The sequence below is a fragment of the Zootoca vivipara genome, chromosome 1 (genome assembly GCF_963506605.1).
Source record: "Zootoca vivipara chromosome 1, rZooViv1.1, whole genome shotgun sequence".
NCBI lineage: Eukaryota > Metazoa > Chordata > Lepidosauria > Squamata > Lacertidae > Zootoca > Zootoca vivipara.
In genome coordinates this window covers 72,558,197-72,630,285 of record NC_083276.1, presented here as the reverse complement: position 1 = coordinate 72,630,285, position 72,089 = coordinate 72,558,197, and the positions used below count along the sequence as shown (strand labels likewise).

General features: G+C 42.2%; 2 protein-coding genes and 2 non-coding genes across 8 annotated transcripts; 1 reads left to right on the top strand and 3 right to left on the bottom strand.

The window, feature by feature from the left end:
* The first annotated feature begins 8,425 nt into the window (after positions 1 to 8,425).
* LOC118089073 (pleckstrin homology-like domain family A member 2) lies at positions 8,426 to 12,164 on the top strand. Its single transcript, XM_035123511.2, has 2 exons — positions 8,426 to 9,041; positions 11,733 to 12,164. Exon 1 carries the CDS (start codon positions 8,582 to 8,584, stop codon positions 9,008 to 9,010), a length of 429 nt encoding a protein of 142 aa, XP_034979402.2. The 5' UTR covers positions 8,426 to 8,581; the 3' UTR covers positions 9,011 to 9,041; positions 11,733 to 12,164.
* Positions 12,165 to 34,670: 22,506 nt separating this feature from the next.
* Positions 34,671 to 70,377, bottom strand: NAP1L4 (nucleosome assembly protein 1 like 4). 5 transcript variants are annotated; one of them, XM_060276166.1, is made up of 16 exons: positions 70,239 to 70,377; positions 63,671 to 63,704; positions 61,974 to 62,035; positions 61,022 to 61,121; positions 60,346 to 60,487; positions 58,882 to 58,968; positions 56,637 to 56,768; positions 55,738 to 55,809; positions 51,699 to 51,838; positions 49,930 to 50,075; positions 47,252 to 47,274; positions 46,237 to 46,356; positions 45,098 to 45,127; positions 43,241 to 43,297; positions 41,825 to 41,862; positions 34,671 to 35,759 (listed from the first exon to the last, which is right to left on the bottom strand). In XM_060276166.1, the coding sequence occupies exons 2-15, from the start codon at positions 63,682 to 63,684 to the stop codon at positions 41,857 to 41,859; spliced, it is 1,131 nt and encodes a 376-aa protein (XP_060132149.1). In that variant the 5' UTR covers positions 63,685 to 63,704; positions 70,239 to 70,377; the 3' UTR covers positions 34,671 to 35,759; positions 41,825 to 41,856. The 5 variants fall into 5 exon arrangements, with proteins under 5 accessions (XP_060132149.1, XP_034976787.1, XP_034976797.1 ...); XM_060276173.1 differs by lacking the exon at positions 34,671 to 35,759 and adding an exon at positions 37,487 to 40,670; XM_035120896.2 differs by lacking the exon at positions 41,825 to 41,862.
* Positions 44,269 to 44,396, bottom strand: LOC118075700 (small nucleolar RNA SNORA54). Its single transcript, XR_004691436.2, has one exon. It is a non-coding gene; the product is annotated as a small nucleolar RNA SNORA54 (small nucleolar RNA).
* Positions 58,514 to 58,641, bottom strand: LOC118075698 (small nucleolar RNA SNORA54). The gene has a single exon (XR_004691435.2). It is a non-coding gene; the product is annotated as a small nucleolar RNA SNORA54 (small nucleolar RNA).
* Positions 70,378 to 72,089: the final 1,712 nt, after the last annotated feature.

Sequence of the window (72,089 nt, the reverse complement as noted above, 5' to 3'; positions counted from 1 at the left end):
TCTGAAATATGCTTAATCTTAAATATGCTAAGTACATTGCATGCATGCAAAATATGAACATGTAAATTAGGGTGGGCTTTTTGATTATGGACAAACGAGCAACACTTGACTGGTCAAAACAAATTTTGTCAATCAGTCAAATATTTTAAAACATTAGTTTATTAGTTTATATCAGGTTTATTAGTTTATATCAAGCTTCAGTCATATTCCCAGGATAGTTTGCAAAAAGAAAAGAAAAAGCTGTTAACATATTATATTAAAAGCTACATAAAAAGCAGCATGCAACAATCAGCAGGATTAATGTTGACTCTAAACAGCTCAGAAAATTTTTTTAAAAAAAGACTTTGCCTTCTGACAACATGACCATAAGTTCCAGCCTTTGAAGTGAGTGTTCCACAACTGAGGCACCACCAGTCTCTGGTAGTAAAGCAGTAACAAGGAACACAAAGAACCATGCTAGTTTCAGTAGAGACTCGTTTACAAAGCACCACATCAAATGCAATGGGACCCCTTCCTCCCCACAGCGCATACAATGAATTTGAGGTATTTTGACTTCTGGACACTTGTGGTCTTTGCTACTGTGGTCAGTCGCTGGAGCCTCCTTCATGTGTACCTTCAGTGTGTAGAGGGGACCATAGGACTGCAAATCCCTCCCACCCCACATTGTTGCATATCCCACTGGCCCTACCCTTGATTGAGCTGCATGTTGTGTATCAGGGTGAAGGGTCCATATATACCTAAGATGTGCAGTAGGGAACCCCAGTTGACCAGGGTTCTTTGAACCCTACACACATGCATAGACGTGCTCATAGGGCTCCTTCCTGTTCATGGTGGATGCACAGCATCAAAAACAGAGTGAGTAGGCTCGATCCCACCACCCAGTTCACCTGTTTGGGGGGGGTGCCATTTGAATACCCCTACTACCGTGTTTCTCATATTATAAGACATGTCTTATATTTATTTTTTCCTCAAAAAAACACACTATGGCTTATTTTCAAGGGATGTCTTATTTTTTTCCTCCTCCTCCTGCCGTGGCCGGCATTGCTGCTACGCCTATCACTATGTCTTATTTTCGGGGTATGGCTTATATTCCTTGAATGCTTAAAAATCCTGCTATGGCTTATTTTATGGGTATGTCTTAAAATATGAGAAACAGGGTATGAGGACAACTTAGGCGTTTACTTTTCCTCCTGAACATTTTTTTTCTGCTGTACTGGTTCAGAGATGTCTATAATTACAGCACAGGGTCAGTAGGAAAAATTAAGCCACACCCTTTAATTGGAAGGAGAGAGTTGCAAGGTAGGGTGTGTGAACTTGAATTATACTGGGGAGGGAGCCAGTACCTGCCCTCCTGCCACTGCTATCAGGTGGCCCCATTTAGCATAAAAATATGGTGCAGAGACCTGGGCATCTCTAGTTTTAGACAATCAATATGTTTACAGCAGTAGTAAGTAACCTATTGGGATTGGACATGTGAGCCAAACGGGGTGAGCGTTCCCACCCCCACTCCCCCTTTAGGGCTTTGCAAGCCTCACCACACTCCCCTTTTAAGCCCCCCGATCTGGGATGTTTAAAAAGGGGACTGCGTGGAGATTTGCAAAGGCTGAAATGGGAGCGGGGAGCCTGCCTTAAAAGCACTGTGTAAAGCAGGACATGCTTCTACTTCAAGTGAGTGGAAAGCAACTCTAGTGGAGTGAGTAGGAGTGGGGCAGATTCCTCTGGGAATCCCTCTATAGGGAACAGGATGCACAGCCAATGCAGGGTTAAACCCTGTTCTCCTGCCCATCAGTGGTGTCAGCTGATTGGTGGGTGGACATTGTTTGGGGTAAATGGCTTCACAAGTCAAATTGGACACCTTGATGGGCCATCTTGGTCCATGGCTGGAAGGTGGGAGAAAAATTTGGCACAGAAATTATTAAAATGCACTTCTCAGGTGTGACAAAAATTCAAAACTGTTGCTGAATAAAAGACCTCTACAACTCTTCATGGTTTATGTGAGCATACAACAAACCCCAGTGGAAGTTAAGACAAATATCGACACGTCCTGGTCATGCATTTTAAAGCAAAGATCCCTAGACATATTTGTTGGCTGGTTCTGTGTCACGTCTCAAGATGTGAACAACCATATATATCCCTGGAATTTGGAACGGTTGTGTGTATGAAAGAGGCTGAATAACCATTGGTACTGGTCTGTGTTGATATCAACATCCGATACACTGCAGACGCATCTATTTCAGCTGTGAAATCTTTGTGTGTGCAAAATGCATTATGTTTGAAGCTGCCCTTGACATAAAGACATAATCCAGTAATAAACTTAATACGTAATGAGGGCTTTTCTTTCGTCTTTGGAGATTCTGAGTGGACGCCCTGTGAAAGAAGCTCTATGTTCATTTTCACAATTAACAAACTCATGAATACGTAGCATGCAGATGATCCCTTTTTATGGGAAATGGCAAGTTTCCTCTCACTAAAAGTTTTGTACAGTGCAGTGTTATGTAACAGTAATTGAGAAAGACTTAAAGGTTGCTTTGGGGAAAGTATGCATATCAGATAAATATTAGTATACTGGCTGATTGGGTTATTTAATGTTGATGGCTTCAGGCGGAGCAAAGTTCTCACAGTCCAGGCAAATAAACACCACCATTTCCTTTGTTTAAGTCTTGCAAAAATGCAACTTTTCCCATGTATAAAATATCCAAGGACTCATCCTGGAGGTATTCCGTTTACAAACACACACTGTTGATAGTCCATGTGGTATTCTGCTTTGGATACATGAATACAAATCATGAATACAAATACACATGAATACAAATAATTTGAACTGGAGAAGGTCTTGGGAAATGATAGCAGGGTTTTGCCACCCATTCATTAACATGCATTAAGGACAGATTTCCCATAGACTATGAAGCTCATTCGTCTGCCTATAAAGCTTTAAATGTTGGTGCCATAAGAAGATACTGTGAAATGGCTTCCAATTTATGTGTGCATTTTTTAAAAATGTTGCATCCTGCCTTTCTACCAAATGAAGTTCAAGGTGGCTCACAACAACAGCAGAAATACAATAAAATGTAGTGAAACACAAGGACAAAAGCATTAAAAACTAAGCTATAGACATTGGTGGGACCCTTAAACCCAGGGAGACTTATATGGAGAATGCAATCTTTTAGATAATCTGGGTCCCAAGTCTTGTATGGCATATCCCACACTTTGAATGGTGCTCAGAAACAGACTAGTAGCCAATAGGGTTGTTGAAACATGAGGATCACATCCTTTCTATAACTGGCTGCAGCATTCTGAACCAGCTGGAGTTTCTGAAAACTCTCCAAAGGCCTCTCCACACGGGGTGTATTATAATAGATGCAAGTCATCGAATGTAAGAGTAAGAATCAAAATGATGTCATGGAAATTATTTCCCAATATCTACTGTTGCAGGTGGTGCTGTGGGTTAAACCACAGAGTCTAGGGCTTGCTGATCAGAAGGTCGGCGGTTCGAATCCCTGCAACGGGGTGAGCTCCCGTTGCTCGGTCCCAGCTCCTGCCAACCTAGCAGTTCGAAAGCACATCAAAGTGCAAGTAGATAAATAGGGACCGCTCCAGCGGGAAGGTAAACAGCGTTTCCGTGTGCTGCTCTGGTTCGCCAGAAGCAGCTTTGTCATGCTGGCCACATGACCCGGAAGCTGTCTGTGGACAAACGCTGGCTCCCTCGGCCTATAGAGCGAGATGAGCGCCGCAACCCCAGAGTCAGACACGACTGGACCTGATGGTCAGGGGCCCCTTCACCTTTAATGTTGCAAGCACACTTTCCAATATTACTTCATTGCTACAAAGTAGGCATGACATTTTGCTTCAATCAAAGCCCCTTTTCACTTCCATGCATCCTAGTTGCCGCATTAATTTTTATGTAGCTTTTCATATTTCACTTAATTGAATTTCGCTGGCAAGCTGTTCAACAAAGACTTGGGAATTTAGGCTGGCTATTCTATGCACACTTACCTGGGAAATAAGCCTCCTTGAACCCAATAGGATTGACCTCTGAGTTGACAAGCATAGTATTGCAGCATTGGATCACTGTTGGCATTTTGGTACTCCAAAATTATACACACAGTTGTGTAGGTTACACATTTGAGAGCAATAGGTAGTAACACAGTGTTTGTGTCTCCTTTTGGAATAATAATAATAATTATAATAATTTATTATTTATACCCCGTCCATCTGGCCGGGTTTCCCCAGCCACTCTGGGCGGCGTCCAACAGAAGAATAAAATAATTGATTAAAGATTAAAAGCCTCCCTAAACAGGGCTGCCTTCAGATTTCTTCTAAAAATCTGGTAGCTGTTTTTCTCTTTGACATCTGATGGGAGGGCGTTCCACAGGGCACAGTGGAGACTATGGTGTCTTTATGATAAATGGTTTATTCACACAGATATACAACCTGAACCTGTGATGGAGGGGTTTGCAACATTAACACTACAAGTGGGTCTTGTTTCTCCCATAGCCGCAGCCTTGAATTCAAACAGAAATCAAGCATGGCTCTCTCTCTCTGCCTGCAGCTTTTCTTTCATTTTCTGACTCGCACAACCCTACTCTCCACTCTGGTCTTTTGTCTTTCTAACTACCGGTAACAGAAAGTTCAGGGAGGGAAACCTACACACTTGCCCTCTGAAACAGAGCCACTCCCTTTCTTCTCTTAACAACCTGCACTTAGCAGGCCATTACCAGGCTCACCTGGCTATTCCAGCAATTGAATCCATGCTGGATCCAAGAATTAGAAGGGTCTCAGCATACAGCCTACTTCCCCTGCAAAAAGACTCATAACAATATTAAGCAGTCGGTAGATAAATTAATCTTAATCAGTGCGCATATATCTATCTGGGTGGATGAGTGTGCAAAACAAACACATACTGTCACCATTACAATAAAAATCCAAAACCAAAGTACTGAAACGGTATTTTGCTATTTTCAAAGCCCCAGAAACACGGTCGTATGAGTGACAGGAGCTATAAAAAAAAAAGTACCAATGAGGTGAAAAGTTTGGAAACCAAACTCTTGAATGCACAAATGAAATAGCAAGTGGGTGTCTCACCTAGAACAAACACATCTAATAATTTAACCCTCCAAGCTACGGCAGGGCATGTGCAGACGTGCATTCCTGCAGCTCTCAATTTGTTTCATTTGTTTCATCTCACTTCTGAATGCTCTCACTCTTGGCATTGTTCCTGCTGCCTTTCTTGCTCCTTTCCTATGCCTGGAGCTGTCAGATTCTCCTTTCAGAGGAAGGGAACCCTTCCCTTCTCCCATTTTATGACTCCTCAGCCTCCTGCTATCGCAGCCCTGTCAGCTAAAGTAGTGGCTGCAAGTGATACTGCTGTGCTCTTGTAATTCCAGTACCGAAAGTAGCTGAGTTTTTAACTGGTTTGATGCCAAGGCTGCTGTTGGTAACCTTCCTAGCTCACAAAAGCAGGAAAGGGTGGGAACACAACTTTGGACAGACATAGTCCAAATACAGAAATAGTTCCAAAGCACTAACATATTATTACTGATGTTGTGGCATTTAGCTCCCACCTCAGGCACTCAAGGTGGCGTACATGGTTTTCTCTCTGCTCCATGTTATCCTCACAACAACCCTGTGAGGTACGTTCGGCTGAGAGACGGTGCCTGGCTCAAGGTCACCCCAGTGAGATGCATGGCTAAGAGGGGATTTGAACCCCTGTCTACCAAGTACAACAACTACACCAAGCTCAGCGCCTATATTTGGCACCATTCTGAAGAATAGAAGGATATGTATGTTTCAAATTAATCAATGAACGTATGAAATACATTCTCCGTATCAACCCATTTGTGCATTGAAATAGGCACCCAAAACCTCTTTCTGAATGCTTACATGCTACCACACCAATCTCCTCCTGGGATTGGTGAGGCTCGTTGAAACAAGTGACATGTATTACCTCTATGAACCTATGAAGCAGCTTTTTTTGGAAAAGAACACATCAGTGAGGGAGCCAACCCAAACGGGCGAACATCGGGGTGACCAAGTCCTCCTCTAAAAGCATGGAAAAGCATGACTAAGTTGATCAGATAATCTTACCGAATCCAAAAGTGAAGTCATCTTCCACGTTTCCTGCATGAAAAGAATGGCTTTCCGTGGCATTTGCATTCAAAAGGCCTACCTCTTCTTCTCCCACTATCCGGGCCCAGCCCAACAGCTGAATGAAACCTGCAGAGAGAATTCCAAGGCTGCCGCTGACTCATAGGTAGTGGGCTAGGCAACAGCTGCATTCCTGAGGCGAGTCATCCTGCGAGGTACAAGTGAGCCAAAGAAGGAACGGGAAGACATGTCTGAAGAGAACAGAGGCAAGGAGATCAAGGCCTGGCCTGCCATTAGGCAAAGTGAGGTGGCTGCCTCAGGCGTCAATGCTGGGGGTGGGGGAAAGCAGCCTTGTGGCTGTTTGCCAGTATTGAAGTAAGAAGCATTAACTGCCATTCTAGGCAGTTTCTGAATATGGAAAGGGAAAGTGGAGGATGCCATCTTGTTCTTTGCCTCAGGCCGCAGATTGCCTTGGGTCAGCCTTGAAGTAAAGGCTATGAGGGGGAAAGGGGTGGGCAATGCAATACGTTGGCAGGAAAAATGAAGGAGGGGAACAGAAGGGAGAGAGACTGTCGCATTATAAAGGAAGGTGAGCTGAAGGCGTAGAGAGCCATTTGGTGCACTTGCGAGGTTGTCTGCATACACACCATACATTCATTCAAAGTGCCCCCCACACCCTTCAAATAATCCTGGGAATTGTATTTTACCACTTACAGAACTACAGTTCCCAGAACCCTTCACAAACTATGGTTCACAGGTTTCATGGGGAGTGGGGGAGGAAATGTGCTTTAAATGTATAGTGCACAGAGCCTTTATTTCTGGGGGGGGGGGGATGAAACCAACCCACTGCTGATGGATAGGATTGCAGAAAAACAGCAAATAAAAAGTCAGTAAAAGTCAGAATTCAAACCAGGGACTTGCAGGTTCGTGGCTCACTCTCTTAACACAGAGAACAATCAATCCCAAATAAAATATCCACACAAGGTGAAGAAACGGCAGACTAAAGAACTGGCTGTTAATCTTCCCCCTTGCTGTAGTACTCTGCGTCATTTTCTTTGTCCCTATCGTCATTTCCAAGGCATGGAATTGACAACTTTTTGTCTGTGTACATTAAGACTTCAGGAGACTGGGACACTTAATCCCTATCAAAACACGTGGGCATGCAATTGCAGTTTTTAACATTCAGCTATGCTGCTCTTAAGCTCATTTGGAATTAGTGGGAAGAGCTCTGTTTACATGTATACCCACAAGTCCAGCACTTGTGTCTGTAAAATCACCTTGTCCATTCATATTTATTCTGTGTATTGGTTGATGTGTTTATGTTATGTTTTATTGTGCATGGTATCGATCTGCAGCAATATAGTGCCAATAATTTTTCCCATTATTTGTGGGCTATTTCAATTACAGATTCCTTTTTGTACATTTTCAGTTGGATTTCTCTGTTTTGCTTTTCTAGTTTTGTCTGCCACAGACCCGTCTCATTTTCCTTTTTCCTTCCCCCCCCCCTTTTTCTTTTTTGCAGTTTATGGAGCCATGCTTCATTCCAGTGCTTTTTTGAGTACACTTAGCAAGTGTATAATACACTTTTGCAAACACAGCTTTGCTGCACTCACTTTTTTGCATATAACTCACAAAACGTTTAAGGTTTACCCCTTAAGATGTCATCTGTGAAGCATCCCTTTGGGGCTGGTTCAGACATGCATGTTCCGTATGTGTTAGCTACAACATCAAAGCCCTTTGCAGACAAGATCCAGCACTCCATGAATTCATGAAGGCTGAGACAGGGTCTACCTCTCTCCCAAAAGCAGGACTCTCAGTCCACAAGCCTATGCACCTTCAGTGGTACCAGCATAGGATCTACTGGACCTAACAAAGCCTGCCAAGCTCTGGATGCACCTGAAAGGGGCTGAAGTGAGGGTTTGTGTCTCTGAATGGTCATCACAAATACTGTATATGCAATGTTTTTCAGTGTCATCAGGTCACATGTTCAGCTACCAGCCATAGAGCGTGCAATAATAATCGAGAATGCAGTGAAATACCAGCACTCCTAGCTGGGAAGAGGGTGGGGATGGGAAAGTCATTCTCAGGTTCTGCACCCCACTTCTGCAATTACCATTGCAGGGCAACACTTGCAGTGGTGATGATGGCTAAAAGAAGATTGTCAGTGGAGAGTTGAACAGGGTTAGACCGTGGGGAATTGAGAGGGAGAACGCGGGGGCGGGGAGGCATCTGGCGTGGGCGGGGCGACGGAGCCGGCAGGCGGAGGCGGGGCTCGCAGGGCGGGGCCCGGGACGTCTCTCCAAAGCCATAAATGGTCCTCTTCGCCCCCAAAGCGCATAGCGAATCCCAGCAGCATCGCAGAGCCGGCGGGAGAGGCCAGCGTCCCCGTCGAAAGGAGGGCAAGAAAGGCAGGCGGGCGAGCGTGGGCTTGGCGCTGGTCCCTCGAGGCGATCTCGGTGCGGCGGCTCTGTTAACGAGCGCGGGCAGCAGCGGCAGCATGAAGGGCCCGGCAGCCGCGTCGCCGTCGGACGTGATCCGCGAGGGCGAGCTGGAGAAGCGCAGCGACAGCCTCTTCCAGCTGTGGAAGAAGAAGGCGGTGGTGCTGAGCAAGGACAGCCTGAGCCTCTTCTCGCCCGAGGCCGGCAAGGCCCGAGGCGGCGGCGGGAAGGAGCTGCGCTTCGGCTCCATCCAGAAAGTGGACTGCGTGGAGCGGACGGGCAAGTACGTGTACTTCACCATCGTCACGACGGACCGCAAGGAGATCGACTTTCGGTGCCCGGGCGAGAGCTGCTGGAACGCCTCCATCACCATGGCGCTCATCGACTTCCAGAACAAGCGCGCCATCGAGGACTTCAAGAGCCGCCAGGAGGCCGCCGAGCACGCGGCCGCCGCCACTCGGGACAGGCGCCTCGCGCGCGCGCCCTGATCCCGGCGCGCCCCCGAGCGAGAGACCAAAGGTGAAGGAGGGAGCAGGAGATGCGCCTCGGGATGGAGGGGGAGGCTGGGGGCTCGCCAAGGGTGGAAAGGGCCATCGCCAATTGTGAGCTGGTGGCTTCTTCGTTTTGTGCACCAAAGTAGGCTGGATCCCGATCGAGTACTTTTTGCATATGTAGGCTGCAGTTAGAATAAGATTAGTAGCAAAGGCGGAGGTGAGCGAGATTTCCCAACGGAAGGGATTTGAAGGGACAAGGAACTGGATCGAAATCCCCACTGGAAATCGACTCCGCAAACTCCCCCGGAGGTGCAGGGTTGGGGAAATCTTCTAGCTTCCCGGGCTGCAGACACAAAGAACCAGCTGCCGCCAAGTCGGAACAGGCCTTAGGGCGCCCCTTGCTGAACTGCTTCTTCTCTTCCTCCCCTCAAGTCCCTCTTGCCGCTTGTTGGCGGACCAGCGTCAGCCAAAGTGCCCAGTGCACTTGGGAGGTGGATAAGTGCAGTCACTCCGGAGTAGAGCATCTGCTTTGGGCACAGTTCACTCCCCGGCATCTCCAGATAGGAGTGGGAGAAAAACCCCTCTGGAAACAGAGGGAGCTGCTGACAGCCCTGAGATGGGTGATTCTGTATAATGCAGCTTCCTTTTAGAACCATTGCTATCGGAATGCACAAAATGTGTTTGTGCAACATGCAGACAAAGCTGAAGTTTGCGCTAACTCAGCTGGAGCCGAGGGGGACGCTACCTGCAAGCAGCCACCCCTTGGACTTTTAAGGGCAGAACAATGGCAGAACATGTGGTGGTCCATGATTCTTCTATATCAGGCATCCCCAAACTGCGGCCCTCCAGATGTTTTGGTCTACAACTCCCTTGATCCCTAGCTAAGAGGACCAGTGGTCGGGGAAGATGAGAATTGTAGTCCAAAACATCTGGAGGGCCGAAGTTTGGGGATGTCTGTTCTATATCCATGTGTTTTGTTTTGCAAACCAAAAGGGGAGGCTGGAGGTGGGGGAGGACTGGCTTTGCAGGGAGAGCAATTTTTGGCAGGAAAAAAGTGAGCAAGAAGTCTTGAATGTGTGTTTCGGGCCAAAGTCCATGTTCTCCAGGGAAACCATTATTCTTGGAAAGTGGCATGTATGTACTCAAAGGGTCTTTTCTGCACAAAATTCTATGCACCCTATTGGTGCCACATAGGGCTGGCCCACACAGACTATGTAGTGTGTGCTTCTCTTCTGACTGACCAGAAATCTTTCATGTAAAAATGTAATTAAACTACATATAATGGAGGTGTATTGGGAGGGGTGCTCAGTTGCTCTTGAAGCTGCAAAACATGTTGGGCTTCAGCAAGGATACTTCAAAGTATGAGATTTGAAGGTTGATGGCCTTGTAAGCTCTTAGTGCTTACCGTATTATGCCAGAGCAAGTTTTTTTGCAGTCCTGATCACAATTCCTACAAAACTGAACTGTTAGTGACTTCGTAGATATGTTTAGGATTGCATTGCTGAGATGCTCTGTCCCCGAACCGTGGTCCATGAGCTTCATTCAGGTGGTCCACAGGGAGTGTGGCGGAAGGCAGGAGCCAGCACACTGATCACTTTAAATGTACTAATTTTTAAATTTACTTTTGATGCTTCTTTTATTTCTTATATTCAACATTGTATATGCAATACAGTACAATATAAGAAATAAAAGAAGCAATAAAAATGCATTTAAGTATCATATAGCATCTAGCACACAGCAACTTACAATTCCTATGACAGGCAGAAAAATCATTAAGTGGTCTGCCAACACCCTCAGCCAGTTTCATGTGGTCTGTGGTAGTAAATGTTTCAGAGCCACTGCCTAGTGCTCTAATGTCGACTCAGGGATTTATTGTGAATGTGCCTTTGGACAACTTTGAATGCTGCCTGCTATGCTATTTGAAAAGAGGGGATTTTTTTTTCAGTGTGCTGCTTCTATTTCCATTGACTCTAGTTTTTGCAGATTGGAGGACTCTGCCTAAAACATTCAACAGCAATTGTTCTCCTCTCACCCTAATCCCACTAATTACTTGGAAGAAAGACTGGTCTGCAACCTACACTGAAACTTAAGAAATGCAGCATTAGCTTGCTGCTTCATTTTGTAGAAATCTTTATCCAGGCATTTACCAGAGGAGTAGTCATTTTAGTCTGCTGCAGCAAAAATAGTCTTGTGACGCTTTAAAAATTAATAGGTTTATCATGGCAAAAGCATTTGCAAATTTTGGTCCATAAAAACCCTTGCTGTAAATCAACTTCAGGCAAGGGTGACTAGACACTTTGAGGCCAAGGACCACACTGACTCCCAAAGTGTTGCCCATAGGTCAAAATGGCTGCAGCCAAAAATCACGTCAGGATCCATGGGAATAGTCAGTCAAAAATATTTGTTTATTATAAATATGAAAAAAAGTTGTAGGGACTTTTTGTCATCATGATATTACAACAGAGGACCTATAGAAAGAATCATTTAAAAAACAAAAAACCCAGCAATATAATTTCAAAAAATATATAGTGTGGTTATGGAGACCACAGATGACCTCTTACATAGCCTGTAAGTTGGCCACCCCTGCTTTTAGATGCCACAAGGCTCCTATTATTTTTTATTTGGGCAAATCTTTTAAAAACCAATTTGAGATTTCTACTTGGTCTTCTTCATTTTGCTGACTTCCTCTTACCTTTCTCTCCCTCCCCATCTATAGAATATTATTCTGGATGACAACAGGATCAAGTGTCTTTGACTGTGATTCAAGTGCACCGGAGTAAGGTACCAATGAAGGAAAGCAAAGAAGGATGCCAGCGACCACTAGATCTCTTCAGATCTGAGCAGGAGAGCCAAATCTTTGCTGAAAGGCTTTTGCAAACCAAAGAAACTTTTGACAAACACAAAGCCTGGCCAACTGAAGAGGAGGCCCACTTTGCAAACTGCTATTTTGTTTTATATTTATAAGATGCAAAGACTATCCTACACCACCTGACGGGGAGGAAAGATATAGTTTAAATTATTTGTAGTATCAATATTTTGTATTTATTTTGATGAATGCTTTTTAAGCAAATAGCTGTCTTAATGTTGCTCTTTCCATTAATGTAGCCATTCCAAATAAATGATGTGATATGTTCACTTTATTTTACCACATATCTGAAACGAGCCTCTCTTTGTAATTGCTGTTAGCAGTTAGATTTGTTAATTCTAGACTAGAAGATGTTGGCAGTAAAATTATTAGTACAGTGGTACCTTGGAAGTCAAATGGAATCCATTCTGGAAATCCGTTTGACTTCCAAAACGTTCAGGAACCAAGGCGCAGCTTCTAATTGGCTGCAGGAAGCCGCAGAAGTCGCACCAGACGTTTGGATTCCAAAGAATGTTTGAAAACCAGAACAATCACCTCCGGTTTTTGATCTTTAGGGAGCCAAAACATTCGACTCCCATTTGAAAACTAAGGTATAACTGTATAGATATTGCACTGATCAAATCTGCAAAGAGAACTGGATTTCCAGCAGCATGCCTGCCCTTCCACCTGTACAAAAGGAGTTAAAGTCTTATTTAGAATGGCAAGCTAGGATGACTAACCTTTACCCATAGGGTCACGAAGACCATGTTTCAGTAGCTGGAAGTTGTTGCAATTTAATATATTACAGAGCAGAGAAGCTAGGCATCGGTTCATCTTGCACTGTTTCCTAGAGCAGTTGCCCCAAGCTTAAATTGAGGTTTAAATTATTACCAACAACAACAACAGCTTTCAACTTGATGGTATAAAATTATTTGAGTACCCTACTGACATATAAGGCACCCAGGTGGCGCTGTGGTTAAACCACTGAGCCTAGGGCTTGCTGATCAGAAGGTCAGTGGTTCGAATCCCTGTGACGGGGTGAGCTCCCGTTGCTTGGTCCCAGCTCCTGCCAACCTAGCAGTTCGAAAGCACGTCAAAATGCAAGTAGATAAATAGGAACCGCTACAGCGGGAAGGTAAACAGCGTTTCCATGTGCTGCTCTGGTTCGCCAGAAGCGGCTTTGTCATGCTGGCCACATGACCTGGAAGCTATACGCCGGCTCCCTCAGGCAATAATGCGAGATGAGTGCGCAACCCCAGAGTCGGTCACGACTGGACCTAATGGTCAGGGGTCCCTTTACCTTTACCTTTACTGACATATATGAATTGTTATCCAATAATATATTTGGTTATGCGGGAGCCCCAAAATAGAATTCTTCCGTCCGAACAGGACTAGTCCATAGATTTCAGATCAGAGTCTGCAGGAAGACAAGTGCAGGCACTGCCACTGTATTCCAGAGAAGAAGATGCCTTTAAGCAGAACACAAGTCATTTGCTGGAGAGCTCAAGTAAAGGCTCATCCAGACTTGCGCTTGCCTCATGCCTAGAAAGCATGTGTGATGACCTCTTTCAGGAGAGAGGCAGGGGAAATGGAGCCTGTTAATTTTCATTGATCTCTCAGTGGCTTTCAGTACCATCAGCCATGGTATCCTCTTGGAACAGCTGTCCAAGTTAGAGGTGGGTGGCCCCACTTTGCTGTGCTTCCTGTCCTACTTGGATGGACATTTCCAGAGGGTGATGCTTGGGGAGTGCTCTTCAGCCCTGTGGAGGCTTCCATGTTGGGTCCCCCGGGTTCAATTTTATCTCCTTTGTTGTTTAACTTCTACATGAAACTGCTGAGTGGGGTCATCCGGAGTTTTGCAGTATATTGTCAGCAACATGCCCAATGACACCCAGCTCTAATTCTTTACACCTGCAGGTGTGGCAGTGGATATGATGGATCCATTGCCTTGCCTTGTTTAAAGGCTAGATGAGACCTAACAAACCGAAGCTCAATCCAGATTGAAACAGTGGGGCACTGTTAGTGGGTGGGTCCCTAGGCCAGATGGATGGGAGATTGCCTGCTCTTGATGGGGTTACACTCCCTCTCAAGGAACAGGTATGTAACTTGCGGGTACTTCTGGATCCACAGTTGTCACTTGAAGCTCAGGTGGCCTCAGTGGCACAGTGTGCCTTCCATCAGCTTTGGTTGATAGCCCTGCTGCGCCCCTATCTGGACAGAGATAACTTCTGTCATCTATGTTCTGGTAACCTCTAGGTTTGATTACTGCATTGTGTTATGCATGGGGCTGCCTCTGAAGATGGTTTGGAAACTTTAGCTGGTGCAGAGGCCAGGTTGCTCACTGGGGCAAGAGAGTTTGGGCATATAACAACATTCCTGCCCCAACAGCACTGCAGGAAGTCTAGAGGGTGGCAAGAGGGTGCATGTAGCTCATGCCATGTGATAGTAACGTGTAGGGCCTACCCAAGACATTTTGGTACCTGAGGCGGACCCCAAAATGACCCCACCCCTTCCTCCTCTCTTTCAGGGAAGAAGGGGCCAAAGAAGATCTGCTTCAGGACCCACTTGGTGGGGGGGGGGGGAAGAGAAAGATCAATATCGAGATCTGCTGCCCCAGTGGACCCTGCTACCCGAGGCAATTGCCCCATCTTGCCTCATGGGTGGGCTAGCCCTGGAAATGTGTACAGTAATGTGATGTGGCTTCATTTCTAAATAAGCAAGATGGAGTCAATCTTGTCTGAAAATCATACTTGGGCCCTCTTACATGGAAGCTCTTTCTCTGTCCATAGATGTGCAGCAAATAATTGATGGTGATTTTTTTTCTTAGAGAGGAGACAGTGGCACACTGCACATCTGTAATGGCACACTTTCCTAAATAAATGACGTACACATCTTACTGTGATGAAAACAGCAAGGTTAAAAATTGCAGCCTTACCAAGTCAAAACGTTTACCAACCACCGCTATCTGTATTGTATGATTTTCTTGGATGAAAATTCCACATAATCATTATTTTGTAACTACCTGTTTTAATGAGTTTCTCGGAAGGACAATCAAGAAAAAAAACGAATCATTCCCCTTCCCCAGCCCACATATTTCCAGGCCAAAATTCTCCACAGTCATCCTTATGAAGAATCTGTGCCTGTGAATTGCATTTAAAAACACAGCTGGATGCTCTTTTGCTTGGTCAACCAATGAGTTAAGGACTGGACAGTCTTGGACTGCTCAGTACAGCTGGCTCCAAAACAATGGAACTGAGGGGGAGGGCTGGTGAATGGCATCTGGAACTCATCAAGGCTCCATCTCAAAGGGGCTTTTATAAGGGAAATTGGTGCCTGCTCAGCTTCCAGTGTGGCCACTTGCAAATGAATGTTGGCCTAGTTGCCTTGTCCTGGCTTTAAATTGGGCACTGCTCAGCCACACCATAATTCACTAGGATTGTGGATGTTTGCTGAACAAAATTTCAGTAGAAAGGCATCGGGATTAGCCTTTGAAAACAAAATAACACACCAAGAAAATTATCCTGGGGATCTTAAGTAGAACGAGTTTTCTGGGTGCTGCAAATAAGCGCTGCTGTTTGTTCCAAGAGTTGCCTGCAAACTATAATGCAGGAAGAGAGGGTGTTCGCGTTCTCCCCCTTTCACTCTGCTCTTGTCTTTGACCGGCAAAGCCTCTGCAGAGAGGCCCTGGAGATGCCAGAGAGTGAAACTAGAATCTTCTGTATGCAAAGCATATGATCTTGCCACTAAGTGCCCTGCCCACAAAGTTGGAACTACCGTAGGGAGGGGGGGGAATTGATTCTGTCCACATTTACAGGTGACCTACCTAATTTTCACTTTCTGATCTGAAACACTGCGCGAACCAAAACATAGCCATCCTTTGAACTTCTCCAGCCAAGGAACACATGTATTCACGGACAGAATATACTAAAATGCTTCATATTTGGGGAAGCCACTTTGCAAAATTGTGCATATTAAGCAAGAAGGCATAGAAAATGTGTTTGTTGGGAGAAATTTGCACTAAAATGCTGCTGAATTTTCAGGGGGACTTAAAAAAAATGCTTTTGAAACAGAGTTAAGGTGAGAGATAGGAGAAATGGAGAGGAACTGAAACTGAATGATTTGCTTGAAATGAAGGATCATGCTAAGCACCAGCGTGTAGTTTGTGCATCTCAGTGATGCCTTCAAAAAGGTGAGGTGCGACAGATGCCTGACTCAGCAAAACCCCAGTGCCTATGATCAGGAGAAAAGTCTGCACCAGCTTAATAAAATTTGCCCTGTCTCCCCAAAGGTTAAATCTGCAACTAATAGGCATAATTTGGGAGGAGCAGAGAGCCAGCAGCAACTTTGCTTCTGTTAGCAGCACCACAGACCTGCTTCTTTGCTTAGAACTGCAGAATTAGGAAGTCATGGGAGGAGTATCTTCGCTGGTCATTTCCTTCAGCACACTTGGCCAATATAGTTGATGCAGCATGGAAATATGTGGTTCCAGAAAGTCTTGGGAGAGAAGAGGGGGGAGCAAACCAGATTTCCATATTCCGCCTGTCAAATTGAGATTTTTCAGGAAACAGCGAATACGTGAAACAGGTATAAAGCTCTCCATCATAAATAAGAAAAACAAGTGCAATTGCACACTTCTGGAGAGATTTTACTTTCTTGGGCTCCATGATAACTGCAGATGGAGACAGCAGTCACGAAATTAAAAGACGCCTGCTTCTTTGGCCACCTCATGAGAAGAGAAGACTATCTGGAAAAGACCCTGATGTTGGGAAAGATGGAGGGCACAAGGAGAGGGGGACGACAGAGGACGAGATGATTGGACAGTGTTCTCAAAGCTACGAACATGAGTCTGACCAAACTGCGGGAGGCAGTGGAAGACAGGAGTGCCTGGCGTGCTCTGGTCCACGGGGTCACGAAGAGTTGGACACGACTAAACAACAAGGAGAGATACTGTTGCAGCTGTCTTAGAGATGCCCAAAAATTCTGCATCACAAGTGTCAGAGTATTTCCTAATATGCTTATGAAGTAGGGAAATGCTACCCTTCCAGTTATGTAGGCACCAAATGCTTTATTGCAAGTTGTACAGGAAAATAAGACTTTTGCCAGATTGTGCCTGCACTTAACATCCTGACCAGAGGACCAGATGGTATCTCTGTCAGCATGACACTTGTACCTGTGCATTTTAAAATATGTGCTGCTTATAGCCTGTTTGATTTTAATATGTTTCCTGTATAACTGGCTGGGCAGGAGACTGCTTGAGGACCATGTGTAAATTATTTCGAAGTCCTTTGAGGAATGCAGGGTGAAAATCAATAAATCAGTCAGTCAGCTGAACCCATGTACTGTAATTGAGTCATTCACACTGCAATGGATGCCTAGGCATGGTGAAAACTAGGCTAGCATTAATGTATGGCAACATGGCAGCCCAAAGTAGCTTCACCAGCCCAAATAGCTTCATCTCTTAATTAGTTATCCTTCAAATGAAGGTTTTGCATTTTACATGTTGGCGATCCCAGGCATGAGATTTCTCATGCACAACCCACTTATATGAGGCTCATAGGATACTTAACCTTCTTTGTACAGGCATCAGGCTGTGTATGGGTTTGTGTGCTGGAAAAGACATCCATCTTGAGAAATGCTAAAGTGCCTAGTCCCTTTGTATGTGTTCAATTTGCTTCTTGAACGATGTGGGTCATTTACTTTCTTCCAAATATCCTTATGTAATTCCAGCTCGGCTGATCCCAGCCAGTATTCATTGGTTTGGCAGATATTCGAGTCTAATGTAGGTTAAACTTTGACAACTGGGAAACCCTGGCCTGCGAGCGCTCCAGTTGGAGAACAGCCTTTACCGAAGGTGTCATGGGCTTTGAAGAAACTCGATCTCAGGATGCAAGGGAGAAACGTGCTAAGGGGAAGGCACGCTTGGCAAATCCACACCGTCTGGAAACCAATGTCTCCACTGTGGAAGGATGTGTGGATCCAGAATTGGCCTCCACAGTCACTTACGGACCCATTGTTAAAATCGTGTTTATGGAAGACAATCTTACTCAGCTACGAGTGATCGCCAAAGAGAAACTTTGTTCTAAGGTAATTTATGCACAATGCTGAGTTCTGAAGTCTCAGCACAGCTCATTACACATAAATTACCTTAGAACAAAGTGCAGATACATCACACATGCATCTTAAAGCACTTTAATTATCACTTACAGTACCAATCTTCCAGCACTTTGGCTAATGTGCATACTAACACTATGCTTTCCCCACTTTAAATATCACCCCCCACACAACTGTAAGCAGTGCAGGACTGGGGTGCTAGCCTAAGACTCGACTAGACTCTGATGGGAATACCACAAACCCTCCTCTCGTCTCCCCCTTCACCCACTGCTGTTTTGCAATGAACCTTACAAGGTCGGGGGAAAAGACGTATCAGCTTCACTAATGCTGTGATGGTTTGTTATTGTATTAAAGTATTATGGTAGGCAATGACAATGCATTGTTCCCAGACTTGTCCGCCCTCCCTCCCTCCCTCAACAATGGCAGCAGAGGAAATGGGTGGTGGGCAAATAAGGTTTTCTGTGGCTTTCTCTCCATCAGCTCTACAAAGAAGGGGATTTGCTGTTACATAGACCACTCATGAGTGAGAAACCTATTTTTAGGGGCTGGCCTAAAATCAAGCTGGACATGATTAGACCAGGGAAATATTATACCAGCATCAGATCTAACAAGCAGGAAGCTTGATTTCGGGTTTAGCCTTAATAGAGACGAATAGACGGGGGGCAACCTGGGAAAATTCCAACCAATTCAGGCCCAGTTAACATTTTCAGATCAGGTTCTAGGTCAGCCAGTGCCCTCCAGATGCTCTTGGCTATAACTTCCATCATCCTTGGCCATATTGACCTGGGGCTGATGGGAAATACTTGAAACAAAGACATCTCAAGTGAAAGCTCCAATTCAGAGCCACTACTCTCCTCAGACTCTGGCAAGGGATTCCATTTGTGGCGTGATCTCCTCAGGGAGGCTCGTGTGGCACCTTCCCTACATATCTTTAGGTGCCAGGCAAATACATTCCTCTTCTCCCAGGTCTTTGGCTAATTAAACAACCCTAGGCCCTTTAAACTGAGGGAGGGGGTTACTGTTTTTCTTTGTTACTATGTTATGTATTTTTGCATTTTTATCTTGTAAACTGCCCTGTGATTCTCAGGAGGACGAAGGGCAGTATAGAACTTCCAATAAACAAATAAATTAAATAAGCAGAAAATTTCAAAGTGCTGCCACTGATGCTCCACAGCGGCAACTGTTCCCTCCAACCTACCATGTGAAGAGGACTTCTTTAACCAAAAGCATCTATGTATTTTTTTCATTTTAAAAAATATTAATTTGTCTGGCTAGGTGGCCAGTAATGAAGCAGCTGTTAATAAAAAAAGCAGAAAACCTCACCCAGCAGATCGAAAACTACAAAGGATCAGCTGAGAGCTGAACGGATTTATAAAAAGCCCAAATCAGTACTGGAATAACCAAGTGTGGGAACTGCCGATAAACCCATTGTCATTTGCATAGCATGGAACTTAATGACCATTCAGAATGAGGTTGTAATAGTCTAATGCAACCTCAGACCATAGTGACATCAGCAGCAGCCAGGTCATCCCCCTTCATTGGGAAAGCTGAACTGCATTTAAAACTGAGCAATCATGAGCACATTGCACATTTCTACAGCAGCCCTTCAGGCCTCAGCAAAGCTAGTTATTGCTGGGTTGGGCCAGCAAACTCACCTGAATCACACCTGCTTACCTAACCATGAGCTCAGCAGCACTGACTCAGCAGTGGAGCATTTCAAACTGGGGATTAGGTGTTCTCAACTGCACATCTTTTCATATTTTGGCAACTAGCAGAGCTGAATCTGCTTCAACTTGAATTTTGATCCATGCACACAAATATTTTGCTCAATCTAGTATGTATTTGTTTTCACTCTTTTTGTAATGAGGTTAGTTAGTTTGTGGCTATGCATCTTCGAGAAATGTGTGTGTGGGGGGGGGGGGTTATGTAGTTGTTATTGTTGTTGTTGTTTAGTCGTTTAGTCGTTTAGTCGTGTCCGACTCTTTGTGACCCCATGGACCAGAGCATGCCAGGCACTCCTGTCTTCCACTGCCTCCTGCAGCTTGGTCAAACTCATGTTCGTAGCTTTGAGAACACTGTCCAACCATCTCGTCCTCTGTCGTCCCCTTCTCCTAGTGCCCTCCATCTTTCCCAACACCAGGGTCTTTTCCAGGGAGTCTTCTCTTCTCGTGACGTGGCCAAAGTATTGGAGCCTCAGCTTCAGGATCTGTCCTTCCAGTGAGCGCTCAGGGCTGATTTCCTTCAGAATGGATAGGTTTGATCTTCTTGCAGTCCATGGGACTCTCAAGAGTCTCCTCCAGCACCATAATTCAAAAGCATCAATTCTTCGGCGATCAACCTTCTTTATAGTCCAGCTCTCACTTCCATACAGCACTACTGGGAAAACCATAGCTTTAACTATACGGACCTTTGTCGGCAAGGTGATGTCTCTGCTTTTTAAGATGCTGTCTAGGTTTGTCATCACTTTTCTCCCAAGAAGCAGGCGTCTTTTAATTTTGTGACTGCTGTCACCATCTGCAGTGATCAAGGAGCCCAAGAAAGTAAAATCTCTCACTGCCTCCATTTCTTCCCCTTCTATTTGCCAGGTGGTGATGGGACCAGTGGCCATGATCTTGGTTTTTTTTGATGTTGAGCTTCAGACCATATTTTGCGCTCTCCTCTTTCACCCTCATTAAAAGGTTCTTTAATTCTTCTTCACTTTCTGCATCAATGTTGTGTCATCTGCATATCTGAGGTTGTTGATATTTCTTCCGGCAATCTTAATTCCGGCTAGGGATTCATCTAGTCCAGCCTTTCGCATGATGAATTCTGCATATAAGTTAAATAAGCAGGGAGACAATATACAACCTTGTTGTACTCCTTTCCCAATTTTGAACCAATCAGTTGTTCCATATCCAGTTCTAACTGTAGCTTCTTGTCCCACAGAGAGATTTCTCAGGAGACAGATGAGGTGATCAGGCATTCCCATTTCTTTAAGAACTTGCCATAGTTTGCTGTGGTCGACACAGTCAAAGGCTTTTGCATAGTCAATGAAGCAGAAAGTAGACATTTTTCTGGAACTCTCTAGCTTTCTCCATAATCCAGCGCATGTTTGCTATTTGGTCTCTGGTTCCTCTGCCCCTTCAAAATCCAGCTTGCACTTCTGGGAGTTCTCGGTCCACATACTGCCTAAGCCTGCCTTGTAGAATTTTAAGCATAACCTTGCTAGCGTGTGAAATGAGCGCAATTGTGCGGTAGTTGGAGCATTCTTTGGCACTGCCCTTCTTTGGGATTGGGATGTAGACTGATCTTCTCCAATCCTCTGGCCACTGCTGAGTTATCCAAACTTGCTGGCATATTGAGTTTATTTAAAATTTTAAATAGTTCAGCTGGAGGGTAGCAATTGTATTAAAAAAACACATAACAAAGCTGTCAGTTCTGATTTCCGTGTAGGGTGTTTTATCTTTTTCTTGGCAGCCTGCTGGGCACTGGGAAGTGAGGAAGAGGGGTCAGAAAAAGAGAGAGAGAAAAGGAGGATACCAAGAGTTGTGTGTATGCTATTGGGTTGTCAGATCCGCTAGATCTATCCAATTATCGCCCTGTTTCAAATCTTCCATACTTGGGTAAGATAATTGAAAGAGCGGTTGCCGAACAGCTCGGTAGGTTTCTGGATGAAACATTGGCTTTAGATCCATTCCAGTCCGGCTTTCGTCCCGGCCACGGGACCGAGACAGCACTGGTCGCCCTAACAGATGACCTCCGTAAACAGCTGGATCAAGGCGGGTCGGGGCTGCTGATTCTTCTAGATCTGTCAGCCGCCTTTGACATGGTCGATTATGAGCTTTTAGACCACCGCCTTGCCGACGTGGGGATTCAGGGTACAGTCCAACAATGGCTGCGTTCCTTTATCTCAGGTCGGGGACAGAGGGTGGCGCTAGGGAGGGGGTTGTCACCGCGGCACTCCTTGGTGTGTGGAGTCCCGCAAGGTGCAATCCTTTCCCCAATGCTTTTTAATATCTTCATGCGCCCCCTTGCCCAGATTGTCCGGAGTTTTGGGCTGGGTTGTCATCAATATGATGATGACACCCAGATTTATCTGTTGATGGATGACCGTCCTGCCTCGGCCACGGACACATTGACCAAGTGCCTGGAAGCTGTTGCTGGATGGCTACGTGGGAGTCGGCTGAAGCTAAATCCTTCGAAGACAGAGGTCCTCTGGCTGGGTCGGGATGACATGGGGCGGGGGGGCCAACTTCCATCTTTCGCTGGGGCCCAATTAGTGTCAGCCCCTTCTGTCAAGAGCTTGGGGGTAACCTTGGATGCCTCCCTTTCCATGGAGGCACAGGTTGCAACCACAGCCAAGGTGGCATTTTTCCATCTCCGCCGCATTAAGCAGTTGGTCCCCTATCTCTCTCAACCTGATCTAGCCACAGTGATCCATGCAACGGTCACCTCTAGGCTTGATTATTGTAATTCGCTCTACGCGGGGCTGCCCTTGAAACTGACCCAGAAACTCCAGCGGGTGCAGAATGCCACGGCGAGGCTCCTTACGGGGTCCCGGCTGCGGGATCATATTCATCCAGTGCTTTACCAACTGCACTGGCTCCCGGTGGAGTACAGGATCAGGTTCAAGGTGCTGGTTTTGACCTTTAAAGCCTTATGCGGCTTAGGACCCTCGTACCTACGGGACCGCCTCTCCCGGTATGACCCACAGAGGACATTACGGTCCACAAATAATAACATATTGGAGATCCCGAGTCACAAGGTGGCTAGGCTGGCCTCGACCAGGACCAGGGCCTTCTCAGTACTGGCTCCGACCTGGTGGAACGCTCTGTCCCAGGAGACTAGGGCCCTGCGGGATTTGTCATCTTTTCGTAGGGCCTGCAAGACAGAGCTGTTTCGTTTGGCCTTCGGACTGACGCAGTCTGACCCCACGGTTACCCTCCCCTAAGGTTTTATTTATAATGGTTTTATCTTATTCGTAGATTTTAAATTTTAAAATTGAATTTTAACATTGTATTATTCTGTTGTTTTAACTGAATTGTTTCTTTTATATTTGTGTTGATATTATTTGTTGTTAGCCGCCCTGAGCCCGGTCTTCACTGGGAAGGGCGGGGTATAAATAAAAATTATTATTATTATTATTATTATTATTATTATTATTATTATTAAGTTCCTGCTTTTTGGCCTGATTGGGCTCCTGTAGTTCTCTTCCAGTTTTAGCAGCTGGGTGGAGCAGTTCTCTCAGTCTCCTTACCTTGCAATAAAGTAAGGTTGCATGGAGCCATGGCTGCAAAATCCACCCTCATTTGGGTTTTCCCTTGTCCCCCTCCCCACTTCTTTGTATGACATTTTGCGTGATGAAGAGTTCTGGAGAACTAAAAAATCTAGCTGGTTTTGTGACATCTTGGTTGGTTCCAGTAAATAAATGCTTTTGCCCAACTGTGGCTTTCTGCTTGCTCTTATGGTATGGACTGACAAGACTACCTTTGCTTTCTGCCAGGATAGGACTCACATTTCTCGGCAGCATACCTGCCAAGTCCGGGACGTAAAGATCCGGGATTGGCAGCACGCGCATGCAACTTCCGGTGGCGCTTCGCCCTTCTATGGGCACCAGAAAATGGCGGCGCCGGAAGTCGCTTCCGCACATGACCGGAAACACGTAAAAGCGACTTCCGGCGCCGGCACCGCCATTTTCTGATGCCCATAGAAGGGCAAAGCGCCACCGGAAGTCGCGTCACGCAACTTCCGGTCATGCGCGGAAGCGACTTCCTGCGCCGGCACCGCCATTTTCTGGTGCCCATAGAAGGGCAAAGCGGCACCAGAAAAATGGCCGCCAGGCAGAAGCCGATTTAAGGGACAATACCGGGATTTTTCACTAAACGGGAGACCGCCTGGAAACGGTAAGAAAAAAGGGGTTTTCCCGGTGGAAACGGGATACTTGGCAGCTATGCTCGGCAGCAACTATGAAAAGCTGTTTTCGGTGAGAGGAAGACATTTGGGAGACCTCTTGGGCATACTATTGACAAGTCATTTAAAATTGCAACCCTCAAAAAACGTATTTGGTTGTTGGAGTTGCTACTCTCATGTAACAATGATATACTAGGAATCCCTGGCAAAAAGCACTAGGGCGGGATATGCATTTTGTTTGGGAGCAGTTATGTGAGGATTCACCTCTCATTGTGAATATACGTTATGTAATGGTGTTCTTGGAGAGTTACATGGGGAAATCAAGCAGATGGCCTTAGGCAAGGCACTGTTCTCTCTGCTCCATCTGAAACAAGGGGCTCATAGTACTGACCTACTTAGAGGGTCGTTGCAAGGATTACTGAGTGTAATCCTCATGTGTAAAGCCTGGCGCTCAAAAAAAGGACCATACAAAGGATTAGAATTATTAAAAACATTGTATGCTACAGCTGTATCATAGGTGTCTTACTGTGAAGACTCTTGAGAATCGAAACGTGTAAATTACAGCCAATACTAAAACCTCAATGGATTTTAAGATAAGATAAGATAGATAAGATATCTTTATTGTCATTGTCCCCTTGCGGGAACAACGAAATTACTCGGTTGCTACATCCACTCCGATAAAGCATTCCACATAATCCAAAATTATAAAAACCTAATTAAAAACAGTAAATATAATACAAAATAACAAGTAAAATAAGATGACTTCAAAGTCCAGGCTTTCCATTTAAGGCCAAAATCGCTCTAGAGAAGAAACTGTTCCTGAGACGGCTCGTTCTTGCCTGCATAGTTCTATATCTCCGTCCCGATGGCAGGAGCTGAAAGAAATGGTGACCAGGGTGCGTTGGATCTCTTGATATATCTAGTGCTTTTTTATGGCACCTGGTGGTGTAAATTTGTTCTAAGGTGGTGAGTGAGCAGCCAATAATGCTCTCTGCTGTTTTAATAATTCTACACAGCCCTGCTCTGTCCTGGGAAGTACAGCTTCCGTACCACACACATAAACCGTACGTGAGCACGCTCTGTATGGCACAGTGATAGAAGGCAAGCAGCAGCTTTTGTGGAAGATGGTTTTTCCTTAAAATTCTCAAAAAATAGTCTCTGCTGCGCCTTCTTCACAAGCCCCCTTGTATTAACACTCCAGGACAGATCCTCCTGTAACTCAATGCCTAGAAATCTAAACGTTGTTACCCTCTCCACACAAATTCCGTCAATCAAAAGTGGCTGGACCTCGTTCTTCTGTCTCCTAAAGTCCACCACCAGCTCCTTTGTTTTCTTTGTGTTTATGAGCAAGTTGTTGACTCTGCACCACTCTGTCAGTCGCTCCACCTCATCTCTATACTCAGTTTCGCCCTCCTTATCAGAGATGAGCCCGATCACGGTTGTGTCATCTGCAAATTTGATGACCCTATTTCTAGGGTGGGCAGCGACACAATCATACGTATAAAGGAGCGGACTAAGCACGCATCCTTGTGGTGTTCCTGTGTTAGTCCTAAGCATGTTAGACATATAAGGGCCCAACCGGACCCTCTGGGAGCGATCTGAGAGAAAGTCCAGTATCCACCCACAGAGTGATAGCGGGAGCCCCAGATTTCCCAATTTAGTTATCAGACGTCGCGGTAGAATGGTATTGAATGCCGAGCTGAAATCTACAAAAAGCAGTCTGGCGTAGCTCCCCCGCTGCTCCAAAAGTGCAAGAACAGCTTGGAGGGCAATCGCCACGGCATCTGTCATGTAAAAACGAAACCACAAAAAAAACTTTTTTTTAATTTGAGTTGAATCTAGACTAAGTTTATTTAATATTTTTTTATAAAATAAACTTTATTATTTATCACAATAATTGCAATTATTACAATTAATAAAAACAAAAATTACAGCCACAACAGTGTTACAGTTGTCTTATGCCCTTCCCTCAGCAACCTCCACCCACCCCCTTTCCCCCTCCCTTCCCTACGACTTCTCAACCTTTTCTGAACTTGTCCCTTTTCCCCCATCTGTGATCTACATACTGTACCTTACTCTAATATTTACAATGATTTCATACCTTTCTTAACATCCATCAGTATCCCTAGTTCACTCCATTCTTTGCAATACTTCAATTTACAATTTCAATATAGAACCTTTAAATATTGGAGATGAGATTTGGTTTCTCTACTTTAACTTGTACATAATCTATAAATGATTTCCAATTATTTTTTGATTCTTCCTTTTTTATTTCTTTAATTTCTTCATATTTTATAGCCAAATTATAATAATTAAATACTTTCTCTTGCCATTCTTCTTTTGTCGGAACGTTTGTGGCCTTCCAATTTTTTGCAATTAACACTCTTGCGGCGGTTACAGCATAGCTTATACAGCATCTATCCCTGGGTTTAACATCCTCTGTTAACATTCCTAAAAGGAATAATTTAGGGCATTTCTTAAATGAGTACTTCAAAATTTTCTTTAATTCTTTATAAATCGTTTCCCAAAACACCTTGATTTTGTTGCAATTCCACCACATATGTATATGTGTTCCAACTTCCTGGTTACATCTCCAGCAGACATTACTCATTCCTGGGTAGATTTTGGCCAATTTGGCTGGTGTTAAGTGCCATCTGTTTTGCATTTTCATTAAATATTCCTTTAAATCATAATTTGGTGTAAATTCTAAATCTCTCTTCCATAGATTTTCCCATTCTTTCATTAAAATGGGTTTTCCTAGGTCCTGACTCCATTTAATCATATAATTTTTAGTCAATTCTTCCTCAGTTTTCCATTTCAATATAATTTGATATAATTTTTTTATATACTTATCTTTATTTACCAATAATATCTCTTCTAATTTGGATATTTCTTTTTCAAAGCCATTTTTTTAATCAATTTGTAATCTTTGATTTACTTGAAAATATTGAAGCCAGGTATTGAGATATCCTTTTACTTCCGAATATTCTTTTAATTGCCAATTTCCCTTTTTTTCTTCTAATAATTCTTTATATGTTGGCCAATTTGCTTCCATATTTTCCCTCTTTACCACTACTATCTCTAGCGGTGAAATCCACCAAGGTGTCTTGGGCTCGAAATATCTTTTGTATTTTTGCCATATTAAATACAAAGATTTCCGAATGATATTAAACATAAAAATATTCCTTTCTTCTATTTTTCCTTCATCAAGTAGTAGTGCCACCCAAATGCCAACCCTTGTCCTTCCAGATCTAATGAATCAGTATCTTTCAATGCAATCCATTCCTTTATCCACCATAACGCCGCCGCGTCGTGATAAATTTCAAGATGAGGCAGCCCGTATCCTCCTCTTTGCCTATGGTCTATCATAACCTTATATTTTACTCTAGGTCTCGTTCCATTCCAAATGAATTAGCAAGGTCTTTTTTCCATTCTTTAAATATTTTTTCTTTGCCCAATATAGGTAGGTTTTGGAACAGGTAGTTCATCCTTGAGATTACACACATTTTCACTAATGATCATAGCTGCCAAGTTATCCCTTTTTTTACAGGGATTTTCCCTTATGCTGAATAGGCTTCCTCGCGAGAAAAGGGAAAACTTGGCAGCTATGCTAACGATATTCTCCCCAGTAATGACAATTTCAATTTATCCCAGACTTCTAATTTTTTCTTTATTTTTTTCCAAATTACCTTATAATTCTCTTGTATTAGATCGATCCCCTTTACTGTGGTTTGGATGCCTAAATATTTTATTTTCTTAACTATTTCCAAGCCTGTTTTTTCCTGAAGTGCTATTTTTTCATCCATATCCAGATTCTTTACTAACATATTAGTTTTCTCATAATTAATTTTCAGGCCTGCTAGGTCTCCGTATTCTTTTATCTTTTCAATTGCACTGGGAATGCCTTCGATAGGGTCTTCTGTTGTTATAATTTTATCATCAGCAAATGCTTTAATTTTGAATTTTTTCCTGCCAATAATAATTCCTTTGATATTTTCTTCTTCTCTAATGTTTTTTAACAATATTTCTAAAGTGATTATGAATGGGATTGGGGATAGGGGCAACCTTGCCTGGTGCCTCTCATGATATTTATTTTATTTGTTAATTTCCCATTTATAGAGATTCTAGCTTCCTGGATTTTATAAATTGCTTTAATTGCATTTTCCATTTCCCCCCTAATTTTAAATTTTCTATTTTTTTTATCATAAAGGGCCACAAGACCCTATCGAAGGCCTTCTCCGCGTCGATAGAGAGGAGGGCTGCCCGCTTATCTCTTCGATTTTCTAAACATTTCAGGATATTTACGATATTCCTTATATTATCTTTCGCATAACTCCCTTTTATAAACCCCGCCTGATCTCTATGAATTATTTCTTCCAATATATTACTTAATTTTTTGGCCAGAATTTTAGCAAAAATTTTATAATCGCTATTTAATAACGAGATTGGCCTAAAATTGCCTGGTATGTCTGAATATACTTGGGATTTAGGTATTAATATTATCTGGGCTTCTGTCCATGATTGAGGTGTGTTTCTTCTTCTCAATATTATATTCATTAGATCTTTGAGAGGGTTTAATAATTATTCTTGTAGTTCTTTATAGAATTCTATTGGTAACCCATCTGGGCCTGGGGCTTTCCCTTTTTACATACTTTTAATTGCATCTGATATTTCTGAGATTGTTATTTCTTTATTTAGCAGGGCTAATTTTTCTATTGATATCCTTGGTAAATGATATTTCATTAAAAAATCATCAATTTGTTGATTGGGAACTTCTTCCTTTTGATATAATTTTGAAAAAACTTTCATAATTTCTTCAGTTTTATAATATCTTCCTTCCGATTTTACTCTATTGATTATTTTTTCATTTTTTCATTTTTTTATTTGCCACATCAACAGTTTACTGGGTTTGTTAGCCCATTCAAAATTCTTGTATTTCCAAAATTGTACCTGTTGTTCAATCTCTTGGTCAATTAATTTTTCAAACTCCATTCTCAATATTTTAACCTCTTGTTCTAATAATTTATTCTAACTTTTATATAATATTTTCTCTTTTTTCTTTATCTCTTGTAAGAGCTTTTTTTGTTCTGTCTTTCCTTATTTTTGCACTTTGTGAGACAAAAAACACTTCTTATAAACAATAATGATGTATGCAGTTCTGTACTTTCTGCTAATTTTAGCTTCTTACATGGGTCCAGTGATCCTATTCAAATTCAATTACCAAGATGTATTTCTCCAGTAAAACTGCCTTGTGCTTTTCTGATTTCCATTTTCCTTCTCAGTAAAGTCAAAGTTGAGTGCAATGAAAGTAGAAATTGTATTTTTGTGACTCACTCCTACTTCAAAACAAAGTTGCATAAAGCTCGTATTCATGGCAGCCCCCGATTCCTTCAAGCTACCACTTTGATTGGCTTCCAGGATTCTGTGTGCAAATATTTTAAGGCTTTGGAAACAAGACAGCTGTAGGTGTAAAAGCAAGGAGGGAAGTGGATTATATGCTTTGAAAATGAAAATGAATGAATGAGTTTCCCATAAAGGTATTATTGTCCAGCCTTGCCAATTTTTCTCACTGTGCATGTGGTTCGGAGTTCTGAATTAATCTCTCTCTAGTTGTCTTTTAAAAAGATGGCTTAAATTATAACATCAAATAATTGATTTAATGACAAGCCAAAAAAGTCATGCCTAGTACCACTTTTGGCGGTTTGCTGTAAATATCAGAACTAGGAAATGTTACAGTCAAAGTGAGGTAGGAGCCGCTTTTCTGGCTTTGTGCATGTTTATATTTTTATTTATAGCACCACATGTTTGCATCCTGTTTTTCCTTCCAGGAGTTCAAGGCCCCACAGCCCTGTGAGCTAGGTTAGGCTAAGTAATACAGCGGTTTAAGAACAGCTTAATTTATGAACTTGGATTAGGAACACTGCAAACCCGGAAGTAGGTGTTTTGGTTTGTGAACTTTGCCTTGGAAGCAGAACATGTTCCGCTTCTGTTGAGGTGTGTTCCATTTGTAAATTGAGTCCCCCACTGCTATGGGAAAGCACGCCTTGGTTTAAGAACTCTTTGGTTTAAGAACGGACTTCCTGAATGGATTAAGTTCGTAAACCAAGGTACCACTGTACATACATAAGCAGTTATTGCTTATAAATTGCAGGTGCCTCAACCTACAGTGTAGCAAGCCTAGGAAATCCTGCAGCCATCTTTTCGCCTTGTTTCCCCATGCCTATAACAATCTTTCTCTCCATGCCCACCTCCCCTTTTTCTCTTTGTACAGGTCTACTCTTGATGCCTTTCCCAACAAAACCAAACTTTGAAGTGCTGCTTGCCCGCTTCTCCAGTGCAGGAATATCAGTTTTGTAATTGTGAATGATGCCACCATTATCTCCTCAACGGACAATCCCGTTTGGAGGAGCCATTTAGCAACAACTGAGTTATTTCTGCCACAACACTGGAGGATGATCCTCTGCGCAAAGTGATAGGGCTCCAGCAGCTTTACAGTCATACCTCGGTTTAAGTACGCCTCGCTTTGAGTATTTTCAGTTTAAGTACTCCGCGGACCTGTCTGGAACGGATTAATCCACTTTCCATTACTTTCAATGGGAAAGTTCGCTTCAGGTTAAGTACGGACTTCTGGAACCAATTTCACTCCGGAACCGAGGTGACTAACTAATTCAGAATGCGGCAGCTAGACTGGTGACTGGGAGCGGCTGCCAAGACCACATAACACTGGCCTTGAAAGATCTACATTGGCTCCCAGTACGTTTCCAAGCACAATTCAAAGTGTTGGTGCTGACCTTTAAAGCCCTAAATGGCCTTGGTCCAGTATACCTGAAGGAGCGTCTCCACCTCCATCATTCTGCCCAGACACTGAGGTCCAGCACCGAGGGCCTTCTGGCGGTTCCCTCGTTGCGAGAAGCCAAGTTGCAGGGAACTAGGCAGAGGGCCTTCTCGGTGGTGGCGCCTGCCCTGTGGAACACCCTCCCAACAGATGTCAAAGAGGAAAACAACTACCAGACTTTTAGAAGACATCTGAAGGCAGCCCTGTTCAGGGAGGCTTTTAATGTTTAATAGATTACTGTGTTTTATTTTTCTGTTGGAAGCCACCCAGAGTGGCTGAGGAAACCCAGCCAGATGGGCGGGGTATGTATAAATAAATAAATAAATAAATAAATAAATATAATTATCATCATCATCATACCTCGGGTTAAGTACGCTTCAGGTTGAGTACTCCGCGGACCCGTCTGGAACAGATTAATCCACTTTCCATTACTTTCAATGGGAAAGTTCGCTTCAGGTTAAGTACAGACTTCCGGAACCAATTGTGTTTGTAAACTGAGGTACCACTGTACTAGGATGCTTGTAGAAGGAATCCGGCTTCATTTTGCCAGAGGGAAAAGCAAAACAATTAGGAGGCAATCAAATTACATTTCCTCTTCCATAAGACCGGCCCAAGCACAATACAGCCCCTGCTGATGAATAAAGGAAAGATTTTTGGCAAGATTTTGAGACCATGGTTTCCCAAGGCAGCTGTGAACAGCATGAAATTGCAAAGCCATGTCACTCTTGGAGCTGAAAGAGGCCGTTTCCTGAAAAACATGAGTGTAATTACAGGAAGAGAAGCGTATCAGTTATGCTTGAACACAAAGTATTGATGGATCTGCATAGTTCATCCATAACCCAGCATCACTAAACTGCATGGTGATAATGTGTGAGATCAACATGCAACTTTTTAAAGTGTTTGCCCAACTACTTCCTTCAGCCTTCCCTTTTGCTTTTACCCTTCTATGCCTAAGACACCCAGGGTCAGTAACACATACGTCTGCGATTATTTTCTTTTTAAAAGTACCTCCTCCGATGAGTCTATTGCTTGGCAGTTGGGACATGCACATATGGGAGAGTCTGTGGCTAACGATGAACAATTTGGGAGAAAAGACTCCAAAATGAAGCAACAATGTGAAGGGCCTTTCTTCTATGCCCTTCTATGGGGCTGACATTTGCATCCCTAAGTGGTGACATAAGGAACGCTGGAAACAAATAAGCCTTGTAGTCTCTGGCAGCATCTGAAATCTTGCAGGGCAGAATTGGCTCTTTGCTGATTTAAAAGCCTCAGCCATTGACTAAAGTTGTTGAAATACTACTTGCACTACTTTACTGGCTTTACCTGTTCAAAAACCAGTGTTGAAGTGTTAGGCAAACTACCTAGGACGACGATGGGAGAGCTGTAGTTCTCCAGTTGCTGCTGGACTACAACTCCTAGTGCTCTTTCCCTCCCTGCTTTTATGATATACTGGTAAACAGAGACAAAAGAAAGAAAAGATTCAGGGATTCTTATCAGAGATATGCTAGGAGTATCAGTTTAAAGGATATATGGTGTCCCATATTATGATTATGTGAACTGAAAAGGTCTTTTATTCATTAGATCATCCAGACCAGACAGGATTCTGACAAGTGAAATATTCCTGATGCAGAAATCTGTGGCCTAGATCAAGCCTTTCATTGTGCCTGAACTAGACTCAGATATTCCACTTGGCAGCGATTTGCTTTAATTTCTCTTTCCTCCACCTCTTCTTAAAACTTTGTTTCCTTGGGACTTAACTGGCTTCCATTTGGGGTATGTTTAAAACAACAACAACAATGATGCAGAATGATGGGATTTAGGGGAGCCTATACAGGCAAGCTGGGATGCAGGTGGCACTGTGGGTTAAACCACAGAGCCTAGGGCTTGCTGATTAGAAGGTTGGCAGTTCAAATCCCTGTGATGGGGTGAGCTCCCGTTGTTCGGTCCCAGCTCCTGCCCACCTAGCAGTTTGAAAGCACATCAAGTGTAAGTAAATAGGTACTGCTCCAGCGGGAAGGTAAACGGCGTTTCCGTGCGCTGCTCCGGTTCGCCAGAAAGCAGCTTAGTCATACTGGCCACATGACCCAGAAGCTGTATGCTGGCTCCCTCAGCCAGTAAAGCGAGATGAGCGCCGCAACCCCCTGACCACTTAAAGCAGGAACAGAAATCAGCAACTCAATTTTTTGCTGGCTAATTTAATTGGAGTAAGATGGAAGAGTTACATGAGCAGCTAGGCACACATTTGTAGTCTCTACAAAACAGAGAGCAGTCTTACCTGGACAAGTATAAAGAGCTTCTTCTTTTGATCCACATGACTCTTGATACAGCCACCATTCTTACTATTTCCCCTAGTTCTTGGATTGTTATAGCAACACTGCTGCCCTGCCTCATCCTCCAGACAGCTCATAAGAACCATGCTAATCAGACTGAAATTCTAAACTAGTTTTCCACAATAGCCAGTAAAAGACTCCAGGAAGCCCACAAGCAGACCATGAAGGCAACAGCCCATTCCCACTCTTGTGCCTCAGTGATCCCAGAGTTAGCACATTGCCATAATGCCCGGTAGCGGAGCTGCATGCTCCGGCACCAGGCCAGAGAGCAGGTGTGGGTGTGGCACCCAGCGCGGGGGGGGGGGCAGCCTTGATGGCACCCCACCGGGATCGCTTCCCTCACCCCCCTCTTCCTCCACCAGTGCCAGTAGCCATCAACAACCTTCACCATCATAAGCATTCTTCTACACTCTTTAAGGTCTCACAAAGCCCGTCCAGTTCCACAACTTTCCTTTTGCTGTGTTGTTCCTTAATGGAATAATTCTCCAACTGGGTTGCCAAACAAAGCTATAAGGAAACTATCATTCTGATGCAAAACCCCGGAGAATAAAAATATTATCAGCAAACTGGTGGACAAATTGCAATCTATTATACTGTTTGAATAGTTTTCACTTCACAAGAGAATGTACTATTTACTCTCAGCTCCTCAGGGCGAGAAGGAGGGCCAGCCTTCAGCAGAAAGGCTTCTGTAGTAACAACTTCATTGCTATTGCCAACATGGTTAAGAACTGCCTGTGTGAAAAATGGTTTCTGGCCTGATCCTACCACAGGGAATGGGTGTTCTGACTCTACTCTTCTGAGTCATTAAATCATTTTTACCTGGTAGTCCATGGTCCTAATGTATCCCCCCTCCCCTCGATGTACCAGCATGTAATCAATAGGCTGTATGACTTCCACTCACACAATGTTGTTGGATACAGCCCTCAAATTTTTGCTGCATCTTGAAATTGTATCTTTAAATCTGCTGCTTGCAGAAATATCCTCAAGCTGCTGAACCAGTGAACACTGATATCACAAGCTATTTACTATACTAACATACAGAATGTCTGAGTGGCACAAGAATGAAATCTTAATAGCTTTCATTCCCCCAGCCCACCCCCAAGTCATTCAAAAGACCATGTATCATGTATAGTATTAACAAAGAAACTGTCAGGACAATATGCTTCATGTTTCACAACTTTAATAGAATATTCTAACTATTCTGTACAAATTGAAAACACTGTATTAAGTTACAAATGTATAAGGTAAGGCTGGAGCACTCTCTACATGCCTGGTAACAGCATTCATACAGTTGCTAATGAACTGTTGCCAAAAGCTGGCATTGTATGTTGAAGAAATGAGAACTGTAATTCTGAATAGATCTTTTGAAGGATTCTGGAGCTTTAAAAACCACTGGAGTGTCGAACAGTGCGATATGAGTATTGCAAATTAAATATCAGAAGTACACTCACATATAATTTAATTTATATTTTCCCAATTAAATGACTCTCATAAGCACAGTTCAGATGATCCCCTAAACCATCAGTAGCATACGCTCCTTCCCCTTCTTGCCTGGAGTGTAGCATCCTTTTCAGACTCCTCTTTTGTGCATGTCATAGTTTGCTGTCATGTCTGAATAGGCAAGCTTTGATCTTTATTTACCTCTAGAATTTGAAACCAACAATTCTGATTTGAAGTGCAAACCACAGCTTGCCAGTTCAGACTTCACAATAATTTATGGCTCACACTCAAAAAGAAACTGAAAAGTGAAGCTGCACACAAGAGGTGAGGAAGCACACAAAGCTGTAGCTCGTTCCCAATCCTTGTTTTGGAGGACCATCTGAACCAGGTTTGGTAATGTAGGCTAAGCTAGACCAGTGATACATTTTACTGCTGCAACCCACTTCCATCAACTATGAGGCTCGTCTCAGGATCTCTTCTTTCCCAGTTTGTTTTGAAATGTTTGATGAGCAATCATTCTGTGAGCAGACTATGTTTTCCATGTACATGTACCCATATTTTATAAACAGGAAAAATATTCTTCAAGTATATTTAAAACTATTAAAAGCACTAGTTCATCAAAGTACTTACAAACATGAATAAATAAGGTGAACAACTAAGTATCTGTCAACCACCACCTTCTTCAAAGAAGATAAAGGAAATGTTACTTCAAATTCAGATTGCTTTTACTGGAGATGACAATGTTTTAAGCTGCTCTATAGCACTAGTCTGATTGGTAGGTTGCAGGAATAATGTTATTTTAAAGGGAATAAGAGCTAGCAGAAATCATATTGCTTTATTTGTTTTCACTGCAAGTATTTTATTAATTCAATATATTTTCATGTGAACTATTCCACAATATTTAGATAAAAAAAATTCACTGAAGTGAGGGCAGGTATTTCAGAAGGGCAAATTAGTCCCCCCCCCCCATTTTAATTTGAAAGCCTACTGAGACAGGTTGAGCTACAGTATACCAAAGGCTGTTGAGTGTGTGCTTTAATTAAACCTCATATTTCTCAAATGCATTAAGTTGCCACTGTACAAGTTAAGCAAAAAATAAGAAAAAAGTTAGTGAAAATCATGCATTTGAAAACAATTTAGTTTTAAGCGTTGTTAATAAGATTGTGCTGCAGCAATGGCATATCCTGAACTGCAGGCCAGGTATCCAAATATTTGTTACAGGTTGTTCAAATATCACTCTGAAGTGGTATTTCCTTATTGTTGTTTGCATTCAGCAGGCTGGCTGGCATCTTTCTGTTTGAAGAGGAAAAAAGAGAGTAAGTTTACACAACAGGTACCCAAGCATGACACCAAGTTTCATTCCACATTCATAAGCAACAGGAAAACTATGGTGTGGGAGCTAATGTAGGCAAACATTCCATCAGCAGAAGGATTTCTCCTTGAGCAACAGAACATTCTCCCTGCACTGTTCCCTCCAAGCACCCCCTAAATCTGTTTCAGGTGTTCCCCCAACACTCTGGAGCACAGAGGGTTGGGGAGGGCACAGAGAACACATAAGAGGGATGAGTGAAAAGTGAAAGTCCTGTTGCACAGGTAGAAATTCCTGGGCTGACGGGACTCTTTTGGCAGAATATTACTCATTGTACACAACTGGTACAGTCCAACCTCAGTTCCCAAATGCCTCCATTTTGGAACGTTTCGGCTCCCAAGCGCCGAAAACCCAGAAGTGTTGTGGTTTTTGAATGTTTTTCTGAAGCCAAACATCTGACACGGCTTCTGCTTGAGTGCAGGAAGTTCCTGCAGCCAATTGGAAGCTGCGCCTTCAACGGATTATGTTCTACAACCGAGATTTGATTGTACTATGAAAGCTAATTATGTTCTACAACCGAGATTTGATTGTACTATGAAAGCTAATTTCCTAAATTAAAATAAAAGGCTTCTGATGCTATTTCATATGTGGAAGGCGAACTATTCCGCTTTCCCGATTTTATATATTTAAACTATTTTTGGCTATGTTAGAAGTGATGGTATTTTGGCACTGACTACCCACAAGAACAAGAATGGGTCAACAGTGCTGAAGGATATGGTGCAGAAGAAATATAGGATTGTATCTGATGGTAGTTTGTACCAGCAGGAAGCACTTTCAGCTAGTCTGCTTTTCCCCAGCTCCCCGCACCCTGAAAAGTTACTCATGAGGGTTTGAGATCCTCCAGCATATAGTTCCCTATACTAAAAACAGTCCCACAACTCTGTTTTCCGAATGTTTGTTCATGGCAAGGATATATGCTGCCATTATCCCACGGCTATACTGTGTAGCGCTGCCAATGCTAATGAAAACGTGGTGAGGAGGATTGCTGGTCTTGCTAATTCAACTCCTTGTTCCAAGTGACACTAGAACTAATGTCCCATATTGCATTATTGTGTGGCATAGGCTTATCAATGCAGTAGGTGATAGTTATCAGGCCACCTGTCTGCAACTCTATCACAAAACAAGCTGTTAATATTTTTTAGTTTACTTTGTTAAATGTGTGCTTGATCCTATGTCATAAAAATGAACAAGCAGTTAACATATTTCCTAGAGGCACAGGAAGCAACCATTTCCAAAGGTATGAAGCAAGTTCTAGATCTTAAGAATGAAATGCTTTTCCAACACCTCCCTCAATTTTAATTCTAGAGAGGCAACCCAAAACTGTGTGGTCTTCAGAGCTTCAAGCTAAGCAGTTTTCTGCATATTTTGCATTTTATGATCAAAATGAAAAGGGCACCATGAAATATAATGGGAAACGAGCCTGAGCAAAACTTCAAGCTCCCTTTCTGTGTGTAGCTAGGAAAAGGGGCCTGTGCTAAATTGGGACTTTGTGAAAATGGAAGCAGATACCAACTAAGTCCTCGTTGCAGTTCTGCAGGAGGAAGGGAGTGTACAAGCCCAAGGTTTTACTCAGATTCATTCCTGCCTATGCACATGGTTTAACATTACGTACATATAGACACAGTGTGAAAGAGTAGGACTTAAAAGATCATGTTGCCTTCTAATTTCAAGTGTAATGTGAATATGTGATAATATGCTGTGTTTTATGAGTGAAATATATGCACTTTAATAAGAAAAAAAATCAGTTGAGAAATTATATTCTTCCTTTAAAAACAGGTGTTCAATACCCACATTTTCCTCTATAATAAAGGCCTTCAATATATGTCACAGAACACTACCACAATGTAATGGATCCCTAGTTTTAAAAGTTATGCAGAATATACCAAGACACTAAACAGATTGAGGTTACTATCAGATATTAAAGCCAACACTCCTAAAAACAGCTTTCTTATGCCAACATCTCTAACAACTCCGATTTCTACCAAAGTGCTCCACGTTAAGTCTGCTTTGGGAAGAAAGAAAAAAAGCACAGGCAAGAGAAGACTGAGTATTCCAATCTGCTTCGCAAGTATAAGTCAACACACAATGCACAGGTTCTCCAACAGCAATGCTTTTTCGAGCACTAGTATTATGGTCTGGTCTACACTAGATTAGTCTTCACCCTGTATTCAAGACCACAATTCCTCTTTTACATCAGTTAGGTTAGGGCAACAGATGTAATCATAGAATATATGTAGAAATGTTCTAATGCAATGACAAACATATAGGCCCTAAATCCTAATGCAGATACGGAAAAAAAACTAAAATAGTTTCCCCCTTAAACTTTCTGCACTGCCAAGAGCTGAAGAGGAAGGCCAGCGCCACACAAACATGCACAATATGGAACCATTCACAGCTCCCAAGTCGGAACAATAGTGTATAACTGTGGTCAAATTTGAGCCTAGGGCTTGCTGATCAGAAGGTCAGCGGTTTGAATCCCCGCGACGGGGTGAGCTCCCGTTGTTCGGTCCCAGCTCCTGCCAACCTAGCAGTTCGAAAGCACCTCAAAGTGCAAGTAGATAAATACAAGTAGATACAGCGGGAAAGTAAACGGCGTTTCTGTGTGCTGCTCTGGTTAGCCAGAAGCGGCTTTGTCATGCTGGCCACATGACCTGGAAGCTGTACGCCGGCTCCCTTGGCCAACAACGCGAGATGAGCGCCGTAACCCCAGAGTCGGTCACGACTGGACTTAATGGTCGGGGTCTCTTTACCTTTTACCCTTGGGTAAATGTTCTCTCTTTTGAGGTGAATGAAATACTTTTCAAAACTGTTTTGAAAATACTTGTACAATCAGTTCATGCTGCTACACATCTCTTTTTTTTACCCTTGGGAAATGTTCTCTCTTTTGAGGTGAATGAAATACTTTTCAAAACTGTTTTAAAAATACTTGTACAATCAGTTCATGCTGCTACACATCTCTTAGATCCAAAATCTAAAGGTCTGGATTATAAACAAGCAACAGCCTTCAATTTGATGTTGGAAAGTCCCTTCAAATATTGCAGGAGTGTAAATTGTGAGTCTGCCAAGCAGTGGAATAAAATATGGGGTCAGAATAGCTAACTTTTACAGATGACACTTGCAATTGACTCCTGTGCATTTTTATTTAAAGTTGTGTACAACATGTCTCAATATGATTTTCACTCACATGAATGTACACAGGATTTCAGGCTTCCACCAGTGATTAAGAAGAGGTATTAATTAAAAAACAAAACAAATATCCAGATGTGCTGCTACTCATTGACAGTGTGCTGGAGATAAACTACTGTGATAAGAAAGCAGCGGCTAGAGTAGCTGTCCTAGAAACACTTGCACAGGAATGCATACCATGCTATGCTCTGTAGCAGCCCTCACACTGAAAGATGTTTCATAAGTTCTTGGAGAAACAGAACATCTTCACATTTAGAGAGAGATGCAAGAGCAGCTGTGAGTACAAGACATGGCTTTTGGACCAAGAAGGAGCTTTTGGACCAGCACATTATAAATCCAAATATCTTCTATTTCTATGCAGTGAGGCCAGAGTTCTACACACTGTCTTAAATAACTAAGACAAAGAGATTCAAAATTCCTGCAGGTTTTTAACAATGTGTATTAGAAATCACATTAATTTTCAAGATGGAAGATTTATACAGTCAAACCTCAGTTTGCGACCGCCTTCGTTTGCAACTGCTTCGGTTTCCAACCACCGTGGACCTGGAGGTGTTTACATCCAGGTTCCACAGTGCTCGGATGCGCAGAAGCAATTTGTACAATGTACAATAGCTATTTGGCTTAACTCTCTCCATAATTTTTTGAAACGCTTGTTAACCTGAAGAGACGGTACCTTTTTAAGAACAGAGAACCAGTGTTCAAAACTCTCATTATTCTAGGCGCGTTTTGTGACAGGGAATTTCATTAGTGTGGTACTGCACCTAAGTTTTCAGATTAAGAAGAAGAGTTTGGATTTGATCCCCGCTTTATCACTACTCTAAGGAGTCTCGAAGCGGCTAACATTCTCCTTTCCCTTCCTCCCCCACAACAAACACTCTGTGGAGTGAGTGGGGCTGAGAGACTTCAAACAAGTGTGACTAGCCCAAGGTCACCCAGCAGCTGCATGTGGAGGAGCCAGGACGCGAACCCAGTCCCCCAGATTACGAGTCCACCGCTCTTAACCACTACACCACACTGGCTGCAGAGTGGAAGGAAAGGAGGACCCTTTTCTGCCTCCCCACTTCCAGCTACTCTCTGAAGACTGGAGAAGAGACCCTCTTAAAGATATTAAGACCATGTGAAAAATAAATATAATATTTTAGCTGCAGTTCATTCATTTTCAGCTTTGTATTTTTGTTATTAAAAAAGAACGACTAGACATTCCGTTGTTGCACCCATAATCTAGGTTTAAGGTGCCATTTAGCTCCTAGCTTTCATATGACAGTTTTTAACACTGCAGAGAACCCATGTAGAGGTAATATGAACAGCTTAGAAAGAAGCTGGGATAGAATATTAGATTTTTAAGAGAAGAACCTGAGTTTATGGCTTTGAAAAAGATAAGATAAGATATCTTTATTGTCATTGTCCCCTTGCGGGAACAACGAAATTACTCGGTTGCTACATCCACTCCGATAAAGCATTCCGCATAATCCAAAATTATAAAAACCTAATTAAAAACAGTAAATATAATACAAAATAACAAGTAAAATAAGATGACTTCAAAGTCCAGGCTTTCCATTTAAGGCCAAAATCGCTCTAGAGAAGAAACTGTTCCTGAGACGGCTCGTTCTTGCCTGCATAGTTCTATATCTCCGTCCCGATGGCAGGAGCTGAAAGAAATGGTGACCAGGGTGCGTTGTATCTCTTGATATATCTAGTGCTTTTTTATGGCACCTGGTGGTGTAAATTTGTTCTAAGGTGGTGAGTGAGCAGCCAATAATGCTCTCTGCTGTTTTAATAATTCTACACAGCCCTGCTCTGTCCTGGGAAGTACAGCTTCCGTACCACACACATAAACCGTACGTGAGCACGCTCTGTATGGCACAGTGATAGAAGGCAAGCAGCAAAACTGCTGAGGCTTATTGACAATGAGAAAAGTCAACAACCCTGACTACAGCATTGATATTTTATGGATAACAGTCATCATCTCTGTGAAAGTACAAGAGAATGAGTGCATGTGAGGGTCCTAGGAGAGAAAGAGAATGTGCTTTTGCCTCAGGGCAAGAGAAAGACGTTTAACATTATATCAGAAAACATGACAACATTGGCAAGAGCCTAACTGTAAGAGTTGCAAGTCACAAACTCAAGTTTAGAATAACTAAATAAGAATGCAATTTTCTTGTTTCAGCAATCTCACCTATTGAATGAAATAAATAATCTCAAATATATGAGTGCAAGTGTTCATTAAGCAGAAAAGATGTACTGGCATATCAGTGACCACAAATTATGTAATTATACTGTAACACAAAGAAAGAAGGAAGGAAGTGAGGAAAATTCAGAATTTAAATTCAAGTAAGCAGATTTAAATGGGATATATGGGTGACTGATTTGGCAAGATAACCAAGTTGTCCAATCTAGCTGAGAGAGAATGGAAAAAGGTTGCCTCCTAACAACACCTTGAAAACATAGAAATCTAACCCCTAATTTTAAACATTAAAGCCTACACAAAGAAACACAAACAGCCAGTGCAATCACAACAAAAACACATCCATCTTAAGAGCACATAACTAAGGCAAGAAGAACATAATGTGCATCAGGAAGAAATGGAAATTCCTATAAACACTGACATTATTCATGATTTTACAGTTAAGGTGTTCTACATATTTTTCTAAATTGCAACTAGGTCCGTGAGGGTAGCCATTAGAAACCGAATTTTTCTATTTACTAAATAAAAGAAACCAAACATATACCAAAAAGAACCACATTGTATGGGCTACAAAAACTGGAAGCCTGGAAGTTATGTATTAATGGAATTCAACCTTACCTATAAATGAATGAATGATAAAGAGACTTAAATTACACCTAAATGGGGAAAAATTGAAAGGAACTGTCAGCATGAAAGAAAAGTGAAATGGACCAAAGAAAAAAGACAGTAATAACTAGTGTTCCAAAAGATTCAAGAAATGGTTTGTCACATACAGCTGCTCTTCAAAATAATTAGTTTCAAATAATCAGCATAAAACTCGATCTTCCCACCCACAAGACCTTAGATACAGCCATTGATGTATTTCATTTGTGAACTCAATAACTGCTACCCTATCACTAAAATTATTCTGTGATAACCAAAGAAACACTATTTCCACTAGGAAGCTATGTATATTGTGCAGAATGTGCTGGTTAGGATGTCATGCAAGTGTATATGTTTTCATCATGACACAAATCCCATTTTTGCATGCTGATATATTTTATGTATAACTTGCTCTTTGTTTTAATATAGGTCCCCAAATCAACACATACTGGACATTTCTAAGTATCAGTGTAGCCACAATATGTTTGAGAACTGATCATGAGGGAGTCTTGCCCATGCAGAGGTTTTAAAACAAGCCTACTATGGGGGAAGAAAGAAAAATAGACAAGTTGCATATCTTTTCAGGTCCACTTCACCCATGACACTTTTCCTACATGGCAATATTATTAATTGGGGAGGCACTGAAAAATGTTATACAAGAATCAGACAAGTGTACATTTCATTGCAAATTACCCATTGCAAGTGAAGATGCAATTTGCAATTTGAGGATTTTTGCCCTTTGCACGTGTAAGGGAATGTAATGCGTAAAGCAGCCTTAGCATTTTCAACAAAAGACTCAATACCAATATACAGAAAACAAAGCCAAAGTAAAAAACAAAAAAGTCAAACATTCTGCAACAAGATTTCAAAGCTTGTTAAATATGCATATGTAACACTTAAATTCAATAAAACTGTGTATTATTTGTTTATCTGTAGTTTACAAGTGTTTATGCGACAACAGCCAGGTTGTTAGTTACATCTGTGCCTTAATGAAGGAGCATTAACAGGTATTGTTAAAGAGAATGAAATGGATACTGTTAACTTGGTCACTAAAAAGTAGCAGCATAGAAATTCTTCAACCCCAATTCATGTCAACAAAAATACAGTCGTACCTTGGAAGTCGAACGGAATCCATTCCGGAAGTCCGTTCAACTTCCAAGACGTTCAGAAACCAAGGTATGGCTTATGATTGGCTGCAGAAAGCTCCTGCAGCCAATCAGAAGCCCCGTCGGACTTTCGGCTTCCAAAGAACGTTTGCGGCATTCGGGAGCCAACACGTCTGAGTACTAGGGCATTCGGGATCCAAGGTACGACTGTAAAAGCTAGTTATGATAAAATTAAGATCCTACGATTTAACGGTTACATGGCATACAGTGCTTTAATATAACTAACCTTAGGTTCACTTTCTGCTTCTTCGTCCTCTTCTCCTTCTTCTTCACCTTCCAATTCCTATGTTTTTGGTTTTTTAAAAGTAGGATAAGAATGCTTTTTTAAAGGAGCAATACTTTCTACTGATGACAACAATAACATGTCCAAAACTTAACTCAATGATGTTTTACAGCTAAGATTGAAATTGTTTGCAAGTAGAAGTATTTAGTTACAGGATTCCCTTAACCTTCTTAGAGTATATTCTCATGGCTCTTGACATTAAGCAACCTTCCCAGTAATTTTTCCAAGGCAGGGTGGGATAGGGTGGAGTAAATACTCCAAACTTGTGTGCATGTGCAGAAGCCTCCTCCAACCCAGAAGTACACCGGAAATGACGCTTGTGCGTGCACACAACCTATTTTCGTCGCTTTTCCGGGTCGGAAGTTGGCAGCTGCGCCACACCGCGCCGGTAAGAGCGGGCGGCGGGGGACCTCGGGGGCCGCATAAAAGAGCCCCCGGGCCGTAGTCTGGGGACCCCTGCACTATACAGTAATAAAGCACTAAGGTTTCAAAACCTGAACCCTTTCATACTTTGTAACTCAACTGGGAGAATTTCAGGAGGCATGCATACACACTAATAAAAAATAGGGGAATGTTTCCCTTTTAGAGCAGTTCAGAGATTAAGATCACTGGAGAAGGCCCTCTGGTGGGTCCACCAATCTCACAGGTTCCGGCAGCAGGAGCTTGTGAGAGGGCCTTCTCAGTGATGACCCTAAGAATGTGAAGCTTCCTTACAACACAGGTGCATCAAGCACCCTATCTTTATAGCTTCTGAATAAAATCCTCTTTACCCTGACCTATGTATTTTTTTTAAAAAAAGGGGTTTTGTATCCTCCCTAAAATTTGTTGAATAAAACTATTGTTTTAGAGTTATAGGTGGAGTTTGGGTTCTCTATTGTTTTAATCGTATGTGTTTTTATATGCTATAACCCATCCTGAACCTTCTGCTGAAAAGCAGGCAGGAAAGACAAAAATAAAATAGATCAATAATTATGTGTCCCCAAAACAGAGATAACAGACATGCAAAAAATGCCTGCTTTTTCTCAACTTGGGTGTTACTGTAGCACTGGAATGGAACCCATTAGCAGAAGAGGCTGTCAACAGGTTACGAACAGTGCAAATGACTAGATCAAAGCAGAAGTATTTAGTTACAGGATTCCCTTAACCTTCTTAGAGTATATTCTCATGGCTCTTGACATTAAGCAACCTTCCCAGTAATTTTTCCAAGGCAGGGTGGGATAGGGTGGAGTAAATACTCCAAACAAACAAACACACACATGCTAAGCATCAGAGAAAAGGTAAGATCTGGTGACTTAGCAGTGACAAACCCAAGGCAGATTTGGCTTTTGGGAAACTTGTATTCCAGCTCTTCCCTCCATTGTTTCTCAATGGGTAGGCCTGTTGTCCATCTACAGATAGTGAAAAGATGCCCAGTCGAACTGTTAAAACCTATTCCCTGTCTCCCTGCAACCCATCAATTGCAGTGCTGCTACAGTCAGTTTCACTGCCCCCACCCTGCTGCATTTACCCCCAACATGTCTAACAAAACTATCAGAAAACCATTCTCTTTCACCAGACTTACTTGACAAAATAGGGCTTGGCAAATGCTTCTTAACATGGCTGTAGTTCCCCAAGCACCGAGACAGGCTAGCTCTCAAACCGGTACAAAGTTCAGTAGTTTTTATAAAGTATTCACACTGACTTATGGAACATACAAGACTCAAACATGTGCATCCTTGGATTATCTCATAGAAAGCTAAATATTACATTTTTCTCCCCTAGGGAAAATGTGACAAGTAGATTAAACAGTATTTCACTCACCTCCTCTTCTCCTTCCTCTCCTTCTTCAAACTAAAAAGGGAGGAAACTTGTTTAGATCCCAATTTAAACCATTAGCAGATGAAACACAATATTTGAAGATATGCATTCCAGATCAGATCCCCAGCACTTGGGTATATAAGTACATAATATTTTCATCTCAAGTCCATACACTAACACTTTCATTTATATCCTAATGGAGGACGGAATGTAGTCTTTTAAGCTAAATGCAAAATTGAATTGCTATGAGGTCACAGTATTAAGAAAGCTTATCAATTTTCACTAACATAACCAGCTTCATCTCCAGTGATCTGTTTATTGTTTAAGACTAGTTAAGAAAAATTAGAGAGCAATTACATCAGTAAGGAAAAGGCCAGCAGGTCAGTCTTAAAGGTGGGGTAGTGCAGTGCTTAGGATATTGTGCTGAGACATCCCAGTCAAATTTCACCTCAGCTACAAGTTCAATGGCTAGTGCTAGGCAAGCTGCTATCCTTTCAGCCTCAGCCTCCACCTGCACTATAGGGATAAAATCAACATACCTGTACTGTACAGAACTGTTCTAATGGTTACTGTAATACCATGCCATCATGCTATTAGCTATTAAAATGTATTTCTGTAGCAAGTATTTCTGCAGCAAGATTATGCTTTTCCAGAAGCAGGAAATTAGAAGAGGGGCCCTGCAACAAAATGTTGCAGTATTCTCACCTGCTAGCAAGAATGTTCTTGCCAGGGTTCCAGCCAAGCAGACATCACCCCACCCAGATACTAAAAATGTGTAAGCAGCTCTTTTTCAGCAGACACTCAGCATTCCATGTCTACTGAGTATCCTCAATCTTAATCGGGTTGTTTTTTGGTCATTTTTTGCATCGAAAACGTGTGTGAAGGGTAGCTTTTTGGTTTCTCTGAGCATGCAGATACTTCCCTTTTCATACTCAGAGGCCCCATTATAACTCCAGTTTTGTTGGAATTTACCACATCACTTGGCTATTTGAGGGAGTGATAAGGACACAATCAGTTCTCCAGCCAAAAGCTGACCATTTATGAATAAAGTTAACTTTCCCTTAAAGCGCACACGCACACGCACACACACACTCTATACATGGAATATTCACATATTAAGATAATCTTAAAAGTATACATACATTATCGTCATCCTCTATAGCTTCCCCAGTGAAATAGAGTACAGCACGGGGAACTATTCTTTCACGGAAAAAGTGTCCAACTTCAAAATCTATAGCTAAAGTACACTCTGAATCTTCATCCTGGAAAAGTTAAGAGGAAAATGTAGGTAAAATATACAACCACAACTGATTTTTTTTGGTCAAAGTATTTATTAGGTTATTAGTTTGTACTTCTACCGCTTATTTAACATCGCTAGAAGTCAAACAATGAATTATAACAGTGTGACAATTTTCAATAGAACATCAGGCAATGTCAGAACAGTTTTTTAAGGAACCAGATAGACCTTTAGATGCTAGTCTATCCTGTAATAATCAACTGACATACAGGAAAAATACTAACTCCCTGTACTGAAACAATCTGCAATCAACTCCAGAGGACAGGTGGGAAGATAAAATACTGTTTAGGAGAAAAACAGCAGAGAAGAAAAGGAAATATAAAATAAATAAATGAATGAAATTTATTCCTGTTTATTACTGAAAACCTTTTGCCCTACTAATAAAAGAATTGGGTATGCAGTTCCACATCTGGGGTGATACTTGCAGTCCAAAAACAGCAATTAAACTAGAGTTTAAGTACAGGACTCAACAAAACACAAGATGGCTCAAGACCACACCTGATGCCGATAAAATTACACTGTCACAAGTGATAAAAGTGATACACGAGCACTTCCTGCATATGCAAGAAAGCCCCACAGATTTTTCCCAGTTTTCCAGTCTTGTTGCAATTTCTCCCAGTTTTCCTACCAGACTCCATGCTGGAAGGTCCCTCAACACTGAGGAGGAGTTTTTGAAGGAGAGACAGGAGGCTGGGAAGACCTGTTTTGAGCAGAAATTCACAACTCTATCTCGGGATCCAACCCATATTAAGTAACTGATTATTTGCTATCCTTTGAAGTCTGTTGCCAGAAAAGAGTCTACCTCAACATGTTTAATGGTAAGGCTGGAACAGACTATAAAAATATTAAAATTAACTTACCAGTGATTCTCCATCTCCTGAAACTACAAAAAGACAAGAAGTCAGTCTAAACTGTTTAAAAACCCAACCCTGCTGCAGGTTCTAGGGTGAAAACTATTGTTGCATGTACAGGTGAAACTTGGAAAATTAGAATATCATCGAAAAGTGCATTTATTTCAGTAACACAACTTAAAAGGTGAAACCAATATATGAGATAGATGCATGACATGCAAATCAAGATTATGTCAAGCCTTTATTTGTTGTAATTGTAATTATTTGTCGTTAGGGGGGGTCGATTATAAATGGAATGTAATTAATGAAATGTAATAGCGATGTTTATTTTTGTATTATTGTAACTATTTGTTTTATTACTGTGGAATTTCCAAAAGAAAGCACTGAAATAAATGCACTTTTCGACAATACTCTAATTTCCTGAGTTTCACCTGTAGATGGAGCAAGAAATATCCTTAGCTTTCTCTGGGTGTTTTTGCTAGGACAACTAGGACTCCATTTTCAAAGCTTATCCTTTCAACTAGGTCCTTTTATTTGTCTCTTGGGTCAACAGCTTAGGTTAGGGCCAAAACAGCATGTGAGAAAAATTGGGCAGGTAAAAATGAAGTTTGCAAAACACACCCTGCCACGTTTCAACACAAAAGATGCAGCTTTGGAACTGAAACCCACACAGGATGAATGTTTACAACATCAGAAGGGAAAGCTATTCACCCCAAGCCCACATTTAGCTCAAATAATGGGAATTCAAAATACTTTCTATAATACAAAAGTTAAAATGCAAGCATCACCATTCTGATCCAGCCACATAGTAACACATTGATCCAGGAGATAAAAACTGAATTTCAAATCTAAGCCTTGTCCCTATGATAAGCCACCATATACTTCCCCACTTCTTTTAAAGCCTCCTGTGCTTGTATGAATAGTTACTAGACCAGGCTTTCTTAACCGTGGGCCCTCAGATGTTCTTGAACTACAACTCTCACTGTCCCTGACTGCTAGACAGAATGGCTAGGAATCATAGGAGTTGTAGTCCAACAATATCTGGGGACCTGAGATTGAGAAAGGCTGCATGAGACAGTAGTATGATCCTGTTGGCTCTTATGCTGCTGCATACAATTGGCTTTCTCTCTATGCCCACCCACAGAACGGATGCACAAGCCTTCTAATCAGAACTTTGTGATATGCAAAGGCAGAGATGATTTTAATATTTTGATGAGCAGCATATGCAAGAAAAAGTTGGCATCATGTCGTGGTTTGGTTTTAAAAAATTGAACACTGACACACGGGTTGTCAAGAAAAGAGCAGTGCAAAAGTTAATATATTTCAGTTTTTGTTTGCTAAAGAAAGATGGGCCCTCCTAGCAAGAAAGAAACCTGTAAGATCCCCTTGAAGCCATTATGAGCAATGCTATCTTGATGCATTTTTAATAATAATTGCTTTTTTAAGTCACAGAATGCCCTGTTGTCAACTCTGCAGCCTAATCACCACAGACTATTAAATCAATTCTAATCTTCCATGCAGTTATTTGGATTTAGAACTCTACAGCCCTCATGTGGTAAAAAGTGGAACAGGTATGCAATAATTAGTTTTTAACAACTTTATACCTTTTTCAGGCAGCTAAAATAAGGGAGCTCATAATTGTAGCTGAATTTGTGGTGTGTAACATGTTACAAGATAAGATGTGCTGGAAGCCTAAGCTACTTTAGATGTATGTTGCTGATATATAGGTGACAGCAGGAAGGTTTCGGATCTCTAACATCTTGGCCATCAGTTACCTACAAAAAGTCTCAACAACGAAAGGCCTTTTTTCCTTTAAATATCACTGCCTATCAAGAAAGTTGAGTATGCAATGCCCGGTTAACTCCTTCCCTGCAAACCTGATTCAAAGTACAGTCGTACCTCGTAAGTCAAACGGAATCCATTCAACTTCCAAAACGTTTGGAAACCAAGGCGTGGCTTTTGATTGGTTTCCAACTGTGCAGGTGCACCGGAAACAATAGCCATGCTGGACGTTTGGCTTCCAAAAAAGGTTCAAAAACCAGAACACTCACTTCCAGTTTTCAATCATTCGGGAGCGGGAACATTTGACTCCCAAGGCGTTTGGGAGCCGAGGTACGACTGTAACTGGAAGAGGCTGTAAGGCAGGAAGAGAACCCCTTTATCTTCATCTCTTTTAGAACCTAATGCAAAGTCAAGAGCCCAATTCCTTATTTTAAAAAGCCAACCCACGAAATGTAGGTAAGGGAGGATTTTCAAATTACTTAGTCTTGATCGCCAACTGTATGGATAAACCATCCACTCCCAGAAAAACCTCTTGCAAATAAGTGTTCAAAAAGTATAATCTGTGGTATCTTAATGGCAATAGCCATTTTGATTCAGCTTTCATATAAAAAAGAGAAATGGCATCCTCTATGAAACCCAAACAGACCTACAGAGCTCCTGCTAGGGGCTGGCTAGAGCTGGAGGACACAGAGGGGGCACATTTTGTTGTACATCCACTTTTAAAGGGATGTAAACCACAAGCTGTCTTAGAAGGCTCCTGATACTAAAGTTTTTACAAAATAATTACAGCCTTAACAGATTGCTATTCTTTGTTTATTTTCTTCATGCTTGTTATATGGAAATAGCTTGCTAAAATAAATATGAGTATTCCTAAAAAGGAACAGATTAAATTTAACCAAACTTACCTTTTATTGGACTGAAGAAGTTAAAAAATGAGTCATTGGGTACTTGTTTAGTAATTGTTCTAACTGTGCCTCGCCCCTTGTGTTTTTGTTTCTTCTTTATTGTTTTAACTGTAACATTCTTTCCTTTCTTCCAATCAATAGTACATCTGAAGATGAAGAATTTATATATCAATGACATTTAAAAAGGAGAGTGTCACATTGAACATTTGGTAGCTTTTCAAGCCAGTGGTCAAGTCTTGTAAGGATAATGGCAGTTTTCTTTAGCACTGCTGCTAGAGTTAGTCTATATTGTGTGACATAATATTCCAATACATAAACCTATTTGAGTGCAATAGCTCCTAAAGTTCTACTTTCCCTAAAGTCTGCAACTAGAACAAGAAGATAAGGCATGTGGAATTGTGATTTTTCACTGCATTGTGCCCTGCTTGTAAACTCTAGTAGTCGATGGATTTTTTAAAAAATGGTCAGAATCCCCAAAATTAAAGCTAGCTTGGTGGATCCAGAGACAGATGAGGGGAAATCTGTTACCCACGATGGGGTTTTCCGAGTCCCTCCCCCTACCAACAGGGACACTGGAGTGAGGGGAGAAATGCCTTTCTTCTCATCTAAGACAACCAAGGATCCAGGTTTAATTTAATCCTTTAATCAAAGAACCATAGGACTGTAGAGTTGGAAGGTACCCCATCTAGTCCAACCTCCTGTGATGCAGGAATCTCAACTATGAGATATATGAGCAATGGCCATCCAACCTCTGCTTGAAACTCTCCAAGGAATGAGAGTCCACCAGCTCCTGAGACAGTCTGTTCCACTGTTAAACAGTTCTTAGTCAAGAAGGTTCTTCCTGATGTTTAGTCGGAATATCTTTTCTCAATGACGGACTTGTGTACTATGGCCCCCTATGCAAGGCCAAAATGTGATACCCCCCCCAGCCCTCGCACTGCATTCTCAAAGCCAGGTAAGAGAGGCCCAAGGCTTTGGGAGGGGGGCATGAGGCTCTGGCCTGGTCCTAGAGCCCTGCTACCTCCACCTCAAAGCTGGACAGGCGCTTATGGAACTTTGGGAAGGGGAAAGGAGGAGGAAGGACTCTAGGATGTTGTCAGAGCCTCGCACATACTTCCCAAAACCTTGCACCTCCCTATGAGAAGGTGACCCCTCGGTTCAGCACCCAGTCCATGCGCACCACTCAAACAGCTGTAAATCCATTCCGGCCTTTACCTTAAATCCATTGGTTTGGAGCAGGAGAAAACAAGCTTGCTCCATCCTCTATGTGACAGCCCTTTAGATATCTGAAGATATTGGCTATCACATCTCTTCTCAGTATCCTCTTTACCAGGCTAAACATACCCAGTTCCCTCAACTGTTCCTTGTAAGGTTTGGTTTCTATACCCTTTATCATCCTGACCACCCCCCTCTGTACATATTCCACCTTGTTAACATCCATCTTAAACTGTGGGATCCAGAACTGGACACAGGACTCCAGGTGTGGTCTGACCAAGGCAGAAAAGAGCAGCTAGAAGAACAGCTTGTTTTTGCTGCTGCATCACACTGCTGACTCATGTTAAGCTTGTGGTCCACTAAGACCCCCGCCCCCTGATCCTTTTCACTTGTACTACTGGCAATAGTTCTGTGATCGTTGATCCAATATACTACATTCATTCATAACACCAGAAGTGCTTTCAGAGTGATTTTATATTTTGGCCACATATATTTATAATGGTACCTTAAACTTCAGACTAGAAGCTCAAAAATGTTTAAGAATATTTTCTTACCCCTCACAGTCAACAATTTCAGGGCCTTCAAATGAAAAGGGATCCGTCTTATCTGGCTCCGACTTCATCTTGTATGTTTTTGTCAGAATCGAATTAGTAAAATAGTCATTGGGCTCAAAGTAGAACTCTAATGTGAAAGACTAAAAGAGATCCATTATTGTTGTAAAGCTCTCAACTATTTTTGGCAGACAGAAGGTGATAAAGTGTTATTAGTAAACAATATTTGTATTGGCAATGCACCCTTTACAAAAATAAAAGTTCAGATCCTACTTTGTAACAGTCTCATTTTACACTGCTCTATTAAAATGTAATAAAACATGAATAAGATAAACACACAAAATAAATAATATGGAACAATTAGTGTGCTATATGTTTTCTTGACAGGTTTTGTATTACAGCTATTCATAGTACAAAGTTCTGCTTTTTATTTTATTTTCATTTTGCTTTTCAAACAAAGCTTAAAGGTTAATCTTAATACAGTGCACACTTAATTCACAAGCAGATATATGCACAAATAAAGGGCAAACAAGCACCAGCAAAGGATGTTCCTCAGCTGATAAAAGCCTCTGCTGGACCAAAGAGCCTTCTGTGAGTGGAATAGGGATTAATGCCATCTTTAACCATTCCCCTGTGCTACCTCCCCAGACTCCAGGTTTTTTGGGGGAAGGGGGGATAGGATAAAGGGAATTGCCGAAGGTCACATTGCTCACTCCACCAGGCTTCAGTCAGTGGAGGAACACCAATTGGATACAACCCTTAACTTTGGTTGGGGGACAACAGCATAAACATCCTAGGTTCATATCTAAAAGTACAAGTGTTATCTATTGTTTTAGTCAGCAACAATGGCAGGTCAGGTGAGAATAGGAGAGTATCAGATTCTCCCCCCCCCCAAAAAAAAATGGTTTAGAGAATGAGTCAAAGCATTTGAGATCATCATCACATGAATTATTTGTTTTCCTCAGCTGAAGAAATAGTTCAGAACTAGTCACCAGGCATTTCCCCCATTTCCTTGTATTGTTGCTACCTATTCCACCTTCTTGCCACTGTCATAATAATCAGCTAACATTTCCAAGCTACAAGAAAAATGGAGGGCAAACACCCCCATGTGAGCCAAAGGCAGTTTGCTTGCAGGTGCTCATTCACAAGGAGCAGTTAACTGCTAACTTGTTCAAGAAAAGCATGAAACTGCAAAACCTTTGGTGAAAAATAATCCAAAATCAATTATCTTATTTCAGGTCTGACAACCAGGAGAGAATTGCAACTTTACTTAAGTCAGTGGTTCCCAACAGGTGGTCCGGGGACCCCCAGGGGTCCGCGAGCTATGCCAGAGGGGTCCGCAAGATGCTATTAGAATAAAAAATATATTAAATATATTTCGTATGATAACATATTTTTTTGTTTTGGCCGCTTCCTGCATGAGCAGAGTCTAGCGCAAAACTAGAATTAGATAGAGGCAGTAGTTCTGCTGTATGCCGTTAGGTGGCGCTTTACAAACACTACTGTTTTGCAAAGAGGCAGCGCGCGCATTCTACTAACGCTCGCCTCCCCAAGATGCTTTGCGCGCGTCGGCTTCATTTGCGCGCTACTGCGCAGGTACCGTGTCTTCTCCATTCCCCTCCCTCCTCCCTGGCGTGCGCTGCCTCTTTGCAAAACAGGAATGTTTGTAAACAAAGCGTTGTTTTTCGCGGAAGCTACAGTTCGCGTAGTTAAAAATGGACCGTTGGTTAAAAAGTGGTTCGTTAAAACGACAAAGGCCTACAGATGAAGAGGAAGAACTGTAAAAAACGTATAAATATAAAATATAAAAAGACCCTTAATTTGGCTCTCACTTTTTAATTTTAGGATTAGGAATTAATGGGGGTCCTTGTCACAATAGCGGCTCGATGAGGGGTCCTCGAGAAAAATTTGTTGGGAACCCCTGACTTAAGTAACCACAATAGTCAATATGGATCAAAGCTTCACTACAGTGCATTCAAAGAACAGAAGCTTAAATATGTTCTAACAGAACTCTCACATATTGCTTAGTTTTCTAATGGCAAACTGCTCTTGTGTGCCAAGTGAAGTCAAGAGCTTGGAGTACTTCCAGGAACAACAGGATGCCATATGAACAGTTATTCCAGCCACTGATTTCTGTTTATATTACTAGAGTCAGCTCTCACTAGAGAGCAGATAAAAGCTTCTCTCACCCTCTTAAAAAGGTAATTCTAATACTTTAACATATAAATAGAAGTAAAATGCAAACCCAGCATGTAAGATACTAACAGAAGATTGAGCAGTGTAACCAACTTAAAACTTTTCCAAGAAAAATCAAAGCTGAGGTTGTTAATAATGTGGGATCAACTCTCTGAAGGTGAAGCCATGTAATGCTACTGAGCACAACTTCCTCTGAGTGCTTCTATTAGATCAGGCATCCCCAAACTTCGGCCCTCCAGATGTTTTGGACTACAATTCCCATCTTCCCCGACCACTGGTCCTGTCAGCTAGGGATCATGGGAGTTGTAGGCCAAAACATCTGGAGGGCCGCAGTTTGGGGGTGTCTGTTCTATATCTATGTGTTTTGTTTTGCAAAACTGAAGCCGTGTACGCTGCGGTTATATACAATACAGTATAAAACTCTATTTACTGGGCAAAACCTTTTACTAATAGCAATGAACCACTGAATAGTTTCTCTGAAGTGGCCCACTAAGCAATATATATATTTAGCTACTTTCACTGCATGCAGCCCAACAGAAACAGCTCCCAGAGAACCTAATTCACTAATTAATACTATTAAAATTTTAAATGAGGTACTAGGAAAGATCTACATCTTCCCTTGTTCTGTGGAAGTTGCTTAAAACTAGTTCAAATATGTTAAGAATATCTTCCTTGGTGGTGAAGCAATGATACAGAAGACTTCTTAACACACATTAAGTGGTACTACATAGTTTTTCAATTCTTTAGCCATTGTATTAACTTGGTCCTTGAAGCAGAACCAAACTTTACAACGTATTGATAAAGGGTAAAGGGAACTCCCGACCATTAGGTCCAGTCGTGACCGACTCTGGAGTTGCGGCGCTCATCTTGCGTTATTGGCCGAGGGAGCCGGCGTGCAGCTTCCAGGTCATGTGGCCAGCATGACAAAGCCACTTCTGGTGAATCAGAGCAGCACACGGAAATGCCGTTTACCTTCCCACTGTAGCGGTACCTATTTATCTACTTGCACTTTGACATGCTTTCGAACTGCTAGGTTGGCAAGAGCTGGGACCGAGCAACGGGAGCTCACCCCGTCGCGGGGATTCGAACCGCTGACTTTCTGATTGGCAAGCCCTAGGCCTAGGTTTAACCCACAGCGCCACCCGCGTCCCAATGTACTGATAGGATGCTCCTATTTTATGGAACCTTTCCCTAGGACAGGGGATTAGTTTCACCTTGTTGGTTGTTGCATGCAACATTTCACAACAAAGGAAAAATAAAATATAGTCCCAGCAACCCACCAATGGCAGAAGAAACCTATACTCACTCACCATACATGAATTAGCGACACATCTTAAGTTTACATAAATAAATGATTACCAAACCTATACTGAACTCTATCCCTTGCCAAGTTCAGTTATTTTGCTTATGATACTCCCATAGATTGAAAATGAGCAAAACCTATGAACACTGACCAAAATCTCTCCCTACTTTCCTTCCTTGTTCCATTTTTGTTTATTTTATTTCTTTACTGGTAAAGTTTTGGTTTTAGTTTATATCAATATAACAAACATGCTTCAGTAAAGTATTAATAAAAGACCTAATTCAAGTACAAGCTCATATTATTTTAAGACATTATTTCATTACAGTAATTGTCAGGAGGTGGTGCTATTCTAACTGTAGTTTTTAATGACTGATCTAATAAAGAAGTCCCCAGTGGGATATACAGCTGAGAAGTTCATCTTCTAAGGTGAAACTTGATACAATAAGATAAAAATGGAAATCCTCCGCACTCAAACTATTAATGGCTACCATGCCCCTCTCAAGTTAAATCATACTAAATCCTTAGAAGTTAAATCATACTAACCATAGGCTGTCCTGGCTCAGAAAATTTTACTTTGATATCCTGCAGGTGCTTCAAAATTGGCTCATCATATTCCTAAACAGAAATGGTAAAGCTATGATTAAGATGAAAGAAATGGCTGGCATCTCATAAAGAGTCAAACGCCTCCAATGCAAGTTCTCAAGTTTACTTAGACCATCTTCAATTTCAAGTTAACTGTTTCTGCCTCAGTTAGTTCTTCAGCCAACTCTATATATTAACTAATACACTAACGGTCAACCCCACGCTCCCAATATAGTTGAATCAAAAATAAATGTATCTCAGAAGGTCAAGAGGGATATGCGATTAGGTGTGCACTAATGAAAGAGAAGGAGAGATGAGAGACCCCAATTTTTGGACAACACTGAGATAGCAAGTAAGCAGAAGGTAAATCAAGAAAAGGCCAAAACAGGGACAGAAGTAGCTTACTGAAATCTGCAAGTTGTAAAGTAATTAGAAAAGCCCAGCAAAATTCTAACAAACAGCATGATAGTGGCCTGGCTCACACATACATGTTCTGATGCAGGCTGTCCCAAAGTCCGTTTTTCTGCTTCCTGACTCTTGACATGCTGGAAGAAGCCTAGACTTGTTTTGTAGTCCAAACCCATGAAAGCAGGTTTGAACAACATTACAAGTCAAAGCTTATGGTATGTTGCAGCGAAAAGCGGGAGACAAGTGAAGTGAGGGCTTCTGAGCAGCATGAGCAATACTATTTTAATGTGATGAGTGAAGCAGAACAACACATGTTCATTAATACTTATTTCCAGGAAAATCTGTCACAGATCCCTCTCCTGTTCACATTTATCATTATCAGGTTGGTATTTGAATTGAGATGCCATGACATGTAAAAACAAATTAACAAACAGCCTTTTTATAGGCATTACCTGTACTAATTCACTCAGCATATCTACATTTCTAAATATTGTGAACCAAAAATCTGGGATTCCTTTGGGATTTGTCTCTTCAGCTGCTCCTGCTTCTTTTTCTTCTATTACTACTTTATTTTTCACATCTCCCTAATAACAGAAAAGAGAGAAACTTCTTTAAAGGTTTTGGCCAGAAGCTAGTCAATAAATATATTCAAAGTTGTTTGTAAAATGCAAATGCCCCATTTCTTAGGTGTTCTTTTAACGTTCTTAATGCAGAAGCATTGTCATTATAAAAAGTATTTGCATCTAAAACAAAACGTGGGTAGTTGTGAGGCTAAGGGCTATAAAGGGCAAAAATAGCAATTTTAACACAGATTGGTATTGCTTTATTACACAAGTAAACAACTTGGATCATACATTATGTCTCATTGACACATGGTGATTTATGGTGAGCTGATTTAAGTAAATTTGAATAACTTCTCAATATGTAACAATGAAATGTATGTACTGTGACTGTGTATCTTGTTTATTATTATTTGTTAAATGCTATGATGGGGGGGAATATAACCTTGGGTGGTTTTGTGCCTACCAGTATGGAAACAAAATGACACCCCCACCCCCGGAACATTTGCCCTAAAAAGATAGTCATATCTCTGGTTACGTTCGCCGCGGGTTGCGTACATCACGGGATACAAACACGCCAAACCTGGAAGTTCTGGAACGGGTTACTTCCAGGTTCGCCGATTCGCACATGCGCAGAAGTGCCAAATGACGTCATGCGCATGCGCAGAAGCGCCGAATCGCACAGCAAGCATGCTCAGATTCGGCACTTCAGGTCGTGCACTGCTCAGGTTGCGAACGGGGCTCCGGAACAGATCCCGTTCGCATCCAGAGGTACCACTGTAAGGCAACTGTTTCTTCTTCTGGAGCGTTCCAGGGTATGCAAAAGAAAATTAGTCTCTAATTTTTTTCAAAAAAAAAGCATCTAAAAATAGTTTTAACAAGGACACATTTTCATTTTCTTACTCTCCAGAATGCCCCCTACCGACTATACCAGGGGTCCCCAAACTTACCCAGATTTGGGCTGGATGCCCGCCGCGCCGATTGCGTGGGGGCACGCGGCTGTGCATGCGCAAACACTATTTCTGGCACACTCCCGACCTGGAAAGCGCTGGAAATAGCTTGTGTGCATGTGCAGAAGCCTCCTCCAACCCAGAAGTACACCGGAAATGACGCTTGTGCGTGCGCACAACCTATTTCCGTCGCTTTTCCGGGTCGGAAGTTGGCAGCTGCGCCACACCGCGCCGGTAAGAGCGGGCGGCGGGGGACCTCGGGGGCCGCATAAAAGAGCCCCCGGACCGTAGTCTGGGGACCCCTGCACTATACAGTAATAAAGCACTAAGGTTTCAAAACCTGAACCCTTTCATACTTTGTAAACTCAACTGGGAGAATTTCAGGAGGCATGCATACACACTAATAAAAAATAGGGGAATGTTTCCCTTTTAGAGCAGTTCAGAGATTAAGATCACTGGAGAAGGCCCTCTGGTGGGTCCACCAATCTCACAGGTTCCGGCAGCAGGAGCTTGTGAGAGGGCCTTCCCAGTGATGACCCTAAGAATGTGAAGCTTCCTTACAACACAGGTGCATCAAGCACCCTATCTTTATAGCTTCTGAATAAAATCCTCTTTACCCTGACCTATGTATTTTTTTTAAAAAAAAGGGGTTTTGTATCCTCCCTAAAATGTGTTGAATAAAACTATTGTTTTAGAGTTATAGGTGGAGTTTGGGTTCTCTATTGTTTTAATCGTATGTGTTTTTATATGCTATAACCCATCCTGAACCTTCTGCTGAAAAGCAGGCAGGAAAGACAAAAATAAAATAGATCAATAATTATGTGTCCCCAAAACAGAGATAACAGACATGCAAAAAATACCTGCTTTTTCTCAACTTGGGTGTTACTGTAGCACTGGAATGGAACCCATTAGCAGAAGAGGCTGTCAACAGGTTACGAACAGTGCAAATGACTAGATCAAAGCAGTTTCCTAGCCAATTTCATTAGGCATGCAGCTATTATATGAAGCTATAGAAAGAGAAAAACTGCTAAATACCTTGGTAACTCAATCTCATAATATGCTCTGCCAGGACAGGTATTATTTTAATGAGATCACTTCATTAGGTTTTCTGAAGAGTTTACTAGAAATATTACACATCACAGCTTAAATTATTTTAGTAAATGTATTCAGAAGCAAATTCTACTTACAGCAAGTTTTTCTTCCTCCTCATTTTCACTGTGCCATTCTGCTTCTGCCTCTGTAGGTTCAGCACCACCAGTGATAAAATCCCTTCTCTGTGTAATTAGTATAAAAAATGTAGACAAGTTAGAACATACTAAGGTTATCCAAGAGCACTGGAGAGTGCTGTGGAAAATGGATCCACAATGGTGGTTCCCATTGTCTGCTCATATAAGTTAAGGAACTGTATAAACTACTATCTCAGAAGTATTGGGAATGTGCTTCATTTTATTTAATCTAACACCCCCAAACGACTTTATCATCAAACAATATCTGAGAGTGACTTAGGTTTTCTGGTATTTTAGATACTCTAACCAAGGTACAGGGAAACAAATATCCTTTGAACGTTGTAAATTAAAGTAAAAAGAAAAGAAAACAGTTACTTTAGTTGAACAAAAACTAAATACATTATAATGCCTAAAAAGAGAAAATGAAGTGCAGATTACAGCTGTGTAGCTGCTGAACAACTCAAACATGAAATTGACCAGGATCAGAGGAATACTGAATAACTATACCATAAATGAATACCAGTATTCTAAATGCCAAAATAATCAATTATAGAATTAAGACTTAACAGGAAAGGCCTAATATAGTTATTGCTTTAGGAAAGTGCTCCCTGGAAGGACAGATCGTGAAGCTGAGGCTCCAATACTTTGGCCACCTCATGAGAAGAGAAGAATCCTTGGAAAAGACCCTGATGTTGGGAAAGATTGAGGGCACTAGGAGAAGGGGACGACAGAGGACAAGATGGTTGGACAGTGTTCTCGAAGCTACGAACATGAGTTTGACCAAACTGCGGGAGGCAGTGCAAGACAGGAGTGCCTGGCGTGCTATGGTCCATGGGGTCACGAAGAGTCGGGCACGACTAAACGACTAAACAACAACAACAACTAACAGCAGGGACATTAGTTTTATACATCTAGCAACTGTCTGAGAGGGACCACTCTGCTTATTGTTCTCACCTCCCTTTTGTCAACACATGCTAAACACACCCAAGTAGTCAGGCTTTGAGAACACTTCGGATAGCTAACCTGTTTCTCCGAAAATAAGACATAGCCATAAAATAAGCCATAGCAGGATTTTTAAGCATTCAAGGAATATAAGCCATACCCCGAAAATAAGACATAGTGATAGGCACATCAGCCATGCCTGCCGCAGCATGAGGAGGAGGGGGAAAAAGGACATCCCCTGAAAATAAGCCATAGTGTGTTTTTATGAGGAAAAATAAATATGACTGTGATTTATTTTCGGAGAAACACGGTTTATGCAAGTTCTCATGGTATACGTAACACAAATAAAATAGCAACCACACAGTGCAAACAACAACCCAGTTTTAGCCCCCTCACAGTGATAGGAGTTGTTACAATAACAGGAAGATGAAGCATAGTTCCACTAATATTAGTTAAGACTGCAAGGAAATTTACATGCCTTACCTTATCAAAGAGAGGCTGGTACAGGGCTGCATATTTTCGCTCTAAATCATGAACTTCTTCATAAAATTTAGCTTCTATATGGGCACATTTCACCTGAAGCTGTTTCAAGGCATCAATTCTTCTTTTTACTGCTTTTGGTAAGCTAGAAACAAAATTATTTAGAATTTACATAGCAGCAGCAGCTAGCTTCCTCCATCTAATAAGATTTTCACTACTTTCCAGGTATCTCCACAATTCAGAGAAATTTCCTGTCCCTCTCTAAGGCTGGAGGCTTTCCTTAACCTCAGGCTGAGCTTGCCACATCAAATTAACATACAGTGGTCCCTCGACTTACGAACTTAATCCGTTCCGAATGCACATTCGTAGGTCGAAAAGTTTGTAAGTCGGAAAAAGCGGTTTCCCATAGGAATGCATTGGAAACGGAAAAATTCGCAAGTCAAGTAAACCGCATCTAAAATTCGTAAGTCAAGAAAACCCCATATAAATCGCAACGGTTTTCCTTTCAGATGTCGGAAAAAATGTAAGCGTGCAGCCATTTTTTTTCATTCGTAACTCGAACTTTCGTAAGTTGAGTACTTCGTAAGTCAAGGGACCACTGTATGTACCTAACAGTGGCAAATGAGTTTTTGGATTTGTGAATCTTTTACTTGTGACAAGTGGTGTTTCTCATTCTTACGTTTCAATGTAGCTGGAAGGAGTATGAGGTGCATTATCAAGTCGCTCCTGTAAAGCTGCCAAGACTTGTGGATTCTGCATTACCTGGTCTGCTAACTTTTCTGTAAAATAAGAGTTTAAACAAATCTCACTATAACTGTATAATTTTATTAGGCATTTATTCTGGCATCATTTCCACATAAAATTCAAACCAGGGAATTCTTAGGGGGTATTGTGCTCCCAATGGAACAATGAATCTATCTGGCAATATAAGACGTTCAAATTACAAAAGCTGTGGATGATTAAAATAAGATGACATTGAAGGAAAGTTCTTCAGAGGTACAAAGTACAGGTCAAAAAGCTATCCATTCATTCAAGTTCCCTTATTATCCCTAGCAACTTAAACTGCATTTCTTTGGAATTTTAAGCAATTCTATCCCTGAAGGCCCAGTGCACAAAACAGAACATGTAATCAAAACAGATTTATTACTCTGGGGCCAGGATTAAAGAACCATCCCTATTCATACCCAGCATCAACTAGTTGCCCAAATATGAAGATATTATCTCAGTTCCTGAAAAGATATGAACGCCAAAGAAAATGTGCAAACCTGGCGAGCAGTCTTCAAGAACCCTCTGATTTAGACTTTTGATGTATATGCAACATAACAGAAGGCACAAGAAAGTTCTTGGCATACCCTTTAAGAGAGTGGCCATGGCTCCTGCTGCTCTGCCATCTCTGTCCACTAACCCATCCCTCTGCCTTCTACATTGCTATAACAAACATAATTTTTACTCAATCAGGAAGAGGTGCAGGAAGGAGCTATACACAAAAACCAGGATAGGATGTACACAGCAGCATAATTTCTCACACCTTCAGAGCTTTTAAAGGGATAAAAACAATGTCTGGAAACCCTAACCACACACTCATTCTGCATTTTAACATACTTTTGAAACACTGTATTTTAATCAGTTACCTTTTTTATCACCGGTACCTTTAGCAGCTTCCACAGAATCTGAGGCAGCATCTTCTGTTTTACTGCAAAAACATATTTGAGAGATATTTGCATAATAGACTATAACTTAATTCAAGAAAGCTTTGGTAAATGGGGAGGATCCTGGGTAATGCTCCCTGGAATGCCATTCACACTGAGTGGTTGGGAGAAGGACTAAAAAGCAGAACTTTGAATGATTCCTCCTTTCCTCTGTAGTCCATTGTTCCAAAGGGTTGCCCTTCTATTCATGATAGGACAAGTTCTGGATCCAACCCAATGTAAACTGGTATTAAAAAAATTAGTAAAGATATCAATTTTTTGTTGGCAGTTTTGACACTCAAATGAACTTGTACAACAGGGACTTTTGCCAAGATTGTACACAGGATAAAAGATGCTGTTAGGTCAATTATACTGCATTCTAGGTGTGTGTGGAAAGATTCCCATGACGCATATTTCCAAACAGCTTGCCAGGAGAACTTCATTGGTTAGGAATCACAATTTCTAAATTTCCAACTTGAAAAGGCAATTGGAGAAAATTAAACTGTAACCCTGGTTTAAGGTGCTATTTGGCACCTAGCCTATATATCAAAGTTTCTAAAACTGGATGTGCCTCACATACATCATTTGAATAGCAATGCCCTCTACTGGGAGGGGGGTGGCCCCCTCAAAAATTTTGCTGAGGGGGCCGAAGGGACCTTGGTCCCTAGGAGTTGGTTCCTATGGCACGCAGTATGGATGCCACAAGAGACAGACAAATCAGGAGTTTGTGGCATGCCAGGGCAGGAGCAACAAAATCTAGTGTGCCTACCTAAGACAGAATGAGCTCCGCCTGCCACTCCAGTGCAGGACTGCATTCCATTCCATAGCTCAAAGCCATACCCCTTCCCACCGGCCTTCACATTTCTAATTAAGACCAGAAGAAAACACATCATAAAACGTGAGGAATTGCATATTTAACTGTACTGTACCCTGCAGTTGCACTCTTATATTTTCAGTTGGATTTTTATACACCTGCCAAGAAGTTGGACCACTACTGTTTCAGGACATATTCCTCCTCTCTTGCCTTGTGAACAGTAGTTTTGCTATAAAGCTAGTAAACAATTTGAAGCACAGGTTCTAAAATTCCCAGTAAGCTTCCCATGGGTAACTAAGAACAACAACAAGTTAGTAGGAAGGACCCACAAGTTCTATGTTTTAAGGGTCTCAAGGACGTACAATGCACCATAAACTGACCATCACTCCTTGGCACAACATGACCCAGTAATGGGGCTACACAGACCTACCAATTTCACACAGATTAGAAGAACAGAAGCACACACATTTTTAATTATATATTTTCAGAAATGTTTAATGCTTTTCCATTGTGTTCTTTTGCTGTTTTGTCGTTTGCAGTGCTTCCTTTGGGAAGAAAGGCAGGATTTACCGTAAGCTTAATAAATGGCCATCATCTCCTGACACAATAGAGGGACTACATCTTAACAGAAGAAAATCTGTGTAGAAAATATGTTTTATTAAGACCAGTGAAAGATTTTCTCAAGTACAGGCAACTCCCCATTTGCATGGTGGCTGTGCCGAAAATGTCACATGCGTCAATGATCTCACACATCAATCAGACAAGCGCAAAATGTTCACCACTAATTCTTAAACATGCATAATTTTCAGGACTTTTCAGAACATACCTGTTATCTGCCATCTGCGAGATCTTTTATCCACCTGTAAGACAATACAAACACAGAATTTAAAAGTATGCCGATATGTTTCCAAAGCAACTTTCACAGAATACAGTAGTATTATTTTTGCATATTATTTTTACAGCATAAACCACTTCTGAATCATATTTACAAATGGTTTCAACAATCCTGTATTATGGAATAATTGCTTTTAGAAGTTGAGATACATTTCTCTCTGTTATTTTCCACTATTGCATTGGGCTTAGCAGACTATTGCATTGGGCTTAGCAGACTAAAAGCCAATCCTAGAATGTGTAAGATATATGGTTTTCTCCCTTTGTTAACAAACATCCAAACAACAGAAGCATAAACTAAAATCCCTACATTCTAGTGCATATATTTCATTTTCGCAATACTAGAGGTAGAATTTATTTAGCCAATCACACAATTTTTGAAAAAAGATTAAATGAACAGAGCTTGAATAAACACATCATTGTACATATCGTAGCAGTTACTCTCTATTCTCTATGACTTTTGTAATGTATACAGATCAAAGATCTATACTGACATCTGCAAGGAGTTGCTACTCTTAACTGCATTCTAATAAATTTAACTTTAAGAATTTGTGCTTGAGCATGGTTTTCATTCCTCCCTCCAATTTTTTCCTTGTGCATCTAATCTTTTAAAATTGTAAGTCTGAGGGAAAGGACTGTCTTAATACTGATGTATCTGTAAGCTCTGAGAACCTTTTTGGCTATAGAAGGTATAAATGCTGTAAATAAATAAATAAAACAAATCATTTGCGAGTGGTGAAGAAATTACTCCTGTGGGCAGGATCAGAAGCAGAAATTAGTGAAAAAATGGATGTAACTCTTGCCTTTGTACAGTAGGGATACATTCCAACCACATAGAAATTGGGGGTTTCTACACAAACACACGCCTCCATCCTGGCAAGGAAGCACTATTGTCATATTGTTATGCATTTGAGGGTCATGACCTATGTCACGGGCATGAGTGGGGAACCTCTGGCATGCAAGTCAATCTTGGTTTGAGGGGCTATTTCCCCAAAACCACACCCACCTGTCAATCAACTGGCATCACCCTATTGCAGTTTTTTCCAAACTTTTCGGACAACCATAATTTCGTGACACAGTAATTCAGTTTTACTTGCAAACCAGAGGTTAAACTAAGCCCTTTGAAGAGTGTTTGCTTGACACACCTACACACTGCAGCCAACACACTAATGTGTTGTGACACAGTTTGGAAAGCTCTGCCCTATTGGGTCGGTGACGGCAGCTGATAGGCAGGGATTCTGTTATGCAATGGCAGAATTCCCTGTAGACAGCAGAATTGAACTGTTCATCAGCTGAAGATGTCATGACATCAGAACTGACAAGTGGGTGGTCAATTCATATATACCCAGAAAATAGATTCATATATACTCTGGAGCGTGCTCTTAGACAATTGTCTATATGACTACAGTTAAGTGACTTGGATGTCAGATTGAACGAGGTCAGCATCAAACCATATTTTGGCATTACAAGCATGAGTATCAGACTCATGCTCTTTCCTTTGCTCCACTCTGAACTTAAACAAACCAGTGTGCAATTTCATCTAAATTATGTGTTTACTGAAAAAAATGTGGGGTTGGGGGGGGGGGTGAAGAGGACACTAAGGACCAGAACTTATGGCAATTATCTTTGCAGCAGCCATAATATATGGCTCTGGCAAAGAATGCATGTAGGCCAGAGCAAGGGGGAAAGGGCTGGAAAGCCCATACAGTGCAACTGTCATCTTGCCAGGGGAAGCAGTTACCCCAGAGGGAGAATACTCAGAATCATGACAGGTGAAGTGGATGTAAAGGAACTAAAAGCCCACATGGAGCTGCAGCAGACTTGCTCGGAGAAAGAAGACAGACTGGCATGATGCTGGTCAAAGTAAGAGAAAGGACCAAAAAGGCCTCACAAGAGCTGTTGCCAGCTTGTTCAAGTGCAGGAAGACAATCTACAGGAGAGAGGTCCACTGCTTTGTTGAGCTAGGGTGAGGAGCCTACAGGGAGGGAGGGAGGCTTCCTCTTCTCACGGCTGATTTTCTACAGCAGAAATGGAAAACCATTGTCTCTTGCTTGTTCATTATCAGGCAATAATATTATCATTTTACACACACACACACACACGAGAGAGAGAGAGATACAAAACAGCTCATCCCAAGGGAAAACTCTGAAAGGGGAGCAATTGGTTGGTGCTGGACAGTGGCATAGCACCCACCCATTTTAAGAGAGATGGCTGGAAAGTGATTCTGCTGAAGCCTTGGTGGTGCTGCAGGGGAAGGGAGCCTGCAGGGAGGAGACACCCTGGACTCTGGCTCTTTTTTGTTTCTTTCCTGTGAATCAATGTCCCATGAGAAAAAAAGAGTTTCTCCACCTCTGATACACAATGTCAAAACTCTCCAAAATATATTCTGGTTACATTTTAGCAAGGTTTTACAATGATAGATATGGTGGAGATTTAAATTGTTACTGTTGTTGACAAAGCAGCCCTTAAAAATCTACTGCAAATCACCCAGATTACTACTTGTAGATTCTTACCTACTTCTGCCCACAAGAGCACATGACAAACTGAAAAGCAGGTAAGAGCAAAAATCTGAAGGAACCGTTCATTTGGGAAAAGGCTATTCATCACAAATATGGGTCAGCTCACCGTTTCATGAGTTTAAGATGAAGCATTTCTGACTTATGGTCAGAAAGTTTAAGAAAACAGCTAAACATGCAGGAGTGATAAGAGCAACAGTTACTGCAACAATACTAAAACTACACCCAATATGAGGCTGCTGAAAGAGTCATCTCTCTCAAGTTCTCCCTGTCCTCCCATTTAGGATAATTCATTCCATGTTGTGAGTGACAATATAATACTGCGAGTTTCTGCCTTGCATGTTATTGGCATTAGCTGGGAGGGTGGGGAGGAGACACAGACAATGTAATGACTGCATTAAATGGGGTATGGATGAAGGGTGGCGGGGAGAGAATAACTAGATATGGGGCTGCAATTTTTGGCAGCAGTCCTGTGTCATGTGCAACACGTAGTTATGACCTCTGTAACTGAGCAAAACACCTACTTCAAAGATATAAAATATTAGAAGTACTGCTTAGAAGCCCAGAAGACAAACATCAGAATATTTAACCATAATCACAATTTATAAGCAACCTCTAAAGATATGTAGCCTGCAAAGGTAGTTGAATTAAAGTTTGCTGAATGGCCAATATATGGGACATAATTAAAAATAAAGGCACTTTACGTGAAGTTGCTATCAAGTAATAAGACAAAGTTTGACCAATTAAGTCAGCAATAGATTGTTTCATAGATGAAATGCTAAATTCTACTTTGACTTTCCCCCATCATTATCCACACTGACAGCCAGTGTGTTATGGTGATTATAGAGTGTTGGACTAGGATCCAGAAGTCTAGGGTTCAAATCCCCACTAGGTCATGAAGCTCACTGGGTGACTGTGGGCTAGTCACTGCCTCTCAGTGGGATGTTGCAGGAATTATTTAAGGAGTGGGGAGAACCATGTAGGCCACCTTGAGCTCTTTGGACAAAAAGGTGGGACATAAAATGCAATAATAAATAAATAAATAAATAAAATATCCATAGAATAACATTAAAACTACACAAAGTACTTTAAAGAAAAATGTAAGTGACAACATGTATTAACACCAAATTCTCAGTCTTGTGAGGTAGAACACAATGCTTTCATAAGCATGTTTTCACCAACAGTAACAATCAACAAATTCCAAAAACACTTGCAGAAGTATTTCAGCAAGGTGAATTGCCAGAAACCTGTAGGATTATGGTTATAATGTATATTAAATAAAAATTAGATATCAGTCAACATGACCATATTTCAAACCTTTTATAAAGCAGACCCACAAACAAAACATGTTGTGTAGTGAATTGTCCTACTGTGAATGGAAGGGCTCCTTCCATTTGCAGATGGGACCTTCTTCCTGCAGCTCCTCACAACACTTCCCACAATGTTTTGGAGGGGCCCCCAACCTTCTGCAGAATATTCAGGTGGTACAAAGGAAAGGAAGTATTGACAGGAATTGCCTCCACTCCCTTCTCTGGTGGGATCATCTTATGGTGAGAGTTCTACTTTTGGAAATCCTGAACACAACGCGGTCCTCAGAGGGAATCAAGTTGTACTTAATGTTATGTAAGTAAGTGGCACAGTCCTTCACAGTAACTGTCCTGAATGCCACCAGCCAACAAGATTCCTGAAATCTACTAATAAATGCTTACTCATTTCAGAATTAATTTTGTAAATGTGTAGAACTGAGACAGATTTTCTGCAATGTTCCTAGTGGAATTTGTAGCCAACAAAGGCTTGTTTGAATTAGGCATTTTAAGGATCATATGCACATGTTTAGAGGAAGATGTAAACTTACATCTGTCTTTATTGCTATGCAACAAAATTACAGTAGTCACTTTATCTGAAAGAGTAACTGACAGCAAGTTGTAAGCAAAATATAATTTAGTTTTCAACCAATATTAATTTGGTTTTCAACAAAGGACTAACAGTTATTTCTCTTCTTCCTTGCCCCATCAGTTACAATAGTACATACTTATTAAAAAGTCAGTCAAGTATGCAAAGAATTACACCTAAGCAGCAAGAGCATTTTAAGAGACCGTCTGCACTGTCAGTCGAAAAGAATTAAACAAAATGGCTGGTAAGTGTCTATATTTTGGGAGCCTTCCAAAAGTGGATTATTTGTTATAATTAATGCAACCACAATTAAACTACAAGATTTGCAGTTTCATCAAGTCTTGTAAAGTAGGCTCCTCTGGGAGGAAGGGCGGGATATACATTGAATACATACATACAACTATGTACTAGTAATTATTACTATTCATATGAACCAGAGTTCAGTTGTAGAACATCTGCTTTGCACCCTGAAGGTCCCAAATTCAATTTTCAGCATTTCCAGGTGGAGCTGGGAATATCCCATCTGAAACCCTGAAGAGCTACTGTCAATTAGTTAGATAAAACTGTGTAAAACAAACTGAATGGCCTGACTCCATATTTTATTTCATTTCATAACATATATATACTGCTTGACTGTATCCCAAAACCCCTCAAATTGGTTTAAGATCTAAGATAGCTGCCTAAGTTTACTCAGATATAATTCCAGTATATTTAATGGGGCTTGTGCACACTTATTGGAGAACATCTGTCATGAAGTGGGATTTAATTCTTATAATGTATAGGAGCTCATGGCTATCCAGCTGCAGTTGACTTCAACTCTATCAATCACATGGGTACTCAAATGGGAGGAATCAAGATGAAGCAATGGTAAATGGGAGCAAACGTTTGAAAACCAACAGGGGAAAGAATCTGTATGCTATAGAACATACTGTAAACAGTAGACATGCTGAGATTCTACTACAGGAAGATTTAAACCCATATGACGTTATTGTGCACACAATTCATTACTGAATATTATCTTCCACAATGCCACCTATTTTAAGAACTTGACTGTTTCACAGTAGTGCTCAGAAACCACTTCCACTGATGTGAAATACATCTTGATCAGCTAAGTGTTACATTTAAAAGTTTCTCCGAGCAGACTGACCAATCCAGCATGATGAAACTTGCGTTCCCAAGGTCTTGCATTTATCAGACTCTTTCAAAACTTGCATCAAGTGCGAGTCAATTATCTTTCTAAGCCTGGAAGATGGAGCGGCCCCTGCAATAAGAGCTACACGTAGCGATGCCAAACCACAAAGGAAAATTATGGCTTCCGTTACAGAACTTGCAGTCAGAAACCCTCCGGCAGGAACAAAACTATGTGTTCTCTATACAGCGACCCGGGGGGGGGAGGCTGGGAGGAAGAGAGGAGCCGTGACTAGAGGGCGCTGGCAGGGAAAACAAGGGCCCGCCAGGTTACATACTGCAGGGCCTACATCGGGAGGGGGGGCGCTTTTCACGGTGTCTATCTATACGACAAGCGCGCACACACGACGCCAACTGACTTCCCCGCACCGCAACTCCCGCCCCCGTTTCCCACGGCACACCTTCCTGGATAGTCATTTTTAAAGCGGCGTGGCTTAGCCAGCTGGACGGGAAGAGAAATCTTCGAGCACATGGCCGAGAACAGGTACGGGGGAGGGAGGAAGCGACACGCGCGTGTGTGGATGAGCCCGGGGTCCGCCCTGAGGCGGAAAAAGCGCCTCTCCTCCCATCCGCCTGCGGCAACCCGTGTGAGGAATCGCCGCCACAGAGCGAGGAAGCGCCTCGCCCGCCCCTTCGCTGAAGCGCCGCATCCCGGAGCCTTAATAGCCGCTCCGCCGCGCCCAGAGCCGAGGCCGCTCCTTAAAATGGTGCCCGTGCTGGGACCGGACTGCCCCACCCGCTCCCCTGCCTGTTTCCCCCCGTCAGCCGGGCCTCGGCAGCACAACGGGGCCTGCTCGCCTTCCTCTCCGCCCTTCAGCCCGGGTGTGCAGCAGCAGCAGCACAACAGGCCCACTCCGCGCTGCGCCCCGCCTCACCGCGGCCCAGCCCCCGCTATCCCCAACTCACCTGGCCCGGCCCTTGCGTCTCCTCACGCCCGCAATAGCAGCGCCCAGGCTGATCCTCTCACTCCGACTCACTCGGGGCTGCGCCGCCCTAAAGAAGGCCGCCTCCCATTGGCCGACGCGACAGCGCCGCGCGCAGTAAGAGCCGTTCGGATTGGCCCAGGGTTAGCGGCGGCCGCTGCTCCACACGCGGGACATGTTGACTTTCCGGCAGAAAGGCGATGAGCCAATCAGCGCGCGGGGAAGGTGGGAGAGCTCGCGCTCGCCGCGCGTGCGCGGGACCGCTCTAAGCGCGAGAGAGTTCTGCGATGCGGGGAAGGGGGCGAGGCGAGAGGAGTGGGCGGGGCTTGTCCGGTGGAGCGAGGGAGGCGCTGGAACGTGCCGCGGCATTTAAAGGAGCAGCAGCTGTTTAAGGAAACAATGGGTGGTGGAAGGGGAGGCCGGCTCTGCCCTAACATAATGCCCCGCGTTTTGCCATGGCAACGTTTGTGATGGACAACATCTGAGCGCCTGGCGCCAAGCTAGAGCTAGTCGACTCTTACCTCGAGGCTCAGGGCGTTTTATAGGGAGAGTATTGTGCCAGTGATTCGACGCATAAGTAAATTTACTGGCAGGTAATAAAGCGTTAGGGAGAAGCAGTGGCCCTTCCCCTCGTGCTGGATTCCTCTCCCATAAGCTTCAGCCTGCATGTCATATAGTCAGGGATTCATAACTGTCAAGTTTTCCCTTTTCTCGCGAGGAAGCCTATTCAGCATAAGGGAATTTCCCTCAAAAAAGGGAACTTGACAACTATGCAGGGATTATGGGCTACCAGCAACAGTCCCCTACGGTGTGCTGTGGTGACTAATGCGAGGAAGCCTCAAGGAACGAAGGAACGAAGAAAGGTATCACACATTTGTGCGGAATCACATGTTCACATCCTGGCAAGAAATGGCATTCGCAACTTCCTACCCTCTAAACATGCAGCATTTTAGAAATCCATCACAGGCGTGTAAGACGGAACACAGGAATACCCGCAGTGAGGTGTAGTGTAATAACTTTGTAAAAAGTAGTTAATTGACAGATTCAAAGTTGGGCTTCTTGCTATGCAAATGATGGTGAGCATCACGAGCGCACATGCAAATAGGCCCAAGGCCAACTTTACCATGAGATGTAGAGGGTGCCATTGTGTCTAGTGTCACATTTCTCATATCTGTGTGTCAAAAAAAAGGGTGGGAAGCAAAGCAAGATGGCACATTTACTATTTAATTCCAGGTTTTAAAATGTCAGTGACTTTAGTCATACTGATTTAGAATGAACTCCATTGACATTGATATAGGATTGGGCTGTGGTGACAGCTGCTGCAAGAGAAAGGGTTAGAAAATCCCTTGGGGCAGAAAGTTTCTGCTGCCATGCAGTGCCAACTCCAAATTGCAGAGGGGCACCCTTAAGGCAAGATGCCCTCAGAGCATCCAGCTATTTCAATGCACACCTCACAGAGGCACAGGAAACTGCCTTATAACAAAATTGGTTCTTCCAGCTCAGGTGTGGAGAACCCCTTTCAGGCTGAGGGCCACATTTGTTTGTGGGCAACTTAACAGGGGCTGCAAACAGCCAGATGCAACAGTAGGCAGAGCAATGGATGTGCTTCAAGTTTACATTTAAGCCATGCAATAATCAGAGCATGACGTGCCCCCAAGTAAAGATCTTCTGGGAAAAGATTTATAATGAAATGAAAAAAAGTGTTGAAAAACACATTTATTAAGAAACCAGAAACTTTTTTTTACTTGGGATAGTTAGAGAGGAAAAGAAAGATGTTACATTTTTTCTGTATGCCACAACAGCAGCGATAATTTTATTGGCTAGGAATTGGAAG

Bases quoted from the DNA above. Each gene is read 5' to 3' on its own strand.
- LOC118089073 (XM_035123511.2), top strand. From the start codon at position 8,582: ATGAAGGGCCCGGCAGCCGCGTCGCCGTCGGACGTGATCCGCGAGGGC.
- NAP1L4 (XM_035120896.2), bottom strand. The intron at 51,839-55,737 runs GTTAGTATGATT...GATCTCTTTTAG, and splicing joins CTGAGCCAGGACAGCCTATG to TCTTTCACATTAGAGTTCTA. The intron at 35,760-43,240 runs GTTAGTTATATT...CTCTTCAAACAG, and splicing joins AAGCAGAAAGTGAACCTAAG to AAAGATGCCAGCCAGCCTGC.